This window comes from Salvelinus namaycush, chromosome 5 (assembly GCF_016432855.1).
Source record: "Salvelinus namaycush isolate Seneca chromosome 5, SaNama_1.0, whole genome shotgun sequence".
Lineage (NCBI taxonomy): Eukaryota > Metazoa > Chordata > Actinopteri > Salmoniformes > Salmonidae > Salvelinus > Salvelinus namaycush.
The window spans coordinates 20,696,341-20,768,429 of record NC_052311.1 but is presented as its reverse complement, the minus strand read 5'-3'; the positions used below and the strand labels follow the sequence as shown (position 1 = coordinate 20,768,429).

The 72,089-nt window shown below is 42.3% G+C and overlaps 3 protein-coding genes across 3 annotated transcripts; all 3 read right to left on the bottom strand.

Moving 5' to 3' along the window:
- Positions 1-18,045: 18,045 nt before the first annotated feature.
- Positions 18,046-21,809, bottom strand: eif4ea (eukaryotic translation initiation factor 4ea). The gene is made up of 7 exons (XM_038992942.1): positions 21,778-21,809; positions 21,170-21,273; positions 20,189-20,284; positions 20,023-20,086; positions 19,210-19,323; positions 18,734-18,873; positions 18,046-18,621 (listed from the first exon to the last, which is right to left on the bottom strand). The coding sequence occupies exons 1-7, from the start codon at positions 21,793-21,795 to the stop codon at positions 18,507-18,509; spliced, it is 651 nt and encodes a 216-aa protein (XP_038848870.1). The 5' UTR covers positions 21,796-21,809; the 3' UTR covers positions 18,046-18,506.
- Positions 21,810-22,444: 635 nt separating this feature from the next.
- LOC120048040 (alcohol dehydrogenase class-3) lies at positions 22,445-31,168 on the bottom strand. The gene is made up of 9 exons (XM_038993718.1): positions 31,072-31,168; positions 28,915-29,016; positions 28,157-28,298; positions 26,162-26,249; positions 25,169-25,388; positions 24,621-24,881; positions 23,112-23,247; positions 22,781-22,919; positions 22,445-22,645 (listed from the first exon to the last, which is right to left on the bottom strand). The coding sequence occupies exons 1-9, from the start codon at positions 31,087-31,089 to the stop codon at positions 22,621-22,623; spliced, it is 1,131 nt and encodes a 376-aa protein (XP_038849646.1). The 5' UTR covers positions 31,090-31,168; the 3' UTR covers positions 22,445-22,620.
- Positions 31,169-31,792: 624 nt separating this feature from the next.
- On the bottom strand, positions 31,793-36,956 carry LOC120048039 (H/ACA ribonucleoprotein complex subunit 1-like). Its single transcript, XM_038993717.1, has 7 exons — positions 36,838-36,956; positions 34,010-34,202; positions 33,630-33,784; positions 33,381-33,440; positions 32,822-32,942; positions 32,585-32,710; positions 31,793-32,474 (listed from the first exon to the last, which is right to left on the bottom strand). The coding sequence occupies exons 2-7, from the start codon at positions 34,188-34,190 to the stop codon at positions 32,464-32,466; spliced, it is 654 nt and encodes a 217-aa protein (XP_038849645.1). The 5' UTR covers positions 34,191-34,202; positions 36,838-36,956; the 3' UTR covers positions 31,793-32,463.
- Between the last annotated feature and the right edge of the window lie 35,133 nt (positions 36,957-72,089).

Here is a 72,089-nt window from a genome sequence, read left to right as displayed (position 1 = left end):
AAAGTCAAGGGGTCTAAATACTTTCCGAATGCACTGTATATCCCTAGCTAATATTGGCTGCTAAAATGAATGACTTTCAGCTCCAAAGGCAGGTGTAAAACAGTTTATTTCTGTAGCCTGTCTTGTGTTTCGAAAAAGCATCATGATTTATGGCTGTAATTACATGCTACATTTGATCAGCAATTGTGTGCGCATGTTCGCGCAAACTCCTTTTTGGGGGTCAAGGGTCAAAACGTTTGAAAACATTGATAGTTTACTTGATAGTGGCAACAAATAGAGTTGGGTGGATATTGTCATGATAGGCCACAGTATTTCTGACAATCTTCTATTTTGACTGGAATTGTGTCAGTCATTGTTAATAAGTGCAGCATTTATTCCAGTTCAAAATAGTCTTGCAAAATAATTTACTGATCAGATTGTCCTACTTTACCCTCTTCCTGTAATAATTGCTCAACGAGTCTGTGACCGCGATTGTGTTAATTCTTTTTTTGCTTCAGCACATGCCCCCCTAAAGGTCTGTGCATGGCCCTGCACACACACTTACACCCTTACAAACACACTAGTGCTGAGCAATTAACTGAAATGTATGCTATTTTTAACAACGAATTGACCGGTTCAATAATTTGAATTCTATTTATTTATTTTTGCTCAATGTACAGTTTCTCTAGAGATAAATCAGATCAAGCCCGAACTGTGCGATGTAGTAGGGAGTTATAGTTTCCAACAGGCCAATGTTCTACATAATTTAGCGCAGAAAACGTGGTAATTAACTACAATGACGATAATCCCTTGCGCGCTGGTTTGTGTGGGCACAGAGAGAGCAGTTGCTTTTTGAGGTATCTGTATCTGAAAATGCCTTATTCGCTTACTGTACCACCATATGAATCTCTAAATGGAGTAGCCCTAAAATCCCTCAGGAGTAAATGTCAGTTGGCTTTTCATGGCCAAGCATTCAGAGGTCGAGACCGCAGGTGCGGTATAGAGAGAATCAAAAACAGCAGGTCCGGGACAAGTTAGCACGTCCAGTGAACAGGTCCGGGTTCTACAGCCGCAGGCAGAACAGTTGAAACTGGAGCATCAGCACGACCAGGTGGACTGGGGACAGCTAGGAGTCATCAGGCCAGGTAGTCCTGAGGCATGGTCCTAGGGCTCAGGTCCTCCGGGATGGAGAGAGGGATTTTAGCAGTCATGTGCATTTTACCAGTAAGCCTAAGGTCTCTTGAGTCATAAGTAACCCCTGTGGATAGGCCAAGTCCTAGTAGACTACCCCTGGTTGAGAAACACTGATCTAAGTGATTGATAGTTGGTATTCAGCAGTCATAAAATGATGCCTTATTTACTTTGAAGAACTACTACAATTTAGATTTTGTCAGACAGCATTCACAGCAGCTCTATAGAGATGAGATGATGACTTGGAATGAAATAATAAAGTAATCAAATAAAACAAGTAATAAAGTAAAGTAATGTGAATAAATGATGGTTAATAAGAGTTCAGCAGTAATGGTAGTGACTACCATCATTGGACTTTTATTAATTGTTTTATTCTATGTTGTTACAGCATTCAACACACATAATGCATAGTGCATTTAATGTAAAAAAAGATAATCGAAACCGAAATCCGTTGTAATAATCAAACCGATACCGAACCTACCTCAAAAAGTACTAATCGCTCAGCACACACACACCATGCTTTAATCCAGGAAGCTTGCCGTCTAGCAGAGCTGAATAAATACCCAGTTATATCATGTTGTACTTTGTTTATAGCTCATTTCAAACACTGGGTAGATTTATTTTCAGAGGCGATGGAGGGGAAGGAAAAAATCAATAGGCAGAATAATGATGCGAGTCCCGTCTGTACTACCTTTTCTCCTTTAAATTCAGAATCATCAGTCAAACCAGCGTTTTCCAAACCAGGGGTCGCGACCCCATGTGGGGTTGCCTGATTTGAAAATGGCGTTGTGTGAGAAACTCGCTAGATGCAGTTGTAATAAACAGAGCGGTTTCAGTTTTCGTCCTACAAATGTGGCTCTATCTTTTTGAACAGTTTAAGATACAAAATATTATGACCCCATCACTGAAAGATAAGACTCTCGTGTATGTGTCTTCTGTTTCATTCTACAATGCCCACAAGCCACGCAGGAGTCTTTAGAACAGAGTGGATAAGACCAGGCACTAAATCAGACTGGGGGAAAGAAGATCATACAAAATTGTTGCCTGATGATCTTCTGAAATTCCCAAAACCTTCCTGACGCATTTGTAATAGACTGTCATAGCCCACATTAAAAAAGATCACATTGGCCATTCATTACATGTAAAAACTTCTATTTTTTAATCAATGGCCAATGTGAACTTTTGAAATTGTGACTATGACAGTCTATTACAAATCAGTCTGACAGTACTTATGACAGTATTTCAATCTGAAGGAAGTATGGGTTGAATCAAGTCATGAGTTTTGAGGTCCAAAGTCTTTGTCTTCCCTTAAAACATTTTTTTGTTGTCAAATATGCAGTTTAACATGCGATTTCCACATGTTAAACTGCACATTTGACGTGTGTGTGTGTGTGTGTGTGTGCGCGCGCGTGTGGGTGAGAAGGAGAGAGAGTGTGATGAAGAGAAGAGAGAAGCCAAGAAGCTGCTCAGTGTGCTTTTCAAAGCCTCCTCAATGTAGCAAAAACAGCAACAGAAAATAAACACCATTTTAGCTAATGAGGTGTTTAGCGGTCCATGGGCTTTCCTCCCTGCATAATGATGGGGGAATGAGGAAATGTATTTACACAGAGGGAAGATAAAAGGATTTGTAAGGGTATGTAAGTACAGAAGAGGAGCCGAGAAGGCGATCAATAATTAATTTACTTTCAGCCAGTCAAGGGCAATTAAAATGCACCCCCCACCACCCATCCACCCATCACCCACTAATCTCACTGACCATTGTCCCAAACAGGGATTACAGCATTTATGGATCGATACTACGACACACAAGAACCCCCACAAACACTGTAGAGCTGGATTACAAGTGTTTTGATACCATTACAAATGTATAACACACTGTTGTTGATGGATTTCTGTTTACCTTGAGTATGTAACTGGAAACAACACCTATGTACATAGAATGTACTCACTGACTGTTTATAGCCTATATGCTGTATATGGTACATCACCACACACACAGGGGCTATGTTACCTTTCTAAAACAGTTGAAATATTTAGTGCACAGTAGTAGGCTAGAAAAAAAGGCAAAACACAATGCAATTTTTTTAACAGATTTTTTTCCATTAAACACCATGTTCAGCTTTCATGGCATCGTGTAGGCTAGGGCCATACATTTACACCAATGGGAACATAAGCTATCCTAGTGATCTCTAGACTTCTCCCATATGTTCCAACTTCCACCACATAATCTAAATACATTGACATACTACGTGCTGGATATGAAGCACCACCACTATCTAGACTAGATATCTGACTGCGTCTGTTGAAGATCAGGGGGATGTACAGAAAGCATTTTCACCGCCTCATCCCAGGCATTACCTGATATAAATGTAACGTGGGGGATATACACATAAAATATCTATTCCTATAGCCATACTATACCATCTTTTTTACATGTGAGGTGAGGTCTTCAGGACTAATCTAAAATACATAGGTTCTTTACATCAGGGAGTGGAGCACTGGAATGATCAGGTCAGAAATATACAAAAATATATGTTTTATTCACAATCTTAATTACTGAAGCAACTCAATGAAAGCTTTTCATAGATGCCATCTTCAGTGCCTAGTGCTCTATACAATCACTGCTGGCACACACAACAGGATTAGATAATCTCATAGTCGCACACCCCCTAGCCACATCGACGGGACCACAGTGGAGAAGGTGGAACGCTTCAAGTTCCTCAGCGTACATATCACTGACAAACTGAAATGATCCACCCACACAGACAGTGTGGTGAAGAAGGCGCAACAGCGCTTCTTCAACCTCAGGAGGCTGAAGACATTTCCTGTCGGGCTGTATCCCCGCCTGGTACGGCAACTGTACCGCCTACAACCGCAGGGCTATCCAGAGGGTGATGCGGTCTGCCCAACGTGATGCGGTCTGCCCAAACTACCTGCCCTCCAGGACTCTTACAGCACCTAGTGTCACAGGAAGGACAAAAAGATCATCAAGGACAACAACCACCTGAGCCACTGCCTGTTCACCCCGCTATCATCCAGAAGGTGAGGTCAGTACAGGTGCATCAAAGCTGGGACCGAGAGACTGAAAAACAGCTTCTATCACAAGGCCATCAGACTGTTAAATAGCCATCACTAGCACATTAGAGGCTGCTACCTATATGCATAGACTTGAAATTACTGGCCACCATAACAAATAAAACACTAGTCACTTTAATAATGTTTAAATATTTTCATTACTCATCTCATGTGTATATACTGTGTTCTATTATATTCTGTTGTATCTTAGTCTATACAGCTCTGACATTGCTTGTCCATTTATATTTATATATTCTTAATTCCATTCCTTTACTTAGATTTGTGTGTATTGGGTATATGTTGTGAAATTGTTAGATATTTGTTAGATTTAGTCGGAGCTAAAAACACAAGCATTTCACTACACCCGCAATAACATTTGCTGACCAATAAAATGTGATTTGATTTGATTTGACATAGGCATTCAATCGTCAATCAATTTATTACGTTTCTGGCCAACACACAAAAGACATACCTAGGGAGGCGTGCCATGGGAGAAGGGGAACGTGTACCAGAGGCCACGGTCGCCAAACCCGTCCTCCCAAGGCACGCCTGCCTGCACATAGTAAGGGGATCCGCTGAATGACACAAACAGGATGGCTTAATTAACAATCATGCCCATAATTAACCATCACGCCCTTAATTAACAATCACATACGCCTGGCACTAGCAGACCAACAAGGGTGCGGTCACATTAGGGCAACGGTTCTACCCAGTTACATAAATATAAAGCACCTTCAAACAACACCAGTGTAAAAGTGGGTCAGAAAATTCTGACTGTGAGATGAGACTCAAAGATGGATGATAGGGGAGGCTTTGGGGAATATATCTCACGCCCGGGGATAGTTGGCTTTCAGCCTTCCACACCATGGCACCAGGCAGTTACTGTCTGCAGACACTGATGAAGGCTCATTTAACTAAGTAACTGCATGCCCCTGACATCTGATCTGGGCTAGTTAATGCACACATCTGTACAGTTATAGATGGAGAGGAAGAGAGGGAGGTGGGAGGGAGAGAGAAACAGAGAAAGAGAAACAGACAGAGAGAGAAACGAGAGAGAACAGAGGAGAGAAGAGAGAGAAACCAACCAAGAGAGAGAGACAGACGGAGAGAATAGATAGAGAAGCAGAGAGAGTGAGAGAAACAGACAGAGAGAAAGAGAGAAAAACATGGAAAGAATAGATAGAGAGAAAGAGAAACACAGAGAAACAGAGAGAGAAACAGAGAGAGAAACACAGAGAAACAGAGAGAGAAGCAAAGACAGTGAGAGAAACAGAGAGAGAAACACAGAGAAACAGAGAGAGAGAGAGAGAGAGAGAGAGAGAGAGAGAGAGAAACAGAGAGAGAAACACAGAGAAACAGAGAGAGAGAAACAGAGAGAGAGAGAGAGAGAAACAGAGAGAGACGCTGAGAGAGAGAGTGGGAGAAACTGGCCAAAAGAGAGAGAAACAGATAAAGTGAGAGAGAGAAACAGATAGAAAGAATAGATAGAGAGAAACAGAGAAAGAAGCAGAGAGAGTGAGAGAAAGAGAGAGAAGCAGAGAGAGAGAGAAACAGAGAGAGAAACACAGAGAAACAGAGAGAGAGAAAAAAAACTGAGAGAAACAGAGAGACAAAGAAAACTGAGAGAAACAGAGAGACAAAAAAAACTGAGAGAAACAGAGCGAAACAGAGCGAAAAACAGAGCTATATGAACTATCTGTCTAGGGATTTGGGGCAATATAAACTCTCCACCACTCCTTGAACGGAAATGCATTAGTTATTTGTTTCTTTGGAGGTCAAACACTTTTTAAACTTTAAGAGCTTGTGTATATAGGCCCGTGTGTGTGTGTGTGTGTGTGTGTGTGTGTGTGTGTGTGTGTGTGTGTGTGTGTGTGTGTGTGTGTGTGTGGTGTGTGTGTGTGCGTGCATGCGTAATTAGCATAAACAAGCCTTGCATTTTATAAACTGGGACCTATGTAAATGTAGGTCCCAGAACCAGACGTCTCAGTTACAAGATTAACAAGTAGATGTGCGTTTGTCATCCCACAATGAGAGTGAGACAGAAACAGGCTGAGATCATTACAGCTGTGAGAAGCTGCCAGCTATGTCTTGGATAACAGTAAGTCTAGTGACCCTCTGGGCCACTTCAATCCAGTCTACCGAGACAGCCAAAGCATAGTGGGACTGAACATCTCACTCTCGAACTGCAAGGCAGGTGACATCCCCTTACATGGGAGCCAGAAGGGGACTTAGGCTACACCTCTTGAGCACCGCTAGACTATAACTACTTGGAGCCTCTTATGTTGAGCATGCCTGGATAGTGTGTTGAGTGCATGGGGTTAGAACTCATCTGTGTTCAATGGACCCATAGAAGAAAAAAAATAGCTCGGAGAGCAGTGCAATGCTTGACTCTCTCTGTCCCCCTTGGTACGCGATACACAAGTTGCCCTAGCAGGAAGTAGATAGTTGCCTAAGGCAATGGGGGGAAATTGAAAAGTGGGACTGAAAAAAGAAAATGCACTCCAGCTGCTATTTACAGATATTTCTTTCCCAGGTGCGTCAGTGGAAATGGAGACAGTCTGTGATTGGAATCCTAATTTCCTTTTTTCAAAGCAAGTCTTCACAATGGAAAGTCCTACCAGCTAGAAGAGTACACAGATGGAGTTAGCCGTTGATATAGCAACAGACGCTAACAGCTCATCAAAACCCATTGTGACGCCAGGGTGGACATATTTTGGCAAGCGGAAACTATTTGGCATTACAGGCCCATACTGCCTCCATGTGGATGATGGAAATAACTTCAGATTTCAGTGAATTTCCCATGATCCAGGAGGATGTCAACACTGGGGGTCTGTTCAGAAGAGTGACTAAACCAGCTAGCCAGCCTTGATGAAGAATTACAACAACAACAAAATATTATATATATGTAGTACCACCTACTCATTCCAGGGTTTTTCTTTATTTTTACTATTTTCTACATTGTAGAATAATAGTGAAGATATCAAAACTATGAAATAACACATATGGAATCATGTAGTAAACAAAAAATGTAGCCACCCTTTGCCTGGAATGCATTTCAATTAACAGGTGTGCCTTATTAAAAGTTAATTTGTGGAATTTCTTTCCTTCTTAATGCGTTTGAGACAATCTGTTGTGTTGTGACAAGGTATGGGTGGTGTACGGAAGATAGCCCTATTTGGTAAAAGACCAAGTCCATAGTATGGCAAGAACAGCTCAAATAAGCAAAGAGAAACAACAGTCCATCATTACTTTAAAACATGAAGGTCAGTCAATCAGAAACATTTCAAGAACTTTGAAAGTTTCTTCAAGTGCAGTCGCAAAAATCATCAAGCGCTATGATGAAACTGGCTCTCATAAGGACCGCCACAGGAAAGGACAACCCAGAGTTGCCTCTGCTGCAGAGGATAAATTCATTACCAGCCTCAAAAATTGCAGCCCAAATAAATTGTTCAGAGTTCAAGTAACAGATACATCTCAACATCAACTGTTCAGAAGAGACTGTGTGAATCAGGCCTTCATGGTCGAATTGCTGCAAAGAAACCACTATTAAAGGACACCAATAAGAAGAAGAGACTTTCTTGGGCCAAGAAATACGAGCAATGGACTGAATGGTGGAAATCTGTCCTTTGGTCTGATGAGCCAAATGTGAGATTTTTGGTTCCAAGAGCCGTGTCTTTGTGAGACGCAGAGTAGGTGAACGGATGATCTCCGCATGTGTGGTTCCCACCCTGAAACATGGAGGTGGTGTGATGGTGTGTGGGTGCTTTGCTGGTGACACTGTCAGTGATTTATTTAGAATTCAAGGCACACTTAACCAGCGTGGCTACCACAGCATTCTGCAGCAATACGCTATCCCATCTGGATTGCGCTTAGTGGGACTATCATTTGTTTTTCAACAGGATGTGTAAAGAGAGTGATGTAGTGCTGCATTAGATGATCTGGCCTCCACAATTTCCGGACCTCAACCCAATTGAGATGGTTTGGGATGCGTTGGACCACAGAGTGAAGGAAAAGCAGTCAACAAGTGCTCAGCATATGTGGGAACTCCTTCAAGACGGTTGGAAAAGCATTCCAGGTAAAGCTGGTTGAGAATGCCAAGTGTGTGCAAAGCTGTCATCAAGGCAAAGGGTGGCTACTTTGAAGAATCTAAAATATAAATTATGTTTTGATTTGTTGAACACTTTTATGGTTACTAATTGACTCCATATGTGTTATTTCCTAGTTTTGATGTCTTCACTATTATTCTACAATGTAGATAAATAGTAAAAATAAAGAAAACCCCTTTAATGAGTAGTTGTGTCCAAACTTTTGACTGGAACTGCATATATTATTTTATTGTATTTTTTTTATTGGTCTGCGGGTCTACTAAAGGGGGGCGCAGGTCGCCAGTTGAGGTCAGAAGTGGGAGAAGGTAAGCTGCCTTGGCAAAGAAAGACTACACTGGCCCGCGTACTCTGACTTCTACTTATTTTGCATACATTTATAGCAGGTTACACATTTATAGCAGGTTTCAACCATTGATGTATATAAACCCTGGCTTGTTTATGCTATGTATTGGCCATTGAGAGGCTTTGAAGCCAGTGGTCGGCCATATTGGCACTACCCAATAGGAGCAGTCCTCCATAAGAATGAATGGAATTCTACAGTATTTCAATCAAATGTTTCAAGGACAAAATTAAATGTATTTAAGTACTTTTGTTGTAGTGGGGACAGTAACATTAGCAATCTCAAAAAACTGATATCTAAGGAAATTGAACTTAAAAGTATTTATTAAGGTGTCTAATAGAATAAATGTGTGGATGTGGGTACGCAGACCCACAAGCCACTGCCCCCGCTTGTGGGTCTGCGTACCCTCATGATGAGTTGCCTGATAGTTCACATCATTTAAAGCATAATAAAAAAGAATAAATCTGTCTTTTTAAGCTAGAGATATCTATTTTTTTGCATGGGGTCCGTCTCAATCTACCGCATTTGTCAGACCAGGAGATATCTTGAAAATCTGTCTTCTCACGAAAACGTCTGTAACGTCCAACTGGTTTGGTCGACTGGTATTACCCCTCTATGGAAAGAACACAATGGTGATCTCCGTTTTGCCCTACGACCCCCACAAGTGTCAGGGGACTTATCTGAAGGTAACCCGGTACCGGGACAAAAAATGAAAGGACATGAATATGGTATACAGGTAATTCCACTGTAAAAAAATGTTTTAAAGGAAATCGATCCAGTTTTTTTATTTTTTTATATATCTCTCAGATATAGGACCGATACTTCAAAACATACATCCTTTTGATTACAGTTTTACTATCCATTTTTCCATGCATGAATCTCTTATTCAATTAGTGTTTACGGGTTAATAGCAGTAAGGCCAAATTCAATGTTTCGTCAAATAATTGTTTTATATATAATGTTTTTATACCTACAGGGGTGCTAAATGAAATATAACTCTTGGGGAACATGTCCGTTGGTGCTACGTGTTATTTTTGTCACTGTTTTCAGACTGGGAAGGACACATTTAGCAGAAAGTTGTTCCGTATGCTAGTTTGCAACATTGCAGAGAATTGAAGAAAACCTGGGGGAAAAAAAGTCATTGTTGTCAGAAGTGCGCTCTATACACAAAATCGACATACCGGTACAATGTTGCACCTACGATACTAATCTGCTGAGCACTAATGGAGCTCCGCTCAATCAAGGCATTTGATAGGTTTGACATGTAGTGAGGCGTCACCAATTTACACAGTGTCTCCATCAGTATTTATCGATTTTTCTGCCATGAACTTCCCCAGGCTTACCCGTATTAGGGAAGCCTGGATCTCGAAGAGGCTAGCTTAGTAGAAACCCAACCCCGGGCCCTTAGAATCTAGGGGGATACAATATACATTTCTTTATTAAAAGACAGGTTCTGCTGATAATACTACCATCGTTATCGAGGCAGAGGACATGCATGTGTAGCCAATGGGTCTGATGCTGTCTGGCCAAAGAGAGTATGGCATGTTATACTCTTTTTTTGGCCAGACAGCATCAGATACATGGGACACATACAGTAAGACAGAGGGGCGCTGTTTCACGGTGTGTGTGTGTGTGGGGGGGGCTCAGATTGGCCTGGGGTCTCCAAATCACTAAGTCTGCCCCAGCTCACCGAGGCCACCCAGTTCCAATGTTACTTTGTAGTTTAGTCCATCTAGGCCAACCAGCTCCAACATTGCTTGGTAGTTTGGTCCATCTAGGCCAGCGATTCCCAAACTTTTTCAGTTACTGTACCACTAACTGTATTTTTCTCTGCCCGGAGTACCGCTGAAGTACCCCCTCATGTGCATTTTACCAGTAAGCCTATGGTCTCATAAGCCTTCTCAATTACCCCCTATGAATAGGCCAAGTACACCAAGGGGTCCTAGTACCCCTGGTTGGGAACCACTAATCTAGGCCAACCAGCTCCAATGTTGCTTGGTAGTTTAGTCCATCTAGGCCAACCAGCTCCAAAGTCGCTTGGTACTTCAATGGTTTAAATTGAGCTGACACAAATACACTAAATACAAGGTCATTCAAAAGGACTGAGCTCCCACATTGGTCCATATAGTCTCCATGAGCAGGAGCACACCAAACCCAAACCAGAGTGGCTAGACAAGGGACTCCCTAAAAACACGCCACTTCGATAGAGCTACGACCAGAAGTGAGTTTTCATAGCAGGTCAGGAGAGAATTTTTGATAACCCTAACCCTTTTCCTAACACTAATCTAATTCTCCTAACCTGCTACCAAAAAGTAACTTCCTGTCATAGGAGTATCAAAGTGTTTTTAGGAAAACTCAGCTAGACACATCCTTCCTTTTATCAACTCCAAACAGGAAATTGCCTCAGATTAGCCTTGTGAGTATACCTACTGCCATCTACTGGTGTGGTAGTGCTATTTTAACAAAATGCACTCTGAACTGCCAAGCTAGGCATACGTCAAACAACGATGAAAAGTCTTTACATCGTTGGAGCAACTTACATTATGCGAATTGTCTGCATAATCTTGTCATCCTGAAGTCTGCGGCCGGTGTGCTCACATTACACCAATTTGTTCACATTGAGACCTGTCTAGACCCCTCCCTGTCCTGTGCTTTCCAGATGTGTCGTGGCCTGCCTGTACAAGTTGCATCGTAGTACCCCAGTAGTACCACCCCACTACACAAGATACAACAAACATTTCTGGCATGTCAGAAAAATAATTGGGACCTAAGATGCGGATTGGGACAATGCAAGACCCATAATCGCACATCTTTCACCCGCTCACATTATGCGACCTACGACGTCTTGGTCGTAGCTTACGACCGACGTTAGGATTTAAGTTGGCTGTACACTACACGATTTTGGCTCCGATTTAGCCGTCCCAGACAGTGTTGGATATTGAAAACAAAATCCCCATGTCTTTGCCTACCCATCACCAACAGTTGTTTTATGTGAGAGGGTCAGAGCATTTGAGCAGTCCCAGATGTCCCAATATTTTCAAATATGTTTGATTTTATCAGCACAAAATCTGCAATACTCCTGTAGTGTGAAATGTGCAGTGACAAGATTTGAGAACGATGGTCAGCACCAGCCAATGAGAGCTCGCCAGAGAAAAGCCAGTGAGTTGTTGACGTTGTTTCGCATCACGCAGAATGTGTAGACCAGGGATGGGCAACTTTGATGGGAGTGGGGGCCACAAAAAACCTCAACTCATCATGAGGGGCCGCAGTGGCTCGCGGGTCTGCATACCCACATCCATACCACACCCCAAACAACCCGCTCCCCTACTTGGTGAGCAAAACAAATTTGCGACCCCCCTTGACAGCAGAGACATCCTTTTTTCATGCAATTCTACTCATTTTGACATGGAGCGTAGAGAAAATGTTGCCGTTTTAAAGCATGTTTGCTGCAATTCTACACATTTCACCATGGGGCAGAGAGAAGATTTAGCAGTTTTATAACTCATTTCATGTAATTCTACTCGGCAGAGAGTTCTACACATTGTTTACATGATATCTGAGTGAGAGTGACTAACAAAATCAATGGGGAATCCCCCAGTCGGTAATTTGACAATGATTAGGCCTACAAGTTGATAGCTGGCTGCTAGACTAATTTACCAATCGCCTAAAAAAAATGTAGCTGACATGGGCTAATTGAGTGACTGTCAGTGACTGACAAGAGAAAAACTGCTGATGCACCAGATTTCAAAATTGCACCCTGTGTATTCTACTGTTCTAACTCGCAACAGTAAGTTGAGACCTCGACTGCGTCCGCGGGCCGCCATTTGCCCATGCCTGGTGTACTCTCAAACTATGACTACTAGTATGCGTTTGTACTTGCCTTTACCCAAAGCATCAAATCGTTATAGCTCTGAAGTTCACAAGCAATGTTATTCAATTCAAAATGTTGGCTAGATATTTCAAGTCTGTATGCCAAGTGTGAATGTTTGACTGAAAATGTTTATGAGTTGCATCACTGTTTTCGCGAGTCAACGAAGTATCGAGAATCCTCAATCAATCAAGAATCTTATTAGTGTGTGACATCCTGTCTGTGCCAGATTGTTAAGTGCACACACCATTATGTTGGCAAGACAAAAAACTACAAGAAAGACGGTTGTTTAATGTGAGATGCTAAGCGATGTTAGGATTTTGAAAGTCGTGTAGTGTACACCCGGCATTACATGCAAGCCCAGATATATGTGATGGATCCTAAATCACAGTTCAAAATAGTGTAATGCATGGACACACAACATTCAGATCGAAGCCTGCGTTTACACAGGTAGCCAAAGTCAGATTTTTCCCACTAATTGGTATTTTGACAGATCTTTTTCAGAACTGATCTGATTGGTCAAAAGATAAATTTGTGAAACAAATATCAGAATTGGGCAGCATGTGGATTACATTTCAAAGATTCTGAACGTTTCACAGTCTATATTTCATACACTATTGGCTAATCTGCAAACAAAAATCAAAAACTTAAACTGGCTGGATGACTTTGGGTGGTTACAGTTAAACGTACATAAAAGTTTTCCCTCAATAGATTTTATTAAACAAGTTCACACGGATTAACACCATATTTGCTCTTCTGGTCTGTTCTCAATTTGTCAGATATCAGAAATGCTTAATGACATGTTTTGTGGAAGGAAATGGCTTGTCATTAATTATAGGTGTTCATCAGGGCTACCAAGAAATCTCAGGTAATGCAGTACATCCAGACATCAGAAAGGAGCAGCAGATTTTTATTCAGTATATGAAAACGTAAGCAAAAGAGTGCACTACATCATCAGGCACTGACTTTTATCCACAGCAAGTCTGTTTTGTAGAAACACCACTGGTGGGAAAATCCACATTTTCCTTTTGCGGATTTTAGAATATTTGCATGAAAATGAGAATTAACAACGCACTCTGAAACATTAGTATAATTTCAGCCAGCCAGTAGTTTTGAAAGTGGTGCTCAGGAGCTAAAAGTGGTCCCTGTTTTTTGTGTAGTATGTCAAATTGTGCACTAAGTCATCCATATCTTATATTACATCCTGCAAAAAAAGTTACTATTTTTTTGGCAATTTGGGTGATTTGTTACGATTCGAATTCAAATGACTTTTGTGCTTAAGATCCTGGAGTGCATCATTAAGAGGTTTATCTTGATGTGTTCTTTTGAATGGCTCATGGAAAATAAGTTAAATACCTTTATCACCTTTTTAGGCATACAATTGCACTGTGAATGAGTCTGGTGGGGCTTGATACAGAAGAAGAAAGCTTCTCTGAAACAGTAGTTTTGAACAAGACTACAGGCATCAACATCCATTTAAACAGAATAATCTCTCAATTTCCAGCTTCAAAACAACACACTTTACATTTATTTACAGTCATCTTTTGTACCATGTTCATAGGAGCAGGACAAGGTGCCAAAGCAAGGCATTCAGTTACACCTAATACACCTCCAACGAATACAAGTACAGTTTTACATACACTTTATCAAAGCATCTTGATGTGCTTAAAAAATGTTTTTTAAAAACAATACAGGTTTACATGAAGAATACAATATTGTGAGAGAAATAAAAATAACACTAAATACATCTGCAATACCAAAAGTTGTGAACGTTTTACTGAAAGCAAACTATAGTATCGGTCAACTTTGACCACTTAAGGCTAAACCAATTGAAAATAATGAACTGAGATTCAATGGAGGAAACTACAGCACTTCTTTAGATCTGGTAAAACGAACTACATTTGGCAAAAAGATAACCCTGGCTGCGCTTTTTAGGGATCAAAAAGGAGCTAAGGTGGTGGGCTTGGAAAGGGGGCGTGGTCAGTGCTGCTGAATTTAGTAAACACATTATAGGCCCCCCATATTGATGTTTTTTGGTTTACATTTTGCAGTTTTAAAGTTAATTTCTTCCAATTCTAAACATTTTGCCATGGACCCGAGAGAACATTTAGCAGTTAAGGAACAACCTGCAATTCTATGCATTTTGCCATGGCTAATACCGTCTTATTCTGCTCAAATTTAACAAATACTGATAAATTGTTCTGGGAATTTTAAATTCCCCTGATTGTTCAGTGTTTATTTTGATAATTGTTAGTTCTCAAAGATGGTATTATATTGCTGCTTAAGTTTATATTCCAAAAATGTAGATATCTCTACATTTTACACATACACTACCAGTCAAAAGTTTGGACACACCTACTCATTCCAGGGGTTATCTGTATTTGTACTATTTTCTACATTGTAGAATAATAGTGAAGACATCAAAACTATGAAATAATGTAATAACCAAAAATATATAATTTACATTTGAGAAGTAGCCACCCTTTGCCTTGACAGCTTTGCACACTCTTGGCATTCTCTCAACCAGCTTCATGATGTAGTCACATGGAATGCATTTCAATTAACTGGTGTGCTTTGTGAAAAGTTAATTTGTAGAATTTCTTTCCTCCTTAATGCATTTGAGCCAATCAGCTGTGTTGTGTCAAGGTATGGGTGGTATACAGACGATAGCCCCATTTGGTAAAATACCAAGTCCATATTATGGCAAGAAAAGCTCAAATAAGCAAAGAGAAATGACAGTCCATCATTACTTTAAGACAGTCAGTCAATCAAGAAAATATCAAGAACTTTGAAAGTGTCTTCAAGTGCAGTCGCAAAAACCATCAAGCACTATGATTAAACTGGCTCTCATGAGGACCGCCACAGGAAAGGAAGACCCAGAGTTACCTCTGCTGCAGAGGATAAGTTCATTAGTTAACAGCCTCAGAAATTGCTGCCCAAATAAATGCTTCACAGAGTTCAAGTAACAGACATCTCAACATCAACTGTTCAGAGGAGACTGCGTGAATCAGGCCTTCGCCAAACAGAAGAACAGACTTGCTTGGGCCAAGAAACACAAGCAATGGACATTAGACCGGTGGAAATCTGTCCTTTGGTCTGATGAGTCCAAATTTGAGATTTTTGCATCCAACCGCTGTGTCTTTGTGAGACAAAGTGTAGGTGAACAGATCATCTGTGCCTGTGTGGTTCCCACCGTGAAGCATGGACGAGGTCGTGTGACAGTGCTTTGCTGGGGACAGTCAGTGATTTATTAAGAATTCAAGGCACGCTTAACCAGCATGGCTACCACAACAATACGCCATCCTATCTGGTTTGCGTTTAGTGGGACTATCATTTGTTTTTCAACAGGACAATGACCCAAAACACACCTCCAGGCTGTGTAAGGGCTATTTGACCAAGAAGGAGAGTGATGGAGTGCTGCATCAGATGATCTGGCCTCCACAATCACCCGACCTCAACCCAATTGAGATGGTTTGGGAATTTTTTATTATTCTCCTGACTGTTCAGCGTTTATTTTGATGATTGATAGATTATATTAAATAAATAAAAAACATATTTTATATATCCTTATTTGGCTTTTGCTGTTTAAGTTTACACTGAAAGCAATTTTACATTCCGAAAATGTATTATAGTGCTCAGCATTTGTGGGAACTCCTTCAAGACTGCATTCCAGATGAAAAAAAAGCATTTCAGATGAAGCTGGTTGAGAGAATGCCAAGAGTGTGCAAAGCTGTCATCAAGGCAAAGGGTGGCTACTTTGAAGAATCTTAAATATAAAATATATTTTGATTTTGATTTGTTTAACACTTTTTTGGTTACTACATGATTCCATATGTGTTATTTTATAGTTGATGTCTTCACTATTATTTTACAATGTAGAAAATAGTAAAAATATAGAAAAACCCTTGAATGAGTAGGTGTGTCCAAAATGTTGACTGGTACTAATATATATATATATTTTATATACACTCCTCAAAAAAATAAAGGGAACACTTAAACAACACAATGTAACTCCAAGTCAATCACACTTCTGTGAAATCAAACTGTCCACTTAGGAAGCAACACTGATTGACAATACATTTCACATGCTGTTGTGCAAATGGAATAGACAAAAGGTGGAAATTATAGGCAATTAGCAAGACACCCCCAATAAAGGAGTGGTTCTGCAGGTGGTGACCACAGACCACTTCTCAGTTCCTATGCTTCCTGGCTGATGTTTTGGTCACTTTTGAATGCTGGCGGTGCTTTCACTCTAGTGGTAGCATGAGACGGAGTCTACAACCCACACAAGTGGCTCAGGTAGTGCAGCTCATCCAGGATGGCACATCAATGCGAGCTGTGGCAAGAAGGTTTGCTGTGTCTGTCAGCGTAGTGTCCAGAGCATGGAGGCGCTACCAGGAGACAGGCCAGTACATCAGGAGACGTGGAGGAGGCCGTAGGAGGGCAACAACCCAGCAGCAGGACCGCTACCTCCGCCTTTGTGCAAGGAGGATTAGGAGGAGCACTGCCAGAGCCCTGCAAAATGACCTCCAGCAGGCCACAAATGTGCATGTGTCTGCTCAAACGGTCAGAAACAGACTCCATGAGGGTGGTATGAGGGCCCGACGTCCACAGGTGGGGGTTGTGCTTACAGCCCAACACCGTGCAGGACGTTTGGCATTTGCCAGAGAACACCAAGAGTGGCAAATTCGCCGCTGGCGCCTTGTGCTCTTCACAAATAAAAGCAGGTTCACACGCACATGTGACAGACGTGACAGAGTCTGGAGACGCCGTGGAGAACATTCTGCTGCCTGCAACATCCTCCAGCATGACCGGTTTGGCGGTGGGTCAGTCATGGTGTGGCATTTCTTTGGGGGGCCGCACAGGCCTCCATGTGCTCGCCAGAGGTAGCCTGACTGCCATTAGGTACCGAGATGAGATCCTCAGACCCCTTGTGAGACCATATGCTGGTGCGGTTGGCCCTGGGTTCTTTCTAATGCAAGACAATGCTAGACCTCATGTGGCTGGAGTGTGTCAGTAGTTCCTGCAAGAGGAAGGCATTGATGCATGGACTGGCCCGCCCGTTCCCCAGACCTGAATCCAATTGAGCACATCTGGGACATGTCTCGCTCCATCCACCAACGCCACGTTGCACCACAGACTGTCCAGGAGTTGGCGGATGCTTTAGTCCAGGTCTGGGAGGAGATCCCTCAGGAGACCATCCGCCACCTCATCAGGAGCATGCCCAGGCGTTGTAGGGAGGTCATACAGGCACGTGGAGGCCACACACACTACTGAGCCTCATTTTGACTTGTTTTAAGGACATTACATCAAAGTTGGATCAGCCTGTAGTGTGGTTTTCCACTTTAATTTTGAGTGTGACTCCAAATCCAGACCTCCATGGGTTGATAAATTTGATTTCCATTGATAATTTTTGTGTGATTTTGTAGTCAGCACATTCAACTATGTAAAGAAAAAAGTATTTAATAAGAATGTTTCATTCATTCAGATCTAGGATGTGTTATTTTAGTTCCCTTTATTTTTTTGAGCAGTGTATTTTTTTAGTTTGGAATTAGGCATCCCAAAAACACGCTTACGCAGAGAAATCCCTGGCAGCTACGAGTGTGATGCTGTTAAATATAAAACATATCAACAAAAAGCCAACTAGTATATCCTCAGTAAGAAAAGTGAAATGGCTCATAAAAAAAGAACATGGTTAACTTTTTGGGGGTATTTCAATTCTCATGGTTATTCCCACCCTTCATCGAAGGTATAGGTTTGTTTCAGGGCAAATATGAATGAGACCATTTTGTAGTGAAATCATATTGCAATTGATTGAATAAAGGCAATTGTCTGTGTTGAAGCTTTGGTTTCAATTGGGTAGCAGATTAAACTTCGCAACAGCATTTCAACAAACGCCATGGAAACGGAAAGGAAAAACAACCAACCAACCAACAAAAAAAACTCCTTAGACAACAAACTTGTTCTTGGTGGTGGAACCACTCTTGGTGGCAGTGTCCGTGTGTGATTGATATCCGATGATCACCTTGTGTGGCACGCCTAACCTCTCCTTCCACCCTTGTCTACAGAGGAGGGAAAATACACAGTCTAGTAAAAATATCTGGATATGGATAAAAACAAGAGAGGGTCAACATCTTTCTGGGCTAACTAAATGGTATGGCGACGCCAGCTCACCCTATGTGTGTAATGGCATCCTTGTTTTCGTAGTCTGTTGTCCATATCGCAAGTTTGTCTCCTTTCGTTCGGATGTTGACTACTGCCCCGCATACATCATCACTGTGGTCATCGAAGGCTTCGCCCACTAGGCACAGGAGCTGAAACGCACATGGACAGCCAGATGTTTTAATACTTTAATGACAGCTAGACATAATCAACTTTCTGAGACATATATTGCATGTCCAAGTAATGCATTTGTAGATGTGTACTTCTGGGAAAAAGGTTGTGTGAATATATGTATTGTGTGTGTGTGTGTGTGTGTGTGTGTGTGAGACAGGCCACTAGATAGCAGAGTTATGTCCCACACACTTAACATGAGATAAATACACCAACCTTTACAGAGTAGGGTTACATACAAATAGTTAATACATCTTTGTGTAGTTATGCCCTTTGTGCGTGTAATCAGACCTGTAGGGGTGGGGTGGGGTACTAACCGTTTCCAGCCAGAAGCGGTCGAGGTCGGCCCTGCGCTGCTGTTTGGAAAGTGTGATGAGCCACCTGCCACCACGCTTGTTCCTCTCGTCCTCCCACATGGGCTCGATACCATCCTGCAGCACAAAAACAGACCAGACTCAGGGGTTAAAAGGGCAAAGTTCAATTCATGACTTTTTTTGCCTTTATAGGTCAGGGGTTGCTTGTCTGCAAAGATCAGCCTCGACATTTGCTTGTTTTGGTTGCAGAACTTGATACTACATGATAGATGAGCTTTGGATTAAACTAGTTTTCAGATAAAGGGATTAAGCTATACCCAAGAACAACTCTGTTCGTTTGGTTGTTACTTAAGAGGAATAGATGAAACCTAAAACTGAAATCTAGTTCGACATAAGGAATGGAACTGAAAGCTGACTGAAGTGAAAAGCAGCCAACCAATACTAGTATAAGATCATGACATTGAATTATGACTGATAGAGGCTGTTTAACAGCCTGAGTATTGGTCTATTTAGGGCAGACTGACCTCCTTGGGTGGGGTCATAACCCTTGCAGTGAAAGCTAAAGCCACAGGCTGAAACGAGACCTTGGGAGACGTGACAACTGGCTGTCATAGTGTAGCCCTATAGCCTAAAAGGCACTGAGCAAGTCAATAACTCAACTGAATTTGTGAATTAACATAATTGTTTTATGGACAATTCATTGGTTGCTGCTACTGGCCACAACCTCAACAAAAATGTGCTGTTATGGATGTAGAAAAGGGTATGGAAGAAAAAGGAGCATGTGTGAGATTACAGATAGGGAAAAATCATCCGTACCTTGAAAAGTGAGTAGTCACAGCCGGAGATCAAGTTACTTGATAGTTGGATGTGATTATACAGACTGGGAAAACAGGAGGAAAGTCATACTAGTGACGCAGTAAGACACTCAGAGTCTGAATATATGTAAGATGTTGTAGGTGACTTTCTACAATAAAATACATACGCCCAGAAGTCTTCCACTGTGTCAAACTTGGAGATGAGACGGAGGTTTGCTTGCCAGGTTTTCGTTTTGTCATTCTTAAAGAACCACAGAGCCCATCTGCATAGCAAACAAAATACAACGATTTTATGTCAACACTATAGATGGATTGGCTGACGTCACAAAAATAATGTGTGCGCATCAATGTGGCCGGAAGCCATGATTTGTTATGATTCTGAACGGTCAGATAGCTAGCAACAGGTGTTTTGACTGATTTCATGGCAATGCTAATATGGCAAGAATTCACTAGCTAGCTAACCAACAACGATGTATTTGAAAGACAAGAGCTCATTGTGCAAATGTATTTATATTTTCAATGAACATTTGGTGACTAAATATAGTTTACATGTCAACGTTCTAAGCCAACCCTGTCAGTTTTGCCCCATAGTTGCACATGCGTCGGTTTTGTTGCTGAACAACCAACCTGTCTATAGCCTATAAGCGTATATTGACAATGCATCAGGCAAAACACACTCCCAGTCAACCTTATGACAGTTTTCAGTTTACTATGTACGTTTCTTACATATTGTGTAGCGATTGAGGGAGAAGATGTTGGTCCTGTGTGGCTGGTAGAGCATGGCGCTTGCAATGCCAAAGGTTGTGGGTTTGATTCCCGCTGGGGCCACCCATATGTAAAATGCATTCACTCATGACTAAGACGCTTTGGATAAATGTGTCTGTTATATGGCGTATAATAAGATGAGCAGTACTTGAACCAGCAACCTTGTGGTAACAGGGCAAGTGGTCTGTGGATAATGGTGCAGATAAGCACCACAGTACACTTAGGGATATACAGTGCTTCCTGTAATATTTTAACCCATGCCTGACAAGACTGGTAGAAACCATAGTCAGGCATTAACATTAGTGCATACTGATATCCCAATGGATATAGCAAGTTGTGTATTTTCATGTGGAACTAGCTAGGTAAGCGGCTATAGTACTTACCTATTTTGTAGTGGATGTTTGATGTAATCTTCAGGATTTACAACTTCTTGACCAGTTGCTTCACTTTTTTCCCCCTCGGAATTAGGGGGATTCAAACTTGATTCCTGGAGAGATGGGGAAGAGATCTCAAAAAGCGACCTAGCATTTGAGATAAACCTTCTTTTTTTTAAACACCCAACTGGCGCAACTTGTCCCTGGAACGCACCAAAAAGGTCAACTCGCTAGCCACCTTTCTTGAAGGGGCGGTGGCGATCATGCCTGTTACTAATACTGTTAACGGTTGACACTGCTGGGCATGGATATTTTTAACCTTCAATAATTATGAAGGTATAGTGACTAACATTGAGACGTCTTGTAACTTGCTATATCCCCAACTCCAGCATGCACAATCGATTAGCTAGCGACAGCTCGTGGTTCACTTAGGAGCCGACTTAGGAGTCGAACATTCCAACAATCATTCTCACATTTGCGGTGGTCGTGCACTCGCAGCAACACCCACCATACATTTGCATCACTAGCTAATATATCACATTTTATATATTTGTGTATAACTGTAACCTAAAACTGCCCGTTATCTTACAAAATGTAGAGTTAATGCAATCACTCACCGACTCAGCTGTCGCCATCTTCTGATTATCAGATTCACAATTCTGTAATGTGAAACATAAAAGCGGATTGGATTGCGCTTTCCAACGTGACAACCAAGTATGGTAAACCTAACTGCGCATGCTCACAGATGTGAGCTCTTCCAACTTCAAAATTGCTTGGAACACTTGCAAAGTACAGTAATTAATTCTATGACCACTATTTATTTTGTAAATCGTTTAATTTTTTAAACTAGTTAAAGGCATTAGGGTTTACCCACCTATTTTATTACCACTTCATCTGTACACAATGCAGACATTTTATTTAGTCTCCATTAATCAGTGCATGCATTTTCATATGCTTCGATACCAGGGTGACTCCGTGACAATCTTACTACATCAGTCAATATCGAAACATGCCAATACTCTGCTCAAAATAGTGCCTACGTTGTTTTGCTCCATCATATTTTACCTGTTAAGTCCCTATCAATGATGCATCCATGATCAATCAAAAAGTAAACCATAAGTAAACCAGATGATTGCCAGATTTCAATAGGATTAAATGGTTGAGATTTAGTCTGGAAAGCCCTATTTCTGAGTGATCCAGAATAAAAAAAATTAAAAAAGTATAGCCAGTACCTATGGCACATTTCATTTCAAACTGTAAAGAAAACATAAGAGAGGACAATTGCTTTTTTGAAAATGTTTATTGATACTAATTGACATGGACAGAGCCACATATGTACGCAACTGGACTGGAGAGCTAATTCTGAAAGTTGAATGACATTAAGTGCACAGGGTATGAAAGGTGATTGTTTTATAAAGGCCTGGAGGTGAGTGTGATGCTCAACATGGCAGGGAGGCACTTCAGAACTTCAAGACGGTACGGATACTGTAAAGGACAAATTAAAATACGGTTATTAGCATACGGCTTTAAAGGCCTTTAATATACTTTGTGTTGGAAGTATATATTTTTATAAACTAACATCACACTGATGTAATATGATGCAACACCTGATCTATTTACCTCTTTCCAGCATGCATGAGGTCAAAGCCCTCATTGATCTGGTCAAAGGGCAAGGTGTGGGTCACAAACTCATCCACCTTCAGCTTCTTGTTCATGTAGTCAGTCACTAGTTTGGGGACGCTATCCACACTCTTCCAACCTGGGACAAAGGAACAGGAAAACATAATGAAGAATCTATGCATTACCTTACTTATCATACTTCCATAAAAAAGTCTCATAACTAATGCCACATTACTGCTAATTTATTCAAAAAACAGGTGACTTTACAGAGTAAAATACATTTACGTCAAAAAAGGCAAGGTTCCTTATGAAAATCATCCACGACATTAACCTCCAAATGCTGTGCCCCTCCACACACGACCGGTAACCAGCTGGAACGGACGTGTGGAGATCTCCTGTCCCGCGCCTGCCACCCCGATGATGATGCTCTCGCCCCAGCCTTTGTGGCACGCCTCCAGAGCTGCCCTCTGAAACAACAAATTGAGCATAATCAGAAGATTGGCTTCCCTAAATACTCATCTGCTTAGCAAAGTGACATGTATTTTGCAGATGTGGTCCAAGCCGGAAGTACCCCCCACAGTGACCTCTGGTGGTGAAGAGTATAACACCTTCCATAGTGTTGGAGAGTGTCTTTATTTTGTTAGACAACCATAAGAACTGAGGACAATGTACATAACAATAGACAGACAGACACAATACAACAATGCCATGGCGTAGCCTAATACAAAAATAATGACAAAACATTGTTAGCTTACATTCCATGGCATACGGAACATTTTGCCCTTATAATAACATACAGTATATTTGCTTTAATTAACATTGTTCAATAGAACTCTAGTCAACTTAGTCAAATAAACATGCCTAAAGAGTTAACCAACACTCCCACTTTCTTTGATGCTGTTGAATTTTCTGTTTTCTAATAGTAATTGTACTTTCAAGGATGAATCGGTGTCTTAACAAATTGTTTAAAAAGGTTGGGTGTTTTGAATATTAATATTTTACCTAGCAGAAAATAGTGTTGTTAATTGAATAACTATGGACATTGAGGTCACCAAAGATGATAAGCTGAGGGTTAATATGTTGCTTGATGGAGTGATGGGAAAGCTAGCCTAGAACCTGTAGCAAGGACGGCACACAGTTATGTTGTGCTTTTCTATCTTCATCTTAACCTTCCATGTGAGGGGTATAGCAGACACCAACTCAGCATATATGACTTGTTCAAATATACGTCCGACACAATGTTCCAAAATCAAGCAACGTTCCATCCTTGTCCACAAAGTCATTTAGAAAATAAATGTGTTTTTAAATAAAAGGTTGCCAAAAAAGAGGTTGTCCATCAATTTCAATATTTGTGTTGTACCAAATAAGTTGCTGAAGAATTTCCTCAGGGTTTTCAGGTAGATAGAATTGTAACTGTAACCATGCTTTTATTGCCTCCTGGAGGAATGGAGATGCACTGCTAAAAATACTGTTGTTTTGGTAGAGAAATGTTTAAGAAAAGGTAGGAGGTTTTGTGTGAAAATCAGAATGGCGCATTTAGTTAATTTAGCTGAAATCCAGTTTGGATTGGAATATAGTTTCTGTATCCAGGACACCTTCAAGGTCACATCCAGGGCCTTTAAATGAGTCCGTTTTAGCCCACCCTCTTGAAATCAGTAACATATTTTATTAAAATATTCTCAATTTTATTGTTCCATATAAATATAAAATATTTTCTGTTCATATCGTTTGAAAAAACTATTCTCTGGTGAAGGAAGAGACATAAGAAGATAATTGAATTGAGAGACAGCAAAATAATTTATTAACGTGACATTATTAACTTTATTAAATGGAGTCTTACCATAACAGCCACGTTGCCGATGCATTCAAAGGAGTAGTCCACCCCACCGTCGGTCATCTCCACCAGCACCTCCTGGATGGGCTTGCTGTGGTCCTTGGGGTTCACCAACTCAGTGGCCCCAAACTCTTTGCCCTTGTCAAACTTGTCTGGGTTTATGTCCACGCCGATTATCCTGGTCGCCCCGGCAACCTTGCAGCCCATGATGACGGCAAGGCCGATGGCGCCCAGGCCAAAAATGGCACAGGTGGAGCCAGGCTCAACCTGGAGGTAGGTTGGGAACGCAAGAGACAGAATGGCTTTTGTCAGTAAAACAATGTGATACAGTTTTAGTGTCAGATGTGTGTTATTATGATCATTGCCTATTCATTTGCTTTCCTAAATTTGAAACCAGTGGACATATAACTAAGTATTTGCACGAGTGGAAAGTTACTTTACAGAGGATAGAAAACAAAGTGATTAAACAAATGACACAAAGCTGTAACTCTTCGCTTGTGCTTTCCACTTCTAGACAAGGTACTTTGTCTTGCAGCCTGGCGTCACCCACCAACCTTGGCAGTGTTGAGGGCAGCTCCGTAGCCCGTGGAGATGCCGCAGCCCAGCAAGCACACCTTGTCCAGGGGGGCCTTCTCATCCACCTTGGCCAACGAGATGTCGGCCACCACTGTGTACTCAGAGAAGGTGCTGGTCCCCATGAAGTGGAACAGCTGCTTGCCCTTGCAGGTGAACCGCGAGGTGTTGTCAGGCATCAGACCCCGGCCCTGGGTTACTCTGGAGGGGGCGAATGATTATCAGTAACAGCCAGTTGTAATAGTATAATGCACAAGGTGCAATTTCAAAATTGGGTAGTACATCATCAGTTGATCTTGTCATGTTAGTCATTGCATAGCTTAGAGGGCTAATTATAACTTGTCCGAAATGTCCAGATCAACTAGCCAATGTCAGCTAACCTTGTTTTATTAAGGTTTTTTAGCAATTTTGTCACCCAAATATCACATGAATACACATTAGACGTGAAAATAAAATATATTTGCATTAAAACAACATTTTCTTTGCGCCCCCATGACAAAACACGTAGAATTGCAGGAAACAAGCTTTAAACCGGCAAAATTCTCTCCACCAACAGGGGTGTAAACTGTTTCTGTCATGAACAGTGCTTGTGCCCATAGAAACAGATGTAGTGCGTGCGCACGCGCGCAGGATGTTCCCCAGTGCTGGAAGGGCCCCCCCCGGAGTGAAACATTTTTGTCAACTATTTCAGACCTCTGCCTGACAGAATTTGGCCTTGATTTGGTTTAAGTTGCAATGTTGGTGTTCGCAACACTGGTTGCTTCTTCGCCCGCACAGCAGCTATTTCAATCCCAAGACTGGAGTAGCATACGTTCTTACTATATCTGAGATTATTCTAACTGTCATTACAAATATGCTCAGTCCTTCACTGCCTACCTGGCTGACTTTGAAAATAGAATGAGCTTGACCTCAACCTTCCAAGCTATAATTGACTCATGCTGCACTAATGATGGGCCAGATTCCCTTCTAGTTACCTGATCTTCCCGCAGAGGTTGGTCTTGGGGTTTTTGCAGAATTTGCACTCACCACACTGTGGCACATACAATGGGATGACAGTGTCACCTAGGAAATAAAAATGACTTTTAGTAAGGAGACAGTTCAGGAGGACGATTTAATTCAAACATTATTTCATTCCAGCCCAGTACCAAAACATCTGATTCGACTGGTCATCTGATTCAACTGATCAAGTCCTTGTATTATTTGATTCTGGCATGTTAGTCCTGGGCTAAAATAAAATAAAAACGTTTTTTTTATTGTCACATACACAAGATACAGAGCCTTCAGAAAGTATTCGCAGCCCTTGACTTTTTCCACATTTTGTTGTGTTACAACCTGAATATAAAAGGAAATACATGTAGATTTTGTGTCACTGGCCTACACACACAATACCCCATCATGTCAAAGTGGAAATATGTTTTTAGAAATGTTTACAAGTTAATAAAAATGAAAAGACTGAGTCTTGAGTCAATAAGTATTCAACCCCTTAGTTATGGCAAGCCTAAATAAGTTCAGGAGTAAAAATCTGCTTAACAAGTCACATAATAAGGTGCATGGACTCACTGTGTGTGCAATAATAGTGTTTAACTTGATTTTTGAATGACTACCTCATCTCTGTACCCAACACATACAGATAACTGTAAAGTCCCTCAGTCGAGCAGTGAATTTCAAACACAGATTCAGCCACAAAGACCAGGGAGGTTTTCCAATGCCTCGCAAAGGGCACTTTTTGGTAGATGGGTAAACATTTTAAAAGAGACATTGAATATCCCTTTGAGCATGGTTAAGTTATTAATTACACTTCAGATGGTGTATCTATACACCCAGTCACTACAAAGATACAGGCGTCCTTCCTAACTCAGTTGCCGGAGAGGAAAGAAACCACTCAGGGATTTCACCACAAAGCCAATGGTGATTTTAAAACAGTTAGACTTTAATGGCTATGATAGTTTTCTCCTAAGGATGGCTCAACAACATTGCAGTTACTCCACAATACTAATCTAAATAGAGTGAAAAGAAGGAAGCCTGTACATAATAAATATATTCCGAAACATGCATCCTGTTTGCAAAAAGGCAGTAAAGTAATACTGCAAAAATGTGGCAAAGAAATGTCTGTTCTGAATACAAAGCGTTATACTTGGGGCAAGTCCAAGACAACACATCACAGAGTACCACTCTTCATATTTTCAAGCATGGCGGTGGCTGCATCATGTTATGGGTATGCTCGTCATCGGCAAGTACTAGAGAGTTGTTTTAGCATAAAGCCAGGTTTTCCTCTAGGATTTTGCCTGTGCTTAGCTCTATTCCGTTTATCTTTATGCAAAAACAACTCTTTCCAATAGACACTAGGAGACAAATTCACCTTTCAGCAGGACAAGATCCTAAAACACAAGGACATATATAAAATGGAGTTGGTTACCAAGACAACATTGAATGTTCCTGAGTGGACTAGTTACAGTTTTGACTTAAATCAGCTTGAAAATCTATAGCAAGACTTGAAAATGGCTGTCTAGCAATGATCAACAACCAACTTGACAGAGCTTAAAATATATTTTTCTGAAAAATAATGTACAAATATTGTACAATCCAGGTGTGCAAAGCTTTTAGAGATTTACCCAGAAAGACTCACAGCTGTAATCGCTGCGAAAGGTGATTCTAACATGTAGACTCAGGGGTGTGAACACTTACGTTAATGAGGGGGAATCTATTAAGGCTGTAACACAACAAAATGTGGAATGAGTCAAGGGGTATGAATACACTATAGGTGCAGTGAAATGTGTTGTTGACAGGGTCAGCCATAGTAGTACAGCGCCCCTGGTGCAAATTAGGGTTAAGTGCCTTTCTCAAGTACACAGACAGATTTTTCACCTTGTCGGCTCGGGAATTTGAACCAGTGACCTTTCGGTTACTGCCCCAATACTCTAACCGCTGTTTTAGGGATAATACCTTTGTTGATATTCACAGTCCCTCACCTGGTTTGAACTTGGTGACTCCCTCTCCCACGCTTTCGACTGTCCCGGCGCCCTCATGACCTAGGATGACAGGGAAAAGTCCCTCGGGGTCGCTGCCACTCAAGGTGAAGGCATCTGTGTGACAAACCCCTGTCGCAAAGACCTGAAAGACAACATTGCCATTAGTTAATTCATTCATCACACCCAGTAGGCTATGAAGCATGTGTGCCAACTAGCCTAAAACATCCCTAATTGTTGAACCACATCTCAACCTACCAGGACTATTCCCTACAGTACAATACCAACTACTATGTTGACCATTGAAACTATCACATGGTTCTCTCAAAGGTGCAAGACAGACGGCTAGCTATTAGAGGAATGTGGTAAAATGCTTATAGAGTATACCATATTGACGTTCTCTAGTCTAAACACTGGGCCAGATAGGCCCTGTTAAACATATTCCAAAGATGACTTCCTCACAGCTGGCCCAATTAATCTATTTGGGCGGGGAGACAGGGAAACACAAGAAGCTCCCCACGGTATTCCAGCTGCTGAACAGTTCATCCCTGCCGAAGAGCAGCCTGCCTCAAACAGTATGTTATGTTTTACAGATCGAGAGCTCACTGACATGGTTCTAGGAATATATATTGTATCACACACACAAACCAAAGATACAGCAGTCTATTGCAGGATGAGGTTGTTGGTTATGTTGTTGCTGGACATGTAATGCAAGTACAATACAGGAGCATTAGTCTTAGACATTTTTGGCAAAGGGTTACCTTGATGCGTACTTCGTTGGCCTTCGGTGGGGCCACCTCCACCTCCTCAATGGACAGAGGTTTCCCAGCCTCCCAAGCTACTGCTGCCTTGCACTTGATCACCTGGAAGAGATAAGCCCAGTGTGTCAACAGTCAACTTCATACACAGAAAATATGATTTGGAAGATTGATTGTGGTGTCTGTGGTGAGTGCAGTTGAAGAGAGGAAGGTGGTATGTGCAGTGACTGGGCCTCTTAGCAGTTGGACGGACTTTAATCTGTAGTCTAGAGCCAGGCCTACTAAAACCAGTATACAATCTCTAGTTTAATCTGGAGGGGACTGGTTCGAACATGAGACAACTTGAAACAGCAATGAACCGTTTGTGATTCTAGCTGATGTTACTGTCCTGAGAGGCCAAAGCAATGTGGTCTCTACTACTCTCTATTTTAGTTATGGTCACAAAAAGACCCATAATAAATTGTAGTATACTGAACAAAAATATAAATGCAACACGGAACAATTTCATTGGTTTTACTGAGTTACAGTTCATATAAGGAAATCAGTGAATTGAAATAAAATCATTAGGCCATAACCTATCAAAATATACTTTATATTTGAGATTCTTCAAAGTAGCCACCCTTTGCCTTGACAGCTTTGCACACTCTTGGCATTCTCTCAACCAGCTTCATGAGGTAGTCACCTGGAATGCATTTCAATTAATAGGTGTGCCTTGTTAAAAGTTCATGTGGAATTTCTTACCATCTATACATATAAAAGTGGGTGAAACAGTATGTAAACATTATTATAAAGTGACCAGTGTTTGTCTATGTACCAGAGGAGGCTGGTGGGAGGAGCTATAAGAAGACAGGCACATTGTAATGGCTGGAATGGAATCAATGGAACACGTTATTTCTATGTGTGTGATGTGTTTTAATTAGTACCATTCCGTTGATTTCATTCCAGCCATTCCAATTAGCCCTTCCTCCTATAGCTCCTCCCACCTGCCCCCTCTGCTATGTACATAGGACAGCAGGCTACGTTGTCGGGTGGTAGCCGGCTAGTAACAGTGATTAAGTTCAGGGTGGAGGCCGGCTAGTGGTGAATATTTAACAGTCTGATGGCCTGGAGAAAGAAGCTGTTTTTCCAGTCTCTCAGCTCCAGCATTGATGCACCTGTACTGTCTCCGTCTTCTAGATGGTAGCAGGGTGAACAGGCCGTGGTTTGTGTGGCTGAAGTAATGATCTTATTGGCCTTCCTGTGACATTAGGTGCTGTAGATATCCTGGAGGGAAGGCAGTGTGCGTTGCTGACAGTGTGGTTGCCGTACCAGGCGGTGATACAGCCTGACGAATTGCTCTTAATGGTGCATTTGTAGAAGCTTGTGAGGGTCATGGGGGGCCAAGCCGAATTTCTTCAGCCTTCTGAGGTTGAAGAGGGGCTGTTGCGCCTTCTCCACACTGTATGTGTGAAGGGACCATTTCAGGTTGTCAGGGATGTGCACACCGATGAACTTGAAGCTTTTGACCCTCTCCACTGCAATCTGTCGATGTGGATGAAGAGTGTTCTTTCTGCTGTCTCCTGAAGTCTTGTATTATTTTTAGGTGGAGCTTCTTTTGCTCCCATCACTCTGCCAGGGCTCTCCACCTACTCCCTGTATGCTGTCTCGTCGTTGTTGGGAAAAAGGCCTACCACTGTTTTGTCGTCAGAAAACTTGATGATTGAGTTGGAAACGTGAATTGTCATGTTGAACGTATACTGTAAATCCATATTATGGTTCAATTGCGGGCTATCTTTGGGTGCTGAAATCAAGTTTTTAATAACTTAATTGTATGTGACATCGGAGCTCCAGTCCGCCCACAACTCCATCGTAAATAGTGGAGTTAGGTCGGCTATTGCCTACCTAGAGTCATTCAAAGCCCATGACCCCTCTAATTGCATAACGGTAGTTTAACTTGATTCACATCCGCTTAAAATGAAACAGACTACAATGTTTCTTGGAATCGCTCGCTGGCTATACGTGGAACTTCTACGGCCAGGTCACTGTCCATTCAAAATCTGCCTTTGCGAGCAAAATACACGCTTTAATGTCGTTTCAACGGCAAAATGTTAACATTGCACATTTTAAAAGCGCAAAATGTAAACGTATACAATGTTGATTTTTCATATACTTCGAGCTTACCTTCCCAGCTGCCTCCATGTTCTTTCTTCAGCACGAGAGAAAGGGGTGGTTGCAGTTCAAGAACTTCCGTCTCGACCAATCAGGATAGGTGTTGGCGCCCATGACGATGTGTTCCATGATTTGTGGAAACCCATGGAATCCTCAGCCAACCGCATATGCAGTGACTGCACACGGTCATGACATTTATTGGAGGATATTATCCAATTATAGCTAACCTTATTATACAGTAGATCACATTGTCAAATGGTGAAGGGGTATGCTTGAACCAGCAACCCTGTGGTTTATGGGGGGGGACGGGACGACGACCCACCTAGCTGTGCCAAAAAAGCCTAGGCCTCACAAACTGAACAGGGATATCGGCCCCTGAGGTGAGGCATTGACATTTGACACTGCAATGTAATTTCCTCACTGTGGAGTATATCTCATCTGTTGACCAGATAGCTATTATTACAGCAAGAAGTATCTCACAAGATTAGTCACAGTAGCCACATTACAGCCTGATATGGGACATCAATGAGCTTTACAGAAATGAGAATGACAAAAATGTATGCTGGAGACATAAATGATCACATTTAACCCACACAAACAGCTAACAAATGTCAAAGATTAATAATTTGCCTTTGCAGAGAACTGCGGGATTATTTGCTTTTGGCAGTGGTACTAGCAAACTTTCGGTACATGACCAGTTGACAAAAGGTGTTGAAATAAACACAAATCAACCTGAATTTGAAGGTATTGTTCCAATTCTGGAACACTTGTTTATTTTGCATGAGCAAAAATAAGACATTAAGTTAGATGTCCAAATAAAAACTGGAGAAACTTCTACAGAGCACTGTTTAATCAAAGGCTTTTCTTTACAAAAGGTGTCTTCAGTACTCTGTAACCACATTGGATTTCTGGGGTAAATACAATATTTTCCACTGATTGTAATGAATACTAATGTCCATCATATCTTCCACTTTCAAAACCAAGCCTTATGTTTTATAAAATTCCAGGTATTATCAATTTCTGTCTCTTATCAACATTGCACTCCAACATGAAAGCTCTCAATCATATTCAACAGTATAATACAGTGACACATCCTAAATGTACCCCAAAACCATCCAGTGTGAACAATGTTGAAGAGTTGCAAAAACTTGGATATTAATGATACTATTCCCTGTGACAGCAGAGTGCTTTCAAGGTTCATTAAATAAAAAGCCATTAATTCACACATCATAGATTGGTATACAAAAACAAAACTAATTGATAATTGAGCATTATAAAAAGATGCAATGTTCGTTCTCCATGTCAAGTCCAACAGAGCCAAGCTCCAGCATCGCATTGCACTGATTTGCTTCCTGTAGGGATTGACACTTGGTGAGGATCCCACGAGGCATACAGTGTTTGTCATCATCTGCCACCTGGATGACAGAAAAAGGCATCAACGCCACAGGAACACACATCATGAAATCTAAAAACGGAAAATTGTCTATACAGTCACTTGGATTCCTTTTCCAGGATTTGGACTTACCTCTAAATCCTCGTCCGCCTCCACCTCCTCTTCCTCTGAATCCTCCTCCTCCTCCCCGCCCACCACCGAAGCCTCCTCTTCCAAACCCACCACGGTCACCACCACCCCTGCCACCACGGAATCCACCTGGGAGGACAAATTCATTTTGTTTGAATATCAATGGACTAACATTCTTCCACTTTTATTCACAAGAGAAAAAACACCCATGGGGCTGAGCGGTTGACATTTCACTCTTACCTCCGCGGGGACCTCCTCTTCCACCTCTACCTCCTCTGCCTCCCCTTGGGGGACCCTTTTCACCCGGGGGTCTGGGAAGAAACCTCTGTAGTGGTAGGAGTTTCATTGGGTCTACGTAGAACTGTGGACCAGAATATGCTGTTACACAATACAGGTCAAGACATTTATATGCAATAACTAAAGCAGATTTATGGTCAATCCAGTGTCCATGGCGCAAAGGTTCCGCAGGGGGATTATGATGCAACTGTGGTAAAAACAGAAGTACACATTGGCTGTGCAGAGGGGCCACACTGAGCTCCTGCTAAAAAAATTGATAAACAAAGATTTGTGAATCGGTGTTTGATTCAAGATGATGATTGGTTGACAGGAGAGTTGAGGAAGGTGTTTCTGTAATTTCTGTTCCAAAAAGCACAAGAAGCATGAATGCACTGCCATTCACAAAGCTCCTCATTCTCAGATAACCCCACTGATGCCAGATTGGGTATCATAGACAAGAAAAAAAGTACTTAAGCAACTACTGGTCAAGCTCTGCTACATGTAACAAACTGATATAGCTTACCTTTTGTAATTTTTTGAACGAGGATGCCTTCATATTATCAGAGAGTTTGACAGAGAAATACTGTAGCTTTAGGTTAAGGGGCCAACCAGTGTCACAAATGACATGAAATTCAGTGTTAAACAGTAGAACAATTATCTTAGCATGGAACTTTTTACATTGAGAGTAGTATTTTGTATCACTGAAGAATGTAATGATATAAATCAACCACAAATACAATACAGGTTAGACAACAAAACATTGAAAGGATACAAAGTCACGTAGCTGACCGAAGATTTCATCCACCTTCCCGATCTGCTCCTTGTTTTCCAAGTACACGGGCGCGTTGAAGTAGGGAACTTTGTTCTCCTCCGTTACACACTTGCACACAATTTCATCCTCACAGGGGTGCATAAACTCCCCTAGTGCTGGAGGAAAGAGCAAGGACATATGGTCAGTACAGAAAAAACATGGATCATCACCTGCAAGTAAACCTACGACAACAGAGGTTGCAACACCTGGCAGACATCATGGACATTAATAGACAACTGGAGTAAATTCAGGATGCCAAGCATCAACAATGCCCCCTACATCACGAGAAAGTGTTTAATCAATATGGGTGCATCATCACATTGCCAAATCATTCATCTTACCAACAACATATTCTGGAGGGCCATAGTCCTGGAAGCCTCCTCGTCCACCACCTCGGAAACCACCGCCGCCACCTCGACCGCCACTATATCCTCCACCACCACCGTATCCTCCTCTTCCCCCTCCACCACGGTTGAATCCGCCACCACGGCCACCTCTTCCACCACCTCCTCGGAAAGACATGTTCTTGTGAGCCTGTGATAGATAGATGATATTAGCTAAGTGGCATAGCAACAATTCATTGCATTTCATTTTCAAAGACTAGATATGTTTTTCAAACAATGTCAGTAATAAACTTTTCCAAATGCCATAATAAAACTAGCTAGCTACGCCAGTGTTTCTAAAATGGGGTCCCGTGAAGGTAATATTTGGTTTTTGAAAAATTACATTTTAAAATACATTTTTGAAAACATTTCTCAGTTTTTAAACGAATATTACTGACAGATTACATTTTGTCCAAGGGATCCATTTTCACCTTGCTAGCTCAGGAATTCTAACCAGCGACCTAACAATAGAATGGGTTGTTCCACGAAATTGTGCACCAATATTGAACTTGAAAAGCCTGCTATATTAAATTAAGTACCGTTTAATATAGACCACATGGAAAATGTATTAAAAAAATAATAATAAAAAAAAAAGGGGGGGGGAATAAAGCCTTGCTAAAGTGCCAAAACTCAGCATTTTGACTAGCGGACTAAACACCACCTCCCTCGTGAAGGAAGTTTATGATGAATTTCCCCAACAGAGAGGAGCAGAGACCAGGCTTTGTGGAATCTAGCTCCTACTACATTGATTCTCTCAAGGTCAATACTTAAAGCCATACTTTTTCAATAAAACATTAATGAAATACAAATCCCAGCTTTTTGCTAATTTCTGTTTCTCGAAGATGGCAACTCAGCGTAAATGTGCATGTGTCTATTGAATCTCCAATGTTTGTAAATGAAACCTAGGCTATAAAATTATTGTAATATGTAAAACCACTATGATTTCACTCTCTCTCGCTGTTATTTTTCAGTATCTCTGTAGAGGAAATGTGCCAAATTTAGTGTTTGGCGCATAACTTGATAAAAAAGCTGTTCTTCATAGAATTATATTTTCGCATTTCATTATTTGTCCTGAAGAGGGCACTCTTTGCATGGCTATAAGCCTATGTTGCTTTTGCCCTCTACTGCAAGACTGGACACTATACCAACAACGCAACTATATACACATCAGTCAGAGGTGAGTGAACTATATTACTGCTTCTAAGGTGAGTGCTGAATAGATAGAAGCTTGCCAGGTCATGTTGGGTGACGTGACAAACAATGGATGCTACGCTCAAAAGTAAAGCAAGTGCTGTGCTAAGAACATGCACGTTACAGCGGTGAAGCCCGCAAAATCTGGTGCGTTATATTAACTTTTTGCAAAGGGTATTCCTCAAGCTCTGTCATTAAAATGTTTTGGGAGACAAAAAAAACACAGAAGGTTACAAAGCAGCACTTTGTAGCTATGTTTTGATGTTTGCTTTGTCATTGGTCAGGGACTGGTCCAAATTCACATTTTGCCACCATCTAGCCTGCTAACTAGCTGTGAGAGTACTTGATGCCGTTCACTTAGGGTCAGTGCTAAATACCAATACATTGAAAATGTGTCCTGTGTTGTTGTTTTCAAGGTGGCTGGTATGAGGCAGTTCAGAGACTTGTAAATGTTTTTGCTGGAATCAGTGCAGTTTATCCTCCTTTCACTAGAGTAACATATTTTCTATTTTAAAAGACTGTCATACAGGTGACCTCAAATTTTATGTGGTGCTTACATTGTTAATTCCTCAAATTGATTAAATCAGATTTATGAGCTTTAAAAAAAAAAAAAAAAAATCCAGCTATTTTTATTATTATATTAGCAGATATATCGGTTATTGGTTAATATTTTCACTCGGATCCAAAAGTCCCATGTCAGTCGTGCTCTAGTTTTCATATGGTGAAACTATTCCTTTTAAAATATTTTTTTCTATAATTAAAAACATTTTAGATCTAAAACTCAAATCATAGAGTAAAAGCAGGTGAGCTGACTATGTTTGGCCATTTTCTTGTGAAAAACTGAGCGGGCAGAGCATAACAAATCAACCCTGAACCCCATAGATAGAGTAGAAATGTGTAGTATTATGGCAGGATATTAGCTTTAACGCTGCAACAACAAAGCTCTCTGACAAGGGACAAAAATGTGTAAAATTGCCGGAAATCAGTTCGGAAACTATAAATGAATTATAACAAACGGGGACCCCAGCCCCAAAAAGGTTTGAGAACCCCTTTTTGGGGCTACGTTACGTAGTTAACGCAGGGGTTCTCAAACCTTTTTGAGGCTGGGAACCCCGTTTGTTATAAATTCTTCAGGGACCCCCTCATAATCAGAACAACTTGAGAGAGGAAAACATAGCATACAAGTACTGTAGTTTTACTATAACGTCAGCAGTGCTTGGCTGGATGAACCAAGTATCGGGCCTTGGAAGGAACTCTTGGCATCGGAGAAGTTAACTAACTAATTAATTGACTTGTACGATGCATTATATCACGTTTCCGAGTGATTCCAGTTATCAGTACAGTGACTTGTAATGGCTGTAACGTTTTAGTTGACATTAACAAATTAAGCTACTACTGTAACACTGCAACTTTACAGAAGGGATCAATTGAACAAGCTAGCTAACAGTTAACTCGACTTAGCTAGGGTTAGCCAACATGGATTTCGTATTTACAACAAATCAAAAGACTATCACGTTATGCTTTGCTGAGCACATTGTGGTAGCCTCTTGCAGCTGATGAAATACACAAAATATATATTTGAAAAACATAGCTACCTTCGTAGAACAAATAAGATCAGCTGCCGGAGCAAATTGTGCCAAAAACTATTTCCACGCGATGCAAACGCATGTGGCTTTTTTGTGGTGCTGTAAATCAAAACCAGAACTGAAGCACTAGTTACCACAGCCACAAAGTTAAATTGCCTATATCCTAAAAATGAATGTAAATAAAAATGAGTTTTTTGGTCTTCATTTAAGATTAATGTTAGGCATACGGTTAGCAGTGTGATTAGGTTTAAAATCAGATTTTAATCAAATAAAATTTAGGAATGGGCGGGGGTTTTGACTTTGTGGCTGAGTTAACTAGCGACCACACTGAAAAACAGAAGAAAACTGGACTGTCGTAAAACTTAGACTGTCGTAAAACAAATGTGCTAAATTCACGCTGAGGAAATGCTCACAACACACGCGCGAATTGATACTAAAAAGAAAGGCTCACAACACTGGAATTGCTACCAAGTTAACAATACTTTTGAGACATACATTTATACTTTACGTAGAGTAGGCTAATTGAAATAAGACTGTTTCACAATAATGCTTTTTAAAAAGGACTTATTGTTGTAAAACTGCAATTTTGTACAGCTCTGGTGGTCCAGAGTGTTACATGCATCTTGACCCTCAAGCCACGTGTAACAACCTGTACCAGAGCTATCGTGTGTAATGTGTACATGTTTGACATATTTATATTCACCAGCATACTTATTGATGTGCATTTCCCCTCTAGACTCATCTAGAAGAAGCCATAATGAATATTGAGGGCCAGGTAAGCAATGACGTGTCTGTCTTGTTAGGGTCAGATCGACATTTACAGAATGGTTACCTGAAGGATTTTTTTCTCTTCTCAATTTCAGTCAACGGGAGGATTTAGTATTATTTTAAAAGGGGGCGAGAGGCGGCATGGTTTTAGAATTACGTTCTTATTATGCTATGTATCGATGTGTGCCTGATTATCCGATGGGCACTGGGCACTCAATATCATGTTCGCCTATAGGCTATTAATTGTGGTCTCAATCAAATGATCCATAGCCTGTAGTCTACGAAGTGCATGCTTGGGAGAAGCACAGAGCAAAGTTATATTTCTAAGATAGCTGCTGGGATGGTATAAATACAACTAGGCTGCATGAAATCCAAATTCATTTGTCACATGCGCTGAATACAACTGAATTACAGTGAAATGCTAACAAGTCCTTAACCAACAATGCCGTTTTAAGGAAAATAAGTGTTAAGTAAAAAATAGATAAGTTAAAAATAACAAATAATTAAAGAGCAGCAGTAAAATAACAGTAGCGAGTCTATATACAGGGGGTACCGGTACAGAGTCAATGTGCGTGGGCACAGGTTAGTCGAGGTAATTGAGGTAATATGTACATGTAGGTAGAGTTAAAGTGACTATGCATAGATAATAAACGGAGAGTAGCAGCAGTGTAAAAGGGGGGGGGGGGGGGGAGACAATGCAAATAGTCTGGGTATCCATTTGATTAGCTGTTCGGGAGTCTTATGGCTTGGGGATTGAAGCTGTTTAGAAGCCTTTTGGACCTAGACTTGGCGCTCCGGTACTGCTTGCCCTGCGGTAGCAGCGAGAACAGTCTATGACTAGGGTGGCTGGAGTCTTTGACCATGTTTAGGGCCTTCCTCAGACACCTCCTGGTATAGAGGTCCTGGATGGCAGGAAGTTTGGCCCCAGTGATGTACTGGGCCGTACGATCAGACCTACCACTGTTGTGTCGTCAGCAAACTTAATGATGGTGTTGGAGTCGTGCCTGGCCATGCAATGTATATATTCCAACCCCGAGCCCCATCCTGTTCTGCTCTTGCTGATAAAACATTTTTTTCGTGCTGCTTAAACAATGGCTGTGCTGTGTAGGGTTATGGTGGCAGTTCAGGAGGAGAGTCAAAGGTTTCTCCCCCAATATTTTTTTTATTTGGCCTAGTCCAAAAAATGCACTATCTTGCGAGGAACTAGTTTATAGCCTATGTTCTGTTCAGTTTGAGAAGAGTGTGAAGATGAGGAAACCATGGAGGTAGGCTATTCGGATGTGATACGTTTTACTGGGGGAGATCAGGTAATGTAATTATGTGCACGAGCACAAATCGCCACATCTGTAATTTTAGTCCAGTCCGAATCTGCCATGTCAGTAATTTTTACTTGGCAGGAAGGTTATTATCCCAGCCCTAAACCCTATTCGGATGGTATTAGTTTTACTCAGGGAGGTCAGGTAGTGTGAAAACAGACAACTGTAATTTGAGTCCCGTCCAAATCTGCCATGGCAGCAGTAGCGGTGCGTGGGTAAAATCAATGGGGATGCCACCCCCCCCCCACCCCATATTACAACCTACACTGTATGTGTTGTGATAATTGCATTGTTTGATATTAATTCATATGCCGTGTGACCGTGATATATAGGCCTAAAGGCTGAGACAATAAGAAGACAGTGGCAGAATAATCACACCTTGCAAGTAGAAAAACATGTTGACACACCCTACTTGTAGAGAAACGACAATGCCATCCTCCTCTCTTTCATGTTGACAAAACCATCTATCACTGTCTTACAGTATTTTTTGTTGTCCTAGGCTACCTGGCTAAAATCTTTTCTCGCTAGCCTAACATCCATTAATGCAGAACGTTAGCTAGTTAACATTAGCCTTCTACATCTAGCTGCTGTACATATTGAACTTCCATCCTCAGGCCAGGGGCACAACAATGTATGAATGAATGGTTGGATCAAAATCACTGTTATAATCATTACTTTACTGACTTTATTGTCCCCATGGGGCCATTTTGTTGCAGTGTCATGTACACGTTTAAAGTGGCGTTTAAATAACAAAACAAATTGACAATGCAACTTTCATAACAGTTACCTACCAATAAAATGAGACTAGCCTGCTGGCCTTACTGGGTCGATAGGAACATTAGCCCGAGCTATTTAGGAGAGATATCACACCTGGCACAAATGATTGTCTAGTTCTGTTTTTCCTGCCGAGGGGTGCCCTATACCTGCGCCCAGAGGGGAGTAGTTCAAAGTCCGGGTACAGGGGGTGGCTTGGGTCTAAAACCATTTTGTGAGCCCTGCGGAGGGCCATGACCTTAAAGATTTCATCCAGGCCTGTCTGTTTGACTTCAAGTACCTTGCTTGCTGTGGTGACAATCCTTCTCAACATATTTCTCTGGCTGACAGTGGAATTGCCAAACCAACAAACAATACAAAAAGTTAAAATACTCTCAATGAAAGATTTGTAAAACAGAGTCAGTATAGTACAATTAACATTAAAAGAGCCCAGCTTTTTGAGAAAGTACAGTCTCTGTTGACTCATTGTCCATGGATAATTAAGTAAAACCACAAGTCCAAATCCCTATCCCCATCCATGGCTAATTTAGGAAAGGGACAAATTTAGCTACCTGAGGACAACACAAAGAGATACAACAATTCAAGTTGTTTCTGTTAATGATGTATGCTTCAAAGTGATTTGATAGGAGAGACGCCAAATCCAAGCTGGATTCCCTTAACCATTTTTTTCCTTGCCAGGACATTCACAGTTGAGCTCGCTCAGTTTAGCTCAAAGCTGATTGGCTAATTTTGTAAACTTTTTCTTTTTAAGGGAGGCCAAATGCTCACTGGCTTCCCTTGCATTCAATGCAACGGGCGGCAACAATGTCATACTTGTTTGAACCAGACAGCACTAGATAGGTGGCCTACACGTAGAGAGACAGAGGGACGCTGTTTCGCTCGCTCCAATGCTTTCTCCTGTGAGATACATTCAGCCTCTTGCGAATTGAAGGACAATTATGAAACATAGAGACGAAAGATAAAATATTTTACGTGTTATTATTTATTTTGTTGGTAAATTTACCCTTGGCGTCCATGAATACACACCACTGCATGGCAGTCATTTTTACATGGCAGAAGAGTACCAATTCCAGACAGTTTTGGCAAACTCCAAAGTCTTCTGATAGCCATACTAGTCCAGTAAGAATTGACATTCCTGTGTTTTGAGAGAAATGTCTGAGTTTGGCAGTAGTGATGGGAAAAGAGACGGCTCGTTCGGCTCAGCTCACTAAAAAGAGCCGGCTCATTTGGCTCCCAAACAGCTCTTTAAAAAAATATATTTTTGTATTTCTTCAAGTTAAACAGTTTGTGAGAGTTTGACTGATTGGTGTTAAAACAATTCTAATTAAATTATTAAATGAAATCATACTCTACCTTGACCACAATGTATTTAAAAATGCATTGGTTTGTTATGAAAAAGAATGCTATTAAACATTTGCATTTAAAGTATAACTTTTTAATGTATATAAACAAAGTGCATATAAATCTAACCATTCAAAACAAATACAATCTGAACAGCATAATAGAATATTGCACCATATCAAAGAAAAATAATTAACAATTTAGCATCCCACAAATTGAAATAAATGTAAAAAAGAAGGATGCTATTACACATGTGCATTTAAAGTATAGATTTTTTAATGTATATCAACAAAGTACACCCAGAAGGTGCTGTTATAACCAGCAGCACACAGCAATGCTGACCATGTATTGCTTTTATGAGAGATTTGCATTCAGAAATGCAAGCTGCCTCACTTTAGAGGGGCTGATGCGGTTTCTTCTCTCAGTAATTATTTGTCACGTTTTCGAGAAGACCCTCTCAGAGGGAACGGATGTGGCCACTCTGCAGAGTCTCCCTGTCATGACTTTAGTAAGACGTGGGTAGACGGGGGCCTTGTTCTTCCACCAGCTCAAATAATGTAAATTAGCCTAACAGAAGCTTCTAAAACCATGACATAATTTTCTGGAATTTTCCAAGCTGTTTAAGGCTCAGTCAACTTAGTGTATGTAAACTTCTGACCCACTGGATTTGTGATTCAGATAATTATAAGTGAAATAAGGACAAAGTCAAGGTTTTGGAGTGGTCATCACAAAGCCCTGACCTCAATCCTACAGAACTTGTGGGCAGAACTTAAAAAGTGTGCGAGCAAGGAGGCCTACAAACCTGACTCAGTTAACCCGCTCTTGTCAGGAGGAATGGGCCAAAATTCACCCAACTTATTGTGGGAAGCTTGTGGAAGGCTACCTGAAACGTTTGACCCAAGTTAAACAATTGAAAGGCAATGCTACCAAATACTAATTGAGTGTATGTAAACTTCTGACCCACTGGGAATGTGATGAAAGAAAGAAAAGCTGAAATAAATCATTCTCTCTACTATTATTCTGACATTTCACATTCTTAAAGTGGTGATCCTAACTGACCTAAGACAGGGAATCTTTACTACGATTAAATGTCAGGAATTGTGAAAAACTGAGTTTAAATGTATTTGGCTAAGGTGTATGTAAACTTCCGACTTCAACTGTAATACTGGATTAAATAATGATGCAGTAATAACTGCTTACTGTACCTTTCTCCACTGATCTCCACAGTGACCTGCTCAAAGGGTTCCAGGACTCTGCACACCTCCACCACCTCCCATTCGTCTTGGGTCAGAGCATCAACAGGTGCATTGACAATGGCCAGGGTAAAGATGATGGCATCCTTTGACTCAAGAAACCACTTCAACATATAAAATGTTGAATTCCACCTTGTAGTGCAGTCTTGTTAAGGCCTCAGCTCAGGCATCCCCACCTGGCGTTGTGTAGACTTTAGTTTTTTAGCACCTACTGTGCTCCTGCGGAAGTATTCCACAGCTTCTTTCACTTTGTCCACAATGGGCTTCATCACCTTCAGAGCATATCTTACAATCAGGTTGTTTGTGTGGGCAAGACATGGATGATGGGTCCATTTTTAAATTTTCATGGCTTTGGTTATGTTAGCTGCATTGTCGCTAACACAACTTTTCCATCTTCTCTGGCCACTCTCAACAGTTCCTCTGCCAAGTTCTCTGAGGTGTGTCTGTCGCTGAACTCAAAGCAGTCCAAAAGCAGACAGCTAGACATCGAAAAATCTTCAATGAAGTGACATGTAACCAACATGTAAGAAGTGGTTACCCTTGATGTCCAGCAGTGAGTGGTAAGACAAACTACAGTAGCTTATTGGACTCTTTCCCAGTCTGAAGCCCGTGTGCTCTCGTACAGTAGTGGAATAAGTGATTTTGAAAGGGTTTTCCTGCTTGGAATTGTGTACATTGAATTTAGACTATTGCTATAATTTCTTAAACCTCTGTCCTCCACGATCGAAAATGTCTGTAAATCGGTGGAAATCATTTTAGCCAATGCAATATCAATTTGGCCTTGTTTCACTACAGACATAGACTTTGGCTTAAACTGGTCAATAGAAGACTGCGTTGCTGTGGGTCGCGGAGTAGGCCTACTTGACTGAGTGGATACATCTCCATGTGTGGAGGTGCTGGCTCCACCGCTATCACTAGCCGGCCCGCTAGTTTCTCAAAGCTCCGCTACAGCTAGCTTCACAGTTGGGTGCACAGTTTGCATATGCCGGTGTCGGTTGTGCGTAGAACAGGCTTTATATGAGATTTTGTTTTGGCAAATTCTACAATGTGCTCTAACATCGGCTACATTATTAAAATGCATCCAAATGCTACTGTGCTTCCGACTCATTTTCCAGCTGTTGTTTTCACAGCTGTCCTTCCTCTCTCTCCTCGGCTGCTAAGTGTGTGACTGTGAGTGAGTTGGCTCGGCCCTCCTTCACGCATCTTCGGTTCATTGGTTGACACTGCGTGTCTGATTGACAGGAACAAAAGGTGAGGCTGTTACACGGAACCCAAACCGGCTGCGCGCGTGCGCAATTGTGCATATATGTATTTTTGTCCCCCTACACCAAACGCGATCACGACACGCAGGTTAAAATATCAAAACAAACTCTGAACCAATGACATGAATCTGGGGACAGGTCGAAAAGCATTAAACATGTATGGAAATTTAGCTCGTTAGCTTGCACTTGCTAGCTGATTTGTCCTATTTAGCTAGCTTGCTGTTGCTAGCTAATTTGTCCTGGGATATAAACATTGAGTTGTTATTTTACCTGAAATGCACAAGGTCCTCTACTCCGACAATTAATCCACACATAAAACGGTCAACCAAATCGTTTCTAGTCATCTCTCCTCCTTCCAGGCTTTTTCATCTTTGAACCTATATGGTGATTGGCATCTACACTTTCATAGTATTACCACGACAACCGGCAAAACAGTTCGTCTTTCAATCACCCACGTGGGTATAACCAATGAGAAGATGGCACGTGGGTACCTGCTTCTATCAGCCAATGAGGAGATGGGAGAGGCAGGACTTGCAGCGCGATCTGCGTCAGAAATAGGAATGACTTCTATTTTAGCCCTTGGCAACGCAGACGCTTGTTGGCGTGCGCGAGCAGTGTGGGTGCAGTAATTGAATAACATATATTCCTACATTTATTTCGCACGCGACGCGAGCGGTGTTGTCAGGGTATGACACGGAACCCAAACCGGCTGCGCTATTGTGCATACATTTATTTTGTCCCCCTACACCAAACGCGATCACGACACGCAGGTTAAAAATATCAAAACAAACTCTGAACCAATGACAATAATTTGGGGACAGGTCGAAAAGCATTAAACATGTATGGCAATTTAGCTCGTTAGCTTACACTTGCTAGCTAATTTGTCCTATTTAGCTAGCTTGCTGTTGCTAGCTAATTTGTCCTGGGATATAAACATTGAGTTATTATTTTACCTGAAATGCACAAGGTCTTCTACTCTGACAATTAATCCACACATAAAACGGCCAACCGAATCAATTCTAGTCATCTCTCCTTCCAGGCTTTTTCATCTTTGAACTTATATGGTGATTGGCATCTACACTTTTACCACGACAACTGGCAAAACATTTCATCTTTCAATCACCCACGTGGGTATAACCAATGATGAGATGGCACGTGGGTACCTGCTTCTATAAACCAATGAGGAGATGGGAGAGGCAGGACTACAAGTTAACTTTCTCATTCATAGCCTAAAGCCTGTTGAGGATAGAGGGCGCTATTTACACTTTGGGGGAAAATCGTGCCCAATTTAAACGGCCTCGTACTCTATTCTTGCTCGTACAATATGCATATTATTATTACTATTGGATAGAAAACACTCTCTAGTTTCTAAAACCGTTTGAATTTTGTCTGTGAGTAAAACAGAACTCATTTGGCAGCACACTTTCTGACCAGGAAGTGGAAAGTCTGAAAATGATGCTCTGTTCAAGGGCCTGCCTATAAATGGGCATGATACGTATGAGTATACATGCACGTCATACACCTTCCCCTAGATGTCAAGATGAAGTGAGAGAAGAAATGAAGTGTTTATCTTGGTCTGAGGTGGAATATATCCTCTTGGCACGACGAGTCATCCATTTCCTGTTTTCTGGAGAGCGCGAAGGTGGACCTGGAATTGCCTTCTGAAAAGCCGTCGTTATAGGCGACTACTATCTCCGGCTTTGATTTTATTTGATACATGTCACTATCATCGTAAAGTATGTTTTTTCAATATAGTTTTATTCGATTTTTGAAATTTATTCGGGACGTTAGGCGTGTTGCGTTGTGTGCCTTTGTTCAGAAAGGAGAGCTTCGAGCCACTTGGCCAGTGTGCTTGCTAATTCAAGAGGGAAAAACGATGTTCTAAATCCAAACAACGACTGTTCTGGACAAAGGACCCCTTGTCCAACATTCTGATGGAAGATCACCAAAAGTAGGACCCATTTTGTGATGCTATTTCATATATCTGTCGAACTGTATACTAGTAGTTTTGCGCCCAGATTTTGGGCACTCTCTCGCTATAACGTAAGGTGGATGTCGTAATGAAGATATTTTTAGAATTCTAACACTGCGATTGCATTAAGAACTAGTGTTACTATCATTTCCTATACAACATGTATTTTTTTGTAATGTTTATGAATAGCTATTTGGTCAGAATAGGTGAGAGTCTAATAGAAATATCCGCATATTCTGGGAAAAAGAAGCTACGTTAGCATAATGGATAACCACTGATTTCAGCTCTAAATATGCACATTTTCGAACAAAACATAAGTGTATGTATAACCTGATGTTATAGGACTGTCATCTGAGGAAGGTTTATGAAGGTTAGTGAAAATTAATATATTTTGCTGGTTTATTCGCTAACGCTAACGTGCCTATTGCTATCGCTAACGTGCCTTGATGAATGAATGCGGAAGTGTGGTAGGCTATTGTAGTAAGCTAATATAATGCTATATTGTGTTTTCGCTGTAAAACACTTAAAAAATCTGAAATATTGGCTGGATTCACAAGATGCTTGTCTTTCATTTGCTGTACACGATGCATTTTTCAGAAATGTTTTATGATGAGTATTTGGGTATTCCACGTTGGTCTCTATAATTAGTCTGGCTGCTTCGGTGCTATTTTTGACGGTAGCTGCGATGTAAAACTGATTTATACCTCAAATATGCACATTTTTCGAACAAAACATAGATTTATTGTGTAACATGTTATAAGACTGTCATCTGATGAAGTTGTTTCTTGGTTAGTTTGGTTGGTTCTTGGTTAGTTAGGTTGGCTTTGTGCATGCTACCTGTGCTGTGAAAAATGTCTGTCCTTCTTTGTATTTGGTGGTGAGCTAACATAAATATACGTGCTGTTTTCGCTGTAAAACATTTAAAAAATCGGACATGTTGACTGGATTCACAAGATGTGTATCTTTCATTTGCTGTATTGGACTTGTTAATGTGTGAAAGTTAAATATTTCAAAAAAATATTTTTTGAATTTCGCGCTCTGCCTTTTCAGTGGAATGTGGGAGGAGTTCCGCTAGCGGAACGCCTGGGCCATACAGGTTAGACATGCATATGAAGTGCAAGTGCGCTGTTTATCTCATCTGAAGGCTGGGGGGGGGGGGGGGGGGGGGGTGTTTGGGGCATTTAGGACGTCTACTGCGGATCGCTAAAGTATCCTAATGATTATGATCACACTTCCTCAATTCAAATATTATGGCGACACTATACCAAAGATGGTTTGGTATGGTTTATAAACTTGTTCGAGTTATCAGTGTTGCCTGTTATCGCCCGGAAATATCTTCACGCCTAGAAAAAAACCTACAGGCTTTCGTCATCATCATCAAAAAAAGAACTAATTACATGGGTTAGTTTGGAAACTAATCCCGTCTCTTATCATCCTCTGGAATGAAGGTAATACATACATAACCAACGTTCTCTAGTGATACTAGTCCCGTTCTAAAACACTATCATCCCGTTATCCCTGTGTTTTTAGGGATATCCCAGAGTTTAACTAGGTGCTGCACCCAGGTTGGATAAAATAAACATGGAACTGAAGGCCATTAGCCCAATATTAGGCTATCCCTAGACATATGAAATATGTTCATGTGTCATAATGGTCGATTTTGGAATAAGGGAATAAAAAATCATATTACAGGGGTAGTTTGGTCAAACTAATCCCGTCCGTGTTGTCCACTGGAAAAACAGGCATGCTATAATTACATAACCGACGTTCTATAGTAATGCTATTCCCGTGCGAATAGGCCTGTTAAAAACAAGACTCGAATTGAGGGGGTATGAGGGTATGCCATCTTTTATTAAAGAATACAGCACACACGTCTAATTCAACTGACTTGATGGAATTGACCCCCACTACAAAGTAGTTTGTCAGTAGTTCACGTTATTTGCCTCTTACAGCAACATCGACAAGTAATTTTATTTCAGGGGTAATTATGGAGTGATTTCAGTGCCAACAGATTGTATTAGAATTTTTGAATTTTTGAATGTTTAATGCACGAATTGAATAATTGAATGAATGTTTTTTACCAAGATGTTGTCTCTGGTTTTTAATCTAAATTTAGAGACCTGAATTTGAAAACTGAATCTAAAGAGCATCTGGTTAAGGTGCTTCTCTCATCACTGCCAAGTTAGGAATTTCAGACTTCCGCCATACTCATGGGCGTGTAATCATGACAAACTTAGCCAACGTATGAATGCCATTAAATAAGGCTTCAAACCCCATGCATTCATGCCATGCCAAGACAAAACAAAATAAGTCTTCTCAGTGCTGTTAATTGCTTAGTGCAGTCTTGTGTCTCAACAGGCTTAAATGGGATGTCAATATAATTATAAAGTTGTTCCTTATCCCTCTTCATGTCGAGCCCGGATCCAAATGTGTAGTGTTCAGGTAGGAGGCCGTGGGCCTAGCTACGGTCATGGGCTGCAAGGTGGATATCAACCCGGACAAGTTTAACAAGGCGGAGGCATTTGGGGCCACTGAGTTTGTGACCTCCAAGGGCCACAGCAAGCCCATCCAGAAGGTGCTGGTGGAGATGAACAACGGAGGGGTGGACTTCGCCCTGAAGTTTATGGGGAATGTGACTGTCATGGTTGGCATTCAGCAAGTCACATTTTTATTTCATCAAATGGTAAAATACAAAGCAATTAGGCTACATGTAAGACGGATTCTGTGGCCACAAACCTTCCTTGTAAATCGGCAAGCTGAAGTCTAGCCGCGCAGCGGTCTAAGGCACTGCATCTCAGTGCTAGAGAGATCACTACAGACCCTGGTTCGATTCCAGGCTGTATCGCACCTGGCCGTGATTGGTAGTTCCATAGGGCGGCACGCAATTGGCCCAACGTCGTCCGAGTTAGGGTTTGGCCGGGGTAGGCGGTCATTGTAAATAAGAATTTGTTCTTAACTGACTTGCCTAGTTAAATAAAGGTTCAATGAAAAATAAATCAGTATCCAGAAGGGCCAGATATACACTGAGTATACAAAACATTAAGAACACCTGCTCTTTGATTTGACTTATTAGGATCCCCATTAGCTGACGCCAATGGCGACAGCTAGTCTTACTGGGGTCCGACATATAACGAAAAATACATTACAGACAAAATACTTTACAATTGACATATATTTAAAAACATTAACATGTAGTGTGTGTGTGCGTGTGCGTGTGCGCCTATCAGTTACACATACACTGTACATGTCAGTACATACACACAACAAGTAGGTCACATGGGGGAGAGGTGTTGTGCCGTGAGGTGTTGCTTTATTTGTTTTTTGAAACCAGGTTTGCTGTTCACTTGCGCTAAATAACATGGAAGGGAGTTCCATGCACTCGTGACTGTATAATTCTGTACGTTTCCTTGAATTTGTTCTGGACCTGGGGACTGTGGAAAGATCCTTGGTGGCATGTCTGGTTGGGTTAACTGACCAGGTGAATCCAGGTGAAAGCTATGATCCCTTTTAGATGTCACTTGTTAAATTCACTTCAATCAGTGTAGATGAAGGGGTGGAGGAAGGTTAAAGAAGGATTTTCAATCCTTGAGGCAATTGAGACATGGATTGTGTAAGTGTGCCATTCAAAGGGTGAATGGCCAAGACAAAATATTTAAGTGCCTTTGAACAGGGTATGGTAGTAGGTGCCAGGCTCACCAGTTTGTGTCAAGAACTGCAACGCTGCTGGGTTTTTCACGCTCAACAGTCTACCATGTGTATCAAGAATTGTCCATCACCCAAAGGACATCCAGCCAACTTGATACAACTGTTGGAAGCATTGGAGTCAAGCTGGGCCAGCATCCCTGTGTAACGCTTTCAACACCTTGTAGTCTATGCCCCGACGAACTGAGGCTGTTCTGAGGGCAAGAGGGGGGGGGGGGGGGGGGGGTGATTAGGAGAGACATGTAAAATCTAGACTAAGTTTAGCTGATCTAAACATTGTTATTGCCATTGAAGAGCATCCCCAAACTCGTTGAGGAGTACATGAACAAGAAACTGAAGCTGGATGAACTCTGTCCCTGTATCAGATCAATGAGGCCTTTGACGCCCTGCACAGCGGGAAGAGGTAAGGGTTCTGAAAGTGTGTGTGTGTGTGTACTCAGTCACTGGATAGCTGAGTTATGTCCCACACACTTAACATGGGATAATTACATCACAGCTTCAGAGCAGGAGTTGTAGAGTAAAATGACTTACAAATAACTCACATTATGTCTTAGTGTAGTTGTGCCTTTAGTTGTTGGCTAAAGAGGATGGAGTCTTTCAGTGACTGCCTTTTATTAAGTCATAAGGGAGAACTTCCACATCAATACAATATGGTATGTGGTAACATCACAGGATGTGATACATTGTAGTTGTCTCAAATAAATGCTCTTTAGCTCACCTATGGGTTTTTGTTCTTTGAACACTTTCTCCCCATCCCCGTCTATCATTCGAACGATTATCAAAAGGTGGTACTGACAGGCCTGAGCCAGCTGGAGGAAGATGAATTTCATAGGTTGATTATTATCCTGACCAGGGACTTCAGATAAGCCATATGCTTGTTAAGCCATATCGCTTATAAACTACCTTCTAATTACTATCTAGGCTCCTACGGTCCACATCTTTTAATTATCTCTACAAAGTGCACTGAAACTTAGGAAATGCCCAATACCGACCTCATTATATTCCCATAATTTCACTGTAATGGAAGATTTTAATAGTTTGATATTTGTATCGACATGTGTATTGATTTAACTGTTATTTAATCAGGTTGTTTTAGTTGTAGGTCTACTCCACTTTATATGAGTGGACAATGGACCTATTAAGGGTCCAGATTCTATTATGGGATTCTGTTATGGGGAAATGTATCAGATATGTTATAGCATGACTTTAAATGCATTACATGTTCTGTTCACAGCTGATTTTTATGTTGTCCCTGCATTGGCTATATCTACCAGTAGATGGCAGGCACACCCCACAAAAAGCCTCTGATGACACCATCCTCAAGCACAGAATGAATCAAATACTGACGGATATATTAGACCCTACTGTGACTAAATTGATTGAGACTCCGTGTTGAAATGTGTCGTATTGTCACTGATAGAGATTTCATTAATTGTGACAATCAATGGTTTTATTCAATCATGAAAAATGATCAACTATTAATTCAGGCAAAAGCTATTCACTTGATACAATCAAAGAACTTCAACATTCCCCCCTATGTAACACTTTAATAGAGCTTGCTAGTACGTAATGCTACGCTTGTTTAATGGGAGACACAAGACAAATTTCCCCAAGGGGATTCAATGTCAAATAAATTAAAGTATTACATACATTTACATTGAGGAGAAGGTGGAAGAAGCAGCGAGAATGTTTTGCCACAGAGAGACAAATGGGACAGTGTCACCAGCGGTTGAGAAATATATGCTTCATGTGGCCGGGGTATAGTTTCGACCTTGGTAATATTACATATTGATTTAATATAGAGCGCTCTGGCGGGAAAAAATAACAGTTGCAGCCTGTCAGGGCCCAAGACAAAACGTTGCTTGGGGAATGCCTCCCAATGATGAACTGAAATTGCTGTCTCGAAATGTGCTTTATTGAAGTTCCATTCAGATCAAATGAATACCCTTGGCAGTTTCCCTGCTTTTCCATCTTTATTTAAAATGGAAAATGAACCGGTGCCTCCCCTCTCCACATTCAGCTCCGCGTTCTGTGTGTAATCAATCAGAGATCCAAAGCTTCGAAAGTTAGCAAAAAAGAGAAGAAGGGAGAGAGAATGGGGTATGGGTACGAGGGGGGAGAGAGAGAGATCAAAAGGCGAGAGAAGAAAGGAGACAAGTTTTGACAGGTGCTTATGTGACTTGGCACTCTCATTTATAAATGTTGGATGAGCCCACCCTTCCAGATTTATAAGGCTTGCTTTGGGGACAAATGTCTATGTGTCTGTCTCATCTGTGGGAAAATATCCACGTTGAAGTCTAGAAGTCTGTCTTCTTTTCTTTAGGGTGTGTTTGAATTTCTCAACCTTTAGATTGTCACTGTGCTAAGACACTGATACACCAAGGAACTGGTGTTTGGATTACATACATCACTACCGCACTACATGTTTGAGAGACTTGGGCCATATCTCGTTCCCTATTTCATCATGTATCTCTCTGTGTAATATGCTGCGGAGTCACGTCTCTTAAAGCATCAACCATCTCAACCACTGATCTCCTTCAATCCGTCCATGTTTTTATCTTTTTGTGAATTATGAGATCTGTCTTTTTTGTTTTACTATGAGAATACATAGGCAATGTATTGCAATACAAATTATTTCACTACTTGATCAAAACATTCTGTTGTAATATAATGATGAGTGAACCAATCTACAATGTCTGCCTGTCTCTGATGTAAATCCATCTCCTGAGTATAGTAGAACATGTATTTCAAACTTCGATAGTATTTCCACAGGAGAAGTGACAATCCTGAGGAAGGTACCATTCGGACTCGAGTCTATGTTTAAAAAATAATTAATAACGAAATGTAATTATATTTTCTGTTTTTCCACAAATATCAAGCTTTCAACCTGCAGTCGAGGTGTTGTTAGTTTCTGCTTCATTCCCGACAGATATTAGAGACTCATAAGGAAAATTTACAAACAACAGAAATGCCAGCGTGGGTAAATACTGCATGGTGAACAAACAGACCCTCGTAGGAAAAAAATGTCAAAGGGCTGCATTGTCTTCCACAATATTTAGATTGGGATCAAGAGATTTCCTCCTTAATTATAATATTATTGTATATATGACACAGACAGATGGTGGCACAAACCAACCAGGTTCTAGACCTCAAAACTATGGGCACTTTATGATTTTGAGTAGAAATGTAAATTAAAGATTGAGCACTGTGCACTTATGGCCTTCTTAGTGTGGGTTAGTCAGTGTATGAGACTTTACTGATACCAATCATTGCATGTGTGAGATGCGCACATTTCCAGGATGTGCAAAACTCCATAAGACCCATTTACTATGCTATCCTACGTTCAGGCCTGCTGCTCTTTTAAAGACGTGGGCTATTTCATGCCACATTCCGTAGAAACGGCATCTTTTTAATGAATGGGTAAATTATGTAAGATGATGAATGACTGACCAGACAGTGGTGATTGTACATCTGGTACTGAAGCACGACAATGAATTCAAGAGCATCCAATAGTGTAGCATAATCAAGAGGAGGTACTGTAGGCCGTTAGTTGTGGTTCACATGTAGACACACCTTGGTGATTTCTCTTCTGATGAATGTCTTTGTCTATTTTCTACTATTACATGTAAGTTAAAGATAAAGTTAACTCACAGTTATTCACATGGGTGTGACCCTATATGGTAAAAAAGTGCATGCAAATTCAGACATGGGTACGTAAAGAACATGTATTGTTCAGTCTTCAGATTGGAATAGGAAAATAAATCCACAGTGGTGAAAGATAACCCATTTTGCCTGGGATTTTTAGCACCAAAACAAAATATTTATGGAGGTTCCATTACCGTTAGGCTTAAACCCACAAAGTAAAACAACAAATGTGACATGTTTAATGAACACGGAGTAGAGCATACTCACTGAGCTATCACCCTTAATCGTCATAAAGGAGGAAATACATGTACCTGTTTGAGAGAGTTTCTTAAAGAAAGAGAGAGGAAAGTGAGAGAGAGAGATAGTGGGATGGATACAAAGCCGCAACTGCTATGGAAGAACACGTAACTTAAGTCACTAAATACTAGCAGTGGAGGCCCCTGTTTAATCAGCAGATCCTGGCCATTACTGCTAAGGCCAGGCATAGCCTGTGACATCCCCAGCCTTGCTCTTACACCGTTACAAGGCTTTAGCTTCTTTGTCACTGGCACACTCTGCATCAATGGAGGAAACCCCAGGCCCGAGCATAGAAATAGAATGATAGAATATAATCCTATATTATAGAATATAATTATAATTAAATGGACCCAAGCCTCTCTGTGTCGTGTGAGGTCAAGCCATTGGATTGTTTTGAAGACGTGGACATTGGAGGAGTGTATTTCTTGTCATATCTATTCTGTTTAGTCTGTTATGTTGTTAGTCAGAATATAGCTTTAGCCTATTGTGCATGGACCACTCTTGATATACCTATTTCAGACTGGCAGCTTCTTATTATGAGTCAGCAAAGGATAGACAACAAAGGCCTTAAACAGGATTATAGCAACCCACACTTGGTTCACAATGCATATTCTTTCTCTTTGCGCACACACACACACACATACTTTTCTGCATGACAGGCTAAGCTGTTGTTGTGTCTGTCAACAACAGTAAAGTAGTAATTGTGAGATTACTACTGTATGTCCGTGCCACGCCTCTGTCTGGTTTGATCCCTATCCCTCGCTGTAATTGACGTAGTAAATAATGAGTCACCTGAAGACATTGTGGCTTGTTGTCAATATGGTCTGTGATAGGCTACTCCCTTTTTTTTGTTACACTGGGGACATAAAAAAACCACGAACATTCAATATAGTTATTAATATACATTTTAAAGTGCGATTCAAATATGAAGTAATATTTACTTGTTTTACCGTTTTAAAAATAGAAGTTCTAGGTAAAACACAAAATGACAGACAGTATATTAAAAACATGCAATTTGACTGGAAATGTTTTTGAATATGAGAAAAATGTTGAACTATGATTACCAAACAAATACATTTTTAAACTCAAACTCCATATTATTGTCATACAAACATTTGATAACTCTTAGTTGTCATACAAATGTCATACAAATGTCACGAAATACTACAATTAGCTAGCATAATTTAGTGAAATTGCTAGCAATGCTCGATGGTCACTCAAAGTTCAAATCTCCTATGGTCATTTTGAAAGATGTTTGAGAAAGTGTTTTAGCTTGCTGAGTGAGGTGAGAAAATACTATTTTTGACAAACTTTTTACCTGATTTAGTGAAATGTTTTTAAATAGCTAGATCCCAATATGGTCTGACTACGCCAAGCGACAGTAAAGCCAACTAGCAATCCACCATAGGCACAACTGTACTTCTTTAAATGTAGTATTTGTTTTATTTTAAAATTAAAACTATAGTTCAACTCTCCTTTGACCTTGTAAACTAAGAGCTGGACAGCTGTATGGACTTGAAGTTGGTTAGAGCTGTTTGAACGTTTCTAAGAGTAGACCTAGTGTTCTCAGAACACTCTGAAAACTGGAGAAAGAGACTTTCGAAGAGCATTATCTCCAAACCCAATCCTAACCATTCTGGGAGCCACAATCTCTATCTTCTCATTTGTGTAATATTCACCTGAAAGGCTAGAAGATGAGAGAGGGAGTCTATGATGATGGCCTATAGGCCTACTCAGTAAACCCCTCTTCTCAACTGTTCACTCAACATCATCATAGCATGTGGTTGGGAGATGGAGTGGGATAAGACAGCTTTCTCAGCCTTCCGTGTTTACCCCCTAATCCTGGGGAAGAACTTCACAAGCCAGGGGAATACTGGGTTTCTTTAGATCCCAAAACCAGGCATGCCCCCTTTTTAATGGAGAGTAGGAATTTGGTTAATTACGGGGAATGTTTTTTAAGATCATTAGTGGGAATTTACATTCTAGTCATTTAGCAGTCCCTCTTATCCAGAGTGAATTACAGGAGTAATTAGGGTTAAGTGCCTTGCACAAGGGCACATACATTTTCACCTAGTCGGCTCGGGGATTCAAACCACCGACCTTTCGGTTACTGGCCCAACGCTCTTAACCGGTATGCTTCCTGTCACCCTCATTTGTGTGTGTGTGTGTGTGTGTGTGTGTGTGTGTGTGTGTGTGTGTGCGTGTGCAAGCATTACAGTTGTATTTTTGAAATATGACACTTGATACACTCAAATTGGTAACATTCATCACAAATTAATTTCATTGTTGTGGTACGACAAAACAAATATTGAGATGAGTAGATCATGAGTAATGGATTCCCCACTGACAGATCAGTGTAGTCCAAAGATGAGCTTCCCAAAACACTATTCCTTAGCCTTTTTCCAGTCCACAAAATGGATTAACGCCCGTCCCTAAATACGGTTGCAACTAAATACAGTTGAAATGTTACTTTGGCTTGTGGTCATGGTAAAAAACAAAACAAAACCCAAATTATACGCTACAGAGGCTTGTGGCCATCACTCACTGTCTGCCTCCCACAGATTTCAATTATACAGAACAATTGCACAATTTACACCATCAATACGTTCAATTGAGCTTGTCCTCACGCCAAAGAGGTGTCTCAAGCTCAAGGTAGGCCTATACACCTATTGTATGTCTTTGTTGTTGATCTGTTGTTGTTGTTGCCTGGCATTAAGGTTCAGGAACTAGGCCTGCATTACAGCCAGGCCCACTTAGCTTTGATTCGTTTTTGAGAAGAACACAGCAGAAAGATTGAATGACTTTTGGAAGATGGTTGGTTTCAGGCAAAGCACAAAAAGGACAGTCAACTTGAGTTATGTTAAAACACAAACACATTTAACCTTAAAATAATGATTTATTCTTGAATGTGAAATTCTGGTAGGGGACTTTAGGATGTGGAGAGTACTCTTACCACATACAGTGAAAACCAACAACCCATCCGGCCTCTATCCGAGCTATGTTGTTTCAGCAAATGCGGATCCGCTCGAGTGCGCTGGAACTTCTCCTGTTCATGTTTGCTTATACTTTTAGATTCCCGCTTAGAGCATCGGCAGATTTGCTTAATATCATCCTGGGCACAAGATACACAGACAGGGAATGTCATTCCAGTCCCAAGGTACAGAGTCAAAATCAAAAAGTCAAACAAGTAGTTTGTGAGAAGAACCGTATAGGCTGGAAGTTAGAGAAGATAGGTGAACACAAACACACGGTCCTCTGTGCACCCGCCCGTTCCTCCCCTCATCCCCTTTCACTTCACCAACACAACTCCATCTTTCCTGGCTGGATTAGTTAGAGTGAAAGCCTCTCATATTAAATTGATCATATTTGAGGTTAACATAAATTAGCACTGCTACGCAGACAGCATAGCCAATGAGGCCCCTGAAAAGGAAGGAAGCTCCTCAGATGGGCGCTAAAGCTAATAAGCAGGCCAATCACTAATCTTGTAAACAAACTCACTATGTGGCCCTCTCCTCTCTCGCCTCATAAATAATGTATATTTTGCCAGAACTCCCAATGTCTCTTTTGACTTTTGATTTGCCGGTAGAGTTCAATCTGTTCTCCAAACACATTTCTTTTTCCGTCCCCCCACCTCTTTCTTACTCCTATTGGTTTACTTTAATTAGTGATATGGAAGGTGGGGGGGGAAGGGGGTTTGGGAGGAGGGCAAATTCTGAAAACAAACACTGCCTTGAATGGTAGGATGCCGGTGGATGCAGCCAGTGCCATTTCACAGACGGCAGGGACACATGGTTTAAGTCAACACTACTAATTACATTAGATCCCCTTGGCACATGGGGTAATTTTGCCTCCGTCCCATGGTACAATAGGACTGATCCTTTTTTACCCAAAGCAGTGTCTCTTGAAAGATTTTAACAATCTATTCGTAATGGAGATAAGGGCCACCACAATCTAGGAACTGTACTGGGTGAATATGTATGTGTGGGGGGTGTTGTGTCTGTATATGCACAGGAGTTCTTTCATCGTGTGTGCACGTCATGCACATCCCGTTAAACAGTTGTCCTGTTTGATATTTCAGTCCCCAGCCCACATGTCTGGGGAGTATGAGCAAACACATTTGGTTGAGAGGATGTTCCTCGAGCAAACATTGCGAAAATCTGGCCTTGATATGAATGTCAGCCTCTGTCATTGATAATTGGGAGGGTATGAATATTTTACTCTGATTTTATAGAAATGTCTCACACACAGGTCCATCGTAACATAAGCTAACATAACATAAGTCCTTTCCTAGCTTTAGATTACTTCCATCCCATTTTGATATGACATTTTTGTAATATCGCTGAAAAAGTAGTCTGAATTTAAACATGCTATACCTGTAGGGACTGTAGCACCCACTAGAGGGACATTTTATATCCAGAAGCCTATAGCTTACTGTTGTATTGTATTAGCCTATTACTTTTTCCCATTTTGACTTCTAGCATTTATAAAGACTGTTCTGTGAGTGACAGACACCAGTGTCCAAGTTGAGACACCATCAAACTGGTGGATCTCTAGTGGCAAATCCTAGGGCTTTAATTGAGTGTGGTCCCAGGGTTAGTGTGATAGAAAACAAACAGGACTCCCCTCCTTCAAGTGATTAGGACTTAATTAAGTAGGACAAAGTCAAAAGAGCAGGTTTTGTTTATGTCTGCAGGAAGATCTCAAATGCTAGGAATTGATTTAATAACAACAATATAGAGAGCTAATAACAACAATGCCACCAAAATCAATTTACCCTCAAACCAATTATTAGTTATTTACACATTGAATTTGTTCATTTATTTTGTTTAATTTGAAAGTATATAAAGTGTAGATCAATCCTTTTATTGAAAGATCATGGTCACACACGCACACACACACACACTCGCACGCACACGCACGCACACACACACACACACGCACGCACACACACGCACACACACACAACCATATGAACCATACCCCATTGAAACAAGCAAAAATCCAAGAGCGAAATAAAAAAGTAATGCAGCAAGAACAGCCATGCTGATTGCTAACGCTTTTAAATCAAATCCCCTAATCCAGGCACCACCACACCTCCGTCACTCCACTTTCTAAAGCACCCTGCTCCTCTCATCACCGTTTCCCCTGAAATCAACCCAGCCCACAGACAAATAGACAGACAGGCCTATCCTGTCAAGTGGCCTATACCTAATCCCCATACTCGCTGAGTCCTGGGGCCACCATCCCAGCCATCCCCGCCCCAGAGCTTTCCTCTCCTGCCCTAACAGGCTACACACCCTCCGACCAAGAGGGGAACACCCACAGTCACCGCCATCTAAAAAGGCTACCTGCTCCTTCAAACAACCCCTTCAACCCCATTCAAAATCCGGGATGCTGCAATTCACTCATTCTGTTGTGGGGGAGGTAGGGTGTGGGACTTTGATTGTGGAGAGTCAGGAGAGTCTGTGTGTGGCAAGGTGGCCAACTCCAGGCTTGCCCTGCGGTAAAGGCCTAGATCCATCCATTCCATTTAGGAAGCTTTTGTACCTGTCTCACCCTGCCATTCTGCCAATCAAAGAGGCTGCTATAGTCATTTCTCGGTCTCGCCTCATTAACAAAGGAGGTTTACCGGCTTCAGAACCAAGAGCTGAGGGATCAGAGCTCCCACGGATAATTGAGCTATTTGGAAGAGAGTGAAAAAAACTGAAAATATTGCTTAATGGCGGGTTTCAATGTTGAGCAATCTTTGAAAAGAGGTTTTGAAAGCTGTTTCATGGAGAAAAAAATGTTTAATGGTAAGGCACCCAACAAGGTGAAGATATGATTTGCAGCCTAATACTGGATCATTTTATCTCACCTTTATGACAGATATAAATTACAGCTTTTACTCATAATGTCAGACTGGTGTATAATATAAGTTAAATTATGAGGTAAATATTTATAAAATGATCCAATGCCAAGGCTGGCAAGACTAAGTAACAGACTGGTGATAGTACTAGTAGTACTAGAAATATGAGTTATACTGTAGTTTTTACCGTACACAAAACCAATCTGTGATATTATTTGACCATTACTGTGTAAATACTGTAATTAAATAACTGCGGTTTGGATGGATTTGAGCCTCAGCTCTTCTCTCAGCTCAGTGCCAGTGTGTCAAAGCTAATTTAACACCACTAGAGGGAGCACTGATGCACCAAATCACGGCAGCCATTGCACTGGTGTTGTAGAAATCGCTGACTGACTAATACAATTGAAGATGTACTGCAGACAATGCTGTGTTTTTGTAGCATTTAGACAGTGTAAGCAATGCTAGGGAAGGTTTAATTGAATTCCATGACCGGTTGAGTAAGTATGAACACTATAGGCTATGATAATGAGATTCAATACAGCATGTAGGACCTGCAGAAAATCCATAGAGCATAGAAATATTCAGAGATTAAATTGTATACCAAAAGATAGGACTTGGGACCATTACATATGTTCTGTGTAGGAGCCAGTTATTCTACTTTATGGCACTGCAATGCAGCACCACAACTCAGTAGCAGTGACAGTATGGAGTATGAAGTTAGAAAATGTCTACTTCCACACACAGTCCCCTACTAATTCAGGCTGTAAAAGTAGAGCTCTTCACCAGACAGTTTGCTCTCTGTCTCTCTCTTATCAGTAGACTCCATAAGCATTCATCTTAGGCCCTGGTCAAACCTTTTAAAATGATCTGAACCTTTTGTGTGCTTCACCGTTTGTTTGAATAATCGGGAAGACAAGATACATTTTTAAAAGTGACATCATCATTAAATATGAGGCCTGTACATTTCTCCACGATAGAGAGTAGACCATCTGTCATGATTAGGACAAACGACTTAAGACTCCTGATCCAAATGCTTTCTCTCTAATGGTCTTGTACTGACTGTATGTGTGTGTCCATCATAACCTGGTGAGGTAAGGAGATCGGGAGCTAGTTGAGGTGTACACACTAAAGAACAAACTGTAACCACTGTCGTTTGAGCTCAGCTAAAGTCCAAGAGATGTGAACTATTAGAGCTGATTTTTAGTAGCCATTGAATACTGTTGGGGAAGAGTAAATCTGTGACTCACTCACGCTGTAGGCCTAGCTAAAGACTGCAACCCCCTGAAAAAATCCAAACCAGAACCAAATATTCAAGAGAAGCAGCGATGGACGTGCCGTTATGTTTCACGTAGGAGCAGGTTCAGATTAATGCTTTGAAACGCTGCCTCAGTAAATTACGACCAGAAGTGAGTTATATCTCTGTGGTCTGGTAAAGATGTGCTTAAAAAAATTCACCCTTAAAATCATAAAATGTTATGACATCAAGGCGTGGGTGCAATGAAAGTATAATAAATCTTGGATCTCCTCCACCTATACAGGGCCATTCCTTGACCATATGACTCCCTTGTCAGTCTGAGATGTTCTCAATAAAGCTGTCTGACCTCACAGTGGTGTTAGGACACCTCACTTTGCTCCCTCATCAGGAGATGTGGATGTGGGGTCCAGGTTTTCTCCCATGGCCTCTTCCCTCCCTGGGCCTGTATTAACACAGTTTTGATCTAGGATCAGGTCCTCCTGGGCCTGTATTCACACAGTTCTGATCTAGGATCAGGTCCCCCTGGACCTGTGTTCACACATTGCTGATCTAGGATCAGGTCCCCCTGGGTCTGTTTTCACACAGTATCAGGTCCCCCTGTCTATTATATCATCCTATTCATTATAATCTAAATGACTAAACTGATCCCAGATCAGCACTCCTACTCTGAGACTGTTTGTGAATACGGCCGTGGTTCAAATCAATCAAATGTTTTAATATAATATATCCCTTTTCGCATCAGGAGCTGTTCCAAAGTGCTTTCCAGTGCCCGGCCTCAACCCCAAAGAGCCAGCAGAAGCAGAAGTATAGCGGCCAGGAGAACTGGAGGAAGAAATCTAGAGAGGAACCAGGCAATGGGTAAGTGGGGTCATTCCCGTTGTTTTAAAAATTTTGTGAACCTTGGTGATACAACGTCACCCCAGAAAAGGGGTTTTCCTGTGACATCATAGGGAAGCGTGTAGTAACCTAGAGTGGTGAGAGAGGCTGAACGTTCAAAGGGTTCTGTCAATGGTAGTGTATAATTAGGGATATCTGGGGGCTTATGGGTAAAAATCAACACTGTTTGTCTACTGTACTTAGAGTGAGGTTACTGTTTACTGTTTAGTCAACAACAACAATGAAGTTAGCCTGTGTAATCAACGGATTCCTTACTTTGACTCAAAATAACCGATTGATCAAGAGCGTTAAGATTGATGTAATTACGCAAAGAAGATGTTAAAAAATATTTTGTTTTTTAAAATATTCAATGCTAGTACGTGTCTATTTTGCCAGTCCACACAGTTTTTAGTTATAACTTCAATAACACTATAGTAAAATTGACCAGAACTGAATGAAACAACATGATCTGTAATCTCAGTGTGAGACATTACAATTTGACATGGTCTAATAAAAACATGCAGTCATCACCCCTTGGCCTATCCAACTATTTCAGCCATTTTGTTTTGTTCCCCTCTCTCCCAGTGCACTTGTCATCATAGTGAGCACACAGCACCGCCAAACATCTTAACACTCACTCACTCACTCACTCACTCACACTGCAATCAGAGGGTGCTCAGTATTACATGTCGCTGGCCATGTTAAGACATACAACAGGTTTGTGCTAAGGTCAGGGCTATAGCCACAGTCTAGGAATAGCCAGGCTCAGGCCCCTGTTGATTGAAGGATCGTGAGTGTAATGAGATGTTGTGGCCAAACCTCAAGGTGTGGAGATGGAGATAAATTGCTCTGGAGCTCTGGCCCTCCTCTGCATTTCTCTCGGCGCGGAGGGGGAGTCAGTACTCGAGGTGAGAGGAACGCTTCTCACCCCAGTGGGCGTGGTGGTAGTATGTGTGTATGTGAAAGAGAGAGCATGTGTGCGTGTTTGTGTTTGTGTGTGTTTGTGTGTGTGTGTGTGTGTGTGTGTGTGTGTGTGTGTGTGTGTGTGTGTGTGTGTGTGTGTGTGTGTGTGTGTGTGTGTGTGTGTGTGTGTGTGTGTGTGTGTGTGTGTGTGTGTGTGTGTGTGCACTTGGCGAAATCGCTTCGACGACAGGTAAAAGACACAGCTGACACAACCTGTCACCCAACCCATCCAATCCCAGAGTGCACTAGCGCTGGAGATTTGCACTTTGCAAAATTGGCACAACTTCTATTGCCGTCCCCCAGTCTAACAGAGGGAGGTAGTGGACCCTCAAAGCTCCCCAGTAATGCTGAGAAGAGAGTATATGTGGTGGTAATGAATCCCTAATGAGACTGACACACTCTTTACACTGTTAGGACATTAATAAGGCTCTGTTGTCAGGCTAGCCCATGCCAAGGGGACTCATATGGCCAAGGTGCTGATCCAGGATAGCTGAGATATCAATACTCTTCACAGCTTATAATAGTTTACACAAAGTATAATGTCAGGATTGTTTTTCTTCCAATAGTGCACAATCTGCAAGTATTGGACAGAAAGCTATCCTTGTTTTGTTGTCAAGTATTCATACCACTTGATCTCTTGATCTTACCACACTTCATCTCCCAGTGTCTGGTGGAAAGCAGAATGAACCAGGTTTTCCTCTAGGATTTTGCCTCTGCTTAGCTCCATTCCATTTCTTATTTTTCCTTAAAAACTATCCAGTCCTTAACGATTACAAGCATACCCATAACATGATGCAGCCACCACTATGCTTGAAAATATGGAGAGTGGTACTCAGTAATGTGTTGAAATGGATTTGCCCCAAACATAACACTTTGTATTCAGGACAAAAAGTTAATTTCTTTACCACATTTTTTTCAGTATTACTTTAGTGCCTTGTTGAAAACAGGATCCATGTTTTGGAATATTTGTATTCTGTACAGGCTTTCATCTTTTCACTCAGTCAATTAGGTTATTATTGTGGAGTAACTACAATGTTGTTGATCCATCCTCAGTTTTCTCCTATCACAGTCATTAAACTCTGTAACTGTTTTAAAGTCACCATTTGTAACGGCAGTCTAGCTCTTCCTCCTCCTCGGACGAGGAGAGGAGAGAAGGATCGGAGGACCAATGTGCAGCGTGGTAATTTTCCATGAATTTAATTAACACAAAGACAAGATACTGACAAACTAATACAAAACAACAAACGACCGTGAAGCTACAAACGAAAGTGCAATACACAAGCTACTAACGTTAGACATAGACACTATACAAAATAACAAACGAACTAACCGTCACAGTCCTTGCTGGTGCAGACAAACCACAAAGGCAGGAAACAACCACCCACAATCCCCAACACAAAACAAGCCACCTATATATGATTCTCAATCAGGGACAACGATTGACAGCTGTCTCTGATTGAGAACCATATTAGGCTGAACACAGAAACAGACGAACTAGACACACAACATAGAATTCCCACCCAGCTCACGTCCTGACCAACACTAAACAAGCAAAACACATAAGAACTCTGGTCAGGACGTTACAGTACCCCCCCCCTGAGGTGCGGACTCCGAACGCACCCCTAAAACTCAAGGGGAGGGTCTGGGTGGGCATCTGTCCGCGGTGGCGGCTCCGGCGGTGGACGAGGACACCACTCCACCACTGTCTTTGTCCCCCTCCTTAGCGTCCTTTGAGTGGCGACCCTCGCCCACGACCTTGGCCTAAGAATCCTCCCCAAGGCCCCCACATGATTTAGGAGGTAGCTCAGGACAGAGAGGTAGCTCAGGACAGAGAGGTAGCTCAGGACAGAGGGGCAACTCCGGACAGAGAGGCAGCTCAGGACGAATGGCAGCTCCGGACTGAATGGCAGCTCCGGACTGAATGGCAGCTCCGGACTGAGTGGCAGCTCCGGACTGTAGGGCAGCTCCGGACTGTAGGGCAGCTCATGACTGTAGGGCAGCTCATGACTGTAGGGCAGCTCATGACTGTAGGGCAGCTCATGACTGTAGGGCAGCTCATGACTGTAGGGCAGCTCATGACTGTAGGGCAGCTCATGACTGTAGGGAAGCTCATGACTGGAAGGCAGCTCCTGACTGGCTGGCGGCTCTGGCAGCTCCTGACTGGCTGGCGGCTCTGGCAGCTCCTGACTGGCTGGCGGCTCTGGCAGCTCCTGACTGGCTGGCGGCTCTGGCAGCTCCTGACTGGCTGGCGGCTCTGGCAGCTCCTGACTGGCTGGCGGCTCTGGCAGCTCCTGACTGGCTGGCGACTCTGATGGCTCGGGACAGACGGGCGGCTCTGAAGGCTCGACGGCTCAGATGGCGCTGGGCAGACGGATGGCTCAGATGGCGCTGGGCAGACGGATGGCTCAGACGGCGCTGGGCAGACGGATGGCTCAGACGGCGCTGGGCAGACGGATGGCTCAGACGGCGCTGGGCAGACGGATGGCTCAGACGGCGCTGGGCAGACGGATGGCTCAGACGGCGCTGGGCAGACGGATGGCTCAGACGGCGCTGGGCAGACGGATGGCTCAGATGGTGCTGGGCAGGCAGGCAGCTCAGACGGCGCTGGGCAGACGAGCAGTGCAGGCGGCGTTGGGCAGACGGCCGACTCTGACCTGCTGAGGTGCACAGTAGGCCTGGTGCGTGGTGCCGGAACTGGTGGTACCAGACTGGAGACACGCACCTCAAGGCTAGTGCGGGGAGCAGGAACAGGGCACACTGGACTCTTGATGCGCACTATAGGCCTGGTGCGTGGTACCGGCACTGGTGGTACCGGGCTGAGGGCACGCACCTCAGGGCGAGTGCGGGGAGAAGGAACAGTGCGTACAGGGCTCTGGAGACGCACAGGAGGCTTGGTGCGTGGTGCCGGAACTGGAGGCACTGGGCTGGAGACACGCACCACAGGGAGAGTGCGTGGAGGAGGAACAGGGCTCTGGAGACGCACTAGAAGCCTGGTGCGTGGTGTAGGCACTGGTGGTACTGGGCTGGGGCGGGAAGGTGGCGCCGGATATACCGGACCGTGCAGTCGTACTGGCTCCCTTGAGCACTGAGCCTGCCCAACCTTACCTGGTTGAATGCTCCCCGTAGCCCGTCCAATGCGGGGAGGTGGAATAACCCGCACTGGGCTGTGTAGGCGAACCGGGGACACCATGCGTAAGGCTGGTGCCATGTACACCGGCCCAAGGAGACGTACTGGAGGCCAGATATGTAGAGCCGGCTTCATGGCACTTGGCTCAATGCTCAATCTAGCCCGCCCAGTGCGGGGAGGTGGAATAACCCGCACCGGACTATGCACACGTACAGGAGACACCGTGCGCTCTTCCGCATAACACGGTGTCTGCCCGTACTCCCGCTCTCCACGGTAAGCATGGGAAGTGGGCGCAGGTTTCCTACCTACCTTTGCCACACTACCCTTTAGCCCCCCCCCCCCCAAGAAATTTTTGGGGTTTCTTCACGGGCTTCCAGCCACGCTTCCGTGCTGCCTCCTCATACCACCGCTCCTGGGCTTTAGCTGCCTCCATCTCTTCCCAAGAGCGGCGATATTCTCCAATGTGAGCCCAGTGTCCTTTACCCTCCAGAATTTCCTCCCATGTCCAGGATTCCTGTGTAGTGGACCGCTGCTGCTCGTACTCACGCTGCTTGGTCCGAGTTTGGTGGGTGGTTCTGTAACGGCAGTCTAGCTCTTCCTCGGACGAGGAGAGGAGAGAAGGATCGGAGGACCAATGTGCAGCGTGGTAATTTTCCATGAATTTAATTAACACAAAGACAAGATACTGACAAACTAATACAAAACAACAAACGACCGTGAAGCTACAAACGAAAGTGCAATACACAAGCTACTAACGTTAGACATAGACACTATACAAAATAACAAACGAACTAACCGTCACAGTCCTTGCTGGTGCAGACAAACCACAAAGGCAGGAAACAACCACCCACAATCCCCAACACAAAACAAGCCACCTATATATGATTCTCAATCAGGGACAACGATTGACAGCTGTCTCTGATTGAGAACCATATTAGGCTGAACACAGAAACAGACGAACTAGACACACAACATAGAATTCCCACCCAGCTCACGTCCTGACCAACACTAAACAAGCAAAACACATAAGAACTCTGGTCAGGACGTTACACCATTAGCCTAATGGTGAATTCCCTGAGTGGTTTTCTTCCTCTCCGGCAACTGAGTTAGGAAGGACGCCTGTATCTTTGTAGTGACTGGGTGTGTTGATACACCATACAAAGTGTAATTAATAACTTACTCATGCTCAAAGGGATATTCAATCTCTTTTTATTTTATTTTTACTCCTCTACCAATAGGTGGTCTTCTTTGCGAGCCATTGGAAAACCTCCCTGGTCTTTGTGGTTGAATCTGTGTTTGAAAATCACTGCTCGACTGAGGCACCTTACAGATAATTGTATGTGTGGGGTACCCTCGATGAGGTAGTCATTCAAAAATCATGTTAAACATTATTATTGCACACAGAGTGAGTCCACGCAACTTATTATGTGACTTGTTAAGCAGATTTTTACTCCTGAACTTATTTAGGCTTGCCATAACAAAGGGGTTGAATACTTATTGACTCAGCTTTTACTTTGTAAAAATCTTGACACAATTCTACTTTGACATTATTGGGTATTGTGTTTAGGCCAGTGACAAAACAATCTAAAATCAATCCATTTCTGTAATGCAACAAAATGTTGAAAAAGCCAAGGAGTGTGAATTCTACTTAAGGCACTGTATGTACAGCAATACATTAAACCACTGTAACTCCATAAAACCATAATGCTATCCCTGTACATTTATCTCCCATCTTGGCCTCCTGCTGCAGCTTCTCAAAGGGAGGGAATTCATTCATTCAACAACAGATTCCTCCTGTAGAGAATAATTGCATTGCTCTGCTGACTATGCTGCCGGTTGGACAGATGTCCCACTGATGTCCTCGACCCGGGGCAGGGCCCTATGTGACCCTGGCAGCGTGGCCCTGCGGGGCCCGAAGATAATATGACATGATGAATCTGGTGGAGTAACTGAAGCCAGCGGCCCCTGTCGGCCCCAGTCGCCCCCTGTCGTCCACTGATCAGGTTCCATAATGTTTCTGGGAGCACCACAAAGGTTCCCCACGCGTTTGCTTGATGTCCACAAAAACAGAATGTATCCTAGCCTATAATACATGTTATTAATAAGCTATTATATAGTGCCTTTGGAAAGTATTCAGACCCCTTGACTTTTTCCACGTTTTGTTAGGTTACAGCCTTATTCTAAAATGTATTAAATTGTTTGTTTTTTCTTAGCAATCTACACACAATACCTAATAATGACAAAGCAAAAACAAGGTTTTTAGAAATGTTTTCTAATTTATAAAACTTTAAAAACTGAAATATCACATCTACATAAGTATTCAGACCCTTTACTCAGTACTTTGTTGAAGCACCTTTGACAGCGATTACAGCCTCGAGTTTTCTTGGGTATGACGCTACAAGATTGGGATACCTGTATTTGGGGAGTTTCTCCCATTCTATTCTGCAGATCCTCTCAAACTCTATCAGGCTGGATGGGGAGTGTTGCGGCACAGCTATTTTCAGGTCTCTCCAGAGATGTTCGATCGGGTTCAAGTCCGGGCTCTGGCTGGGCCACTCAATGACAATCAGAGACTTGTCCCGAAGCCACTCCTGCGTTGTCTTGGCTGTGTGCTTTGGGTTGTTGTCCTGTTGGAAGGTGAACCTTCGTCCCAGTCTGAGGTCCTGAGCGCTCTAAAGCAGGTTTTCATCAAGGATGTCTCTACACTTTGAAAAACATCCCCACAGCAGGATGCTGCCACCCCCAGGATGGTGACAGGTTTCCTCCAGACGTGACGCTTGGCATTCAGGCCAAAGAGTTAAATTTAGGTTTCATCAGACCAGAGAATCTTGTTTCTCATTGTCTGAAAGGCTTTAGGTGCCTTTTGACAAACTCCAAGAGGGCTGTCATGTGCCTTTTACTGAGAAGTGGCTTCCGTCTGGCCACTCTACCATAAAGGCCTGATTTGTGGAGTGCTGCACAGATGGTTGTCCTTCTGGAAGGTTCTCCAATCTCAACAGAGGAACTCTAGAGCTCTGTCAGAGTGACCATTGTGTTCTTGGTCACCTCCCTGACCAAGGCCCTTCTTCCCAGATTGCTCAGTTTTCCTGGGCGGCTAGCTCTAGGAAGACTCTTGGTGGTTCAAAACTTATTCCATTTAAGAATGATGGAGGCCACTGTGTTCTTGGGGACCTTCAATGCTGCAGACATTTTTGGTACCCTTCCCCAGATCTGTTCCTCGACACAATCCTGTCTCGGAGCTCTACGGACAATTCCTTCCACCTCATGGCTTGGTATTTGCTCTGACATGCACTGTCAACTGTGGGACCTTATATAGACAGGTGTGTGCCTTTCCAAATCATGTTCAACCAAATGAATTTACCACAGGTGGACTCCATTCAAGTTGTAGAAAACATCTCAAGGATTCTTTTTAATACATTTGCAAAAATTTCTAAAAACCTGTTTTCGCTTTGTCATTATAGGGTATTGTGTGTAGATTGCTGAGAATTGTTTTTTTATTTAATCCATTTTAGATTAAGACTGTAACATAACAAAATGTGGAAAACGTAAAGGGGCCTGAATACTTTCCAAAGGCACTGTAAATACCTATGAACATTTATGATTCTGCTATACATTAGTGACATGTATAGATTTCTACAGAACGCACCACAAGCAATATTTGGCAGTAGCTGCAGGCTTCAACAAAAACAAAAGGAGAAAAAAGTACAGAAATGCATAATTCATTATTTAAACAAACACAAAGGTAGAGTATGTAGAAGTCTTATCCAAATGCAGTGGCGACAACTTTGTAGTCCACAACAATATGCTACGCTTCGTGAAGGCGTTTCATTTTTAGCTGTGGTAACACTTAGGTTGAAACTGCAATTCCCGATCCAAGGTTTATCTTTCGCAAATAACTGTCAAATTGCTTGGCACAAAGTCCCCCTCACACTCAATAAGCTAAAATGAGATGTCAAGTGCTCGGGCCGTTAGTTTGTACCAAACGCAGCTGGCTGAGTTTGTACAGGGATTCCTATGAGGTCTGTCAGTTGGAAACTAAAAACCGGCTTGAGATGGATTAAAGGAGACCTCTCACCCCTTAAGGCATGCTCACCTTTTTACAAACACAAAGGATTACACACATGCACACACACACACTCACATGCATACACACACTCACACACATGAACATGCTTGCACACACGCACACACACACACCGTCAAAGCAGACAACATTTTATCCTAGACACTAAACATAGACAGCATAGCATAGGTGATGACAACTCACAACATAAAATAGCCAGGCCAATATACCTATTTCAGACCGCTGTGAATGCAGTAGCCTACACCGTGTCTATGCACAAGACCTACAGTATAGTGCCTTTGGAAAGTATTCAGACCCTGTAACGGATTTCCTCTTCGTCCGAAGAGGAGTAGCAAGGATCGGACCAATGTGCAGCGTGGTAAGTGTCCATAATAGATTTTTAATAAATCAAAATGAACACGAACAAACAACCGAAACAGTCCCGTATGGTGCAAACACTGAAACAGGAAACAACCACCCACAAAACACAATAGAAAACAGGCTACCTAAATATGGCTCCCAATCAGAGACAACAACTGACACCTGCCTCTGATTGAGAACCATATTAGGCCAAACACATAGAAATATAACAGAACAAAACATAGAAAAACAACATAGAATCCCACCCAACTCACGCCCTGACCAACTAAAATAAAGACATAAAAAAGGAACTAAGGTCAGAACGTGACAGTACCCCCCCCCCCCCCCCAAAGGTGCGGACTCCGGCCGCAAAACCTGAACCTATAGGGGAGGGTCTGGGTGGGCATTTCACCGCGGTGGCGGCTCTGGTGCGGGACGTGGATCCCACTCCACCATAGTCTTGGCCCACTTATGTGGCGCCTTTGGAGCGGCGACCCTCGCCACCGACCTCGGACTGGGGACCCTTTCAGCGGGCCCCGAATAGACGGGGGACTCCGGCAGCGCCGGACAGGTGGGAGACTCCGGCACTGCCGGAGTGAAGGGCGGCTCCGGCAGCGCCGGAGTGACGGCAGCTCCTGACTGACGGACGGCTCTGGCAGCTCCTGACTGACGGACGGCTCTGGCTGCTACGGACAGGAGGGAGACTCTGGCTGCTCCGGACAGGAGGGAGACTCTGGCTGCTCCGGACAGGAGGGAGACTCTGGCTGCTCCGGACAGGAGGGAGACTCTGGCTGCTCCGGACAGGAGGGAGACTCTGGCTGCTCCGGACAGGAGGGAGACTCTGGCTGCTCCGGACTGACGTCCTTCATTGGAGGCCTCATGCCATGGATCCTCACCGGAGGCTTCGTGCCATGGATCCTCACTGGAGGCTTCGTGCCATGGATCCTCACTGGAGGCTTCGTGCCATGGATCCTCACTGGAGGCTTCGTGCCATGGACCATCACTGGAGGCTTCGTGCCATGGACCATCACTGGAGGCTTCGTGCCATGGACCATCACTGGAGGCTTCGTGCCATGGACCATCACTGGAGGCTTCGTGCCATGGATCATCACTGGAGGCTTCGTGCCATGGATCATCACTGGAGGCTTCGTGCCATGGATTATCACTGGAGGCTTCGTGCCATGGATTATCACTGGAGGCTTCGTGCCATGGATCATCACTGGAGGCTTCGTGCCATGGATCATCACTGGAGGCTTCGTGCCATGGATTATCACTGTAGGCCTCTTGCCATGGATCATCACTGGAGTGGAGAGACTCACAGGAGGCCTGGCTCTGGGAGAAGGCACAGAACTCACCAGGCTGGGGAGACATGCAGGAGGCCTTGTCCTTGGCCGAGGCACCGGATGCACTGGACCATGGAGGCGCACTGGCGGTCTCGAGCGTAGAGCCAGCACCACTCGTCCTGGCTCGATTCCCCCTGTAGCCTGGCAAGTGCGGGGAGTTGGAACAGGCCGCACTGGGCTGTGCTGGCGAACTGGAGACACCGTGCGTAGGGCTGGTGCAGTATACCCCGGGCCGAGGAGACGCACTGGAGACCAGATTCTCTGGTCTGATGAAACCAAGTTTGAACTCTTTGGCCTGAATGCCAAGCATCACGTCTGGGGGAAACCTGGCACCATCCCTACGGTGAAGCATGGTGGTGGCAGCATCATGCTGTGGGGATGTTTTTCAGCGGCAGAGACTGGGAGACTAGTCAGGATTGAGGCATTGCTGAACGGAGCAAAGTACAAAGAGGTTATTGATGAAAACCTGCTCCAGAGCGCTCAGGACCTCAGACTGGGGCGAAGGTTCACCTTCCAACGGGACAACGACCCTAAGCACACAACCATGACAACGCAAGAGTGGCTTCGGGGACAAGTCTTTGAATGTCCTTGAGTGGCCCAGCCAGAGCCAGGACTTCCGATCGAACATCTCTGGAGAGACCTGAAAATAGCTGTGCAGCGACGCTCCCCATCCAACCTGACAGAACTTGAGAGGATCTGAAGAGAAGAGTGGGAGAAACTCCCCAAATACAGGTGTGCCAAGCTTGTAGCGTCATCCCCAAGAAGACTGCAATCGCTGCCAAAGGTGCTTCAACAAAGTACTGAGTAAAGGGTCTGAATACTTATGTAAATGTCATGTTTCCGTTTTGTTTTTTTAAATATAACATTTACAAAAAGTTTCTAGAACATTGTTTTTGCTCTGTCATTATTCATTATTTTTTAATAAGGCTGTAACGTAAAAAAAAATGGGAAAAGTCAAGGGGTTTGAATACTTTCCAAAGCCGCTGTATATGTCTGATAGGCTACAGTATAGTATCTTTGCAGCTTATATCTCTATCTCCACACTGGGCTGTCCGTAAACTAAGTAGGCTAAACAGTGAAGGCAAGATGTGGAGAA

Bases quoted from the DNA above. Each gene is read 5' to 3' on its own strand.
- LOC120048040 (XM_038993718.1), bottom strand. The intron at 26,250-28,156 runs GTGAGGGACTGT...TTTATTTCCTAG, and splicing joins AGTCACCAAGTTCAAACCAG to GTGACACTGTCATCCCATTG. The intron at 22,920-23,111 runs GTTAATGTCGTG...CCTTTGTCCCAG, and splicing joins GAGGGGCACAGCATTTGGAG to GTTGGAAGAGTGTGGATAGC.
- eif4ea (XM_038992942.1), bottom strand. The intron at 20,285-21,169 runs GTAAGTACTATA...TTTGCTATGCAG, and splicing joins AAACATCCACTACAAAATAG to ATGGGCTCTGTGGTTCTTTA. The intron at 18,874-19,209 runs GTTAGTACCCCA...TGTGCGTTTCAG, and splicing joins ACCGCTTCTGGCTGGAAACG to CTCCTGTGCCTAGTGGGCGA.
- LOC120048039 (XM_038993717.1), bottom strand. From the start codon at position 34,190: ATGTCTTTCCGAGGAGGTGGTGGAAGAGGTGGCCGTGGTGGCGGATTC. The intron at 33,785-34,009 runs GTAAGATGAATG...TCTTTCCTCCAG, and splicing joins CCCTCCAGAATATGTTGTTG to CACTAGGGGAGTTTATGCAC. The intron at 33,441-33,629 runs GTATCCTTTCAA...CTAAAGCTACAG, and splicing joins TCGGTCAGCTACGTGACTTT to TATTTCTCTGTCAAACTCTC.